General features: G+C 32.2%; 4 protein-coding genes and 1 non-coding gene across 8 annotated transcripts; 2 read left to right on the forward strand and 3 right to left on the reverse strand.

The window, feature by feature from the left end:
* Positions 1–8918: 8918 nt before the first annotated feature.
* LOC107635484 (phosphatidylinositol 4-kinase gamma 7) lies at positions 8919–12852 on the forward strand. Of its 2 annotated transcripts, none has more exons than XM_016338965.3 (4): positions 8919–9183; positions 9397–9470; positions 10399–10457; positions 10559–12852. In XM_016338965.3, the coding sequence occupies exon 4, from the start codon at positions 10694–10696 to the stop codon at positions 12572–12574; it is 1881 nt and encodes a 626-aa protein (XP_016194451.1). In that variant the 5' UTR covers positions 8919–9183; positions 9397–9470; positions 10399–10457; positions 10559–10693; the 3' UTR covers positions 12575–12852. The 2 variants fall into 2 exon arrangements, with proteins under 2 accessions (XP_016194451.1, XP_088339917.1); XM_088483791.1 differs by having other exon boundaries at positions 9004–9183; positions 10411–10457.
* Positions 12853–13084: 232 nt separating this feature from the next.
* On the reverse strand, positions 13085–16791 carry LOC107635486 (calcium/calmodulin-regulated receptor-like kinase 2). Of its 2 annotated transcripts, none has more exons than XM_016338967.3 (8): positions 16347–16791; positions 15597–15961; positions 15179–15332; positions 14945–15071; positions 14669–14751; positions 14518–14589; positions 13958–14161; positions 13085–13721 (listed from the first exon to the last, which is right to left on the reverse strand). In XM_016338967.3, exons 2-8 carry the CDS (start codon positions 15923–15925, stop codon positions 13416–13418), a joined length of 1275 nt encoding a protein of 424 aa, XP_016194453.1. In that variant the 5' UTR covers positions 15926–15961; positions 16347–16791; the 3' UTR covers positions 13085–13415. The 2 variants fall into 2 exon arrangements, with proteins under 2 accessions (XP_016194453.1, XP_016194454.1); XM_016338968.3 differs by having other exon boundaries at positions 15597–15983; positions 16347–16701.
* Positions 16792–29432: 12641 nt separating this feature from the next.
* LOC107635488 (uncharacterized) lies at positions 29433–31707 on the reverse strand. Its single transcript, XM_088485745.1, has 5 exons — positions 31574–31707; positions 31408–31469; positions 31055–31169; positions 30540–30601; positions 29433–29888 (listed from the first exon to the last, which is right to left on the reverse strand). Exons 1-5 carry the CDS (start codon positions 31671–31673, stop codon positions 29586–29588), a joined length of 642 nt encoding a protein of 213 aa, XP_088341871.1. The 5' UTR covers positions 31674–31707; the 3' UTR covers positions 29433–29585.
* A 7430-nt stretch (positions 31708–39137) lies between these two features.
* On the reverse strand, positions 39138–41603 carry LOC107635487 (Galactose oxidase/kelch repeat superfamily protein). 2 transcript variants are annotated; one of them, XM_016338972.3, is made up of 2 exons: positions 41408–41603; positions 39138–41275 (listed from the first exon to the last, which is right to left on the reverse strand). In XM_016338972.3, the coding sequence occupies exon 2, from the start codon at positions 41076–41078 to the stop codon at positions 39759–39761; it is 1320 nt and encodes a 439-aa protein (XP_016194458.1). In that variant the 5' UTR covers positions 41079–41275; positions 41408–41603; the 3' UTR covers positions 39138–39758. The 2 variants fall into 2 exon arrangements, with proteins under 2 accessions (XP_016194458.1, XP_088341735.1); XM_088485609.1 differs by lacking the exon at positions 41408–41603 and having other exon boundaries at positions 39401–39595; positions 39801–41224.
* A 4551-nt stretch (positions 41604–46154) lies between these two features.
* Positions 46155–46228, forward strand: TRNAV-CAC (transfer RNA valine (anticodon CAC)). Its single transcript has one exon. It is a non-coding gene; the product is annotated as a tRNA-Val (tRNA).
* Positions 46229–57865: the final 11637 nt, after the last annotated feature.

A 57865-nucleotide genomic window follows, 5' to 3' on the forward strand; every position in this document is an offset into this window, starting at 1 on the left:
TAATAAATTATCGTTTATGTTAAATATTTAATAATAAATTAAAACTGATTTTGTCGTAGTATTCTAATTATTTTAAACGAATAGAATTAATGATATTAATTGTTAGCATATGTTTCTAGTAATTTTATTTTTATCTCTAAAAATAGAAAATTATAATTATTAATATTAATGTTTAGGAATTTTTTTAATAGATTATTGTTTATTTAAAATATTTATTAATACAACATATTTTTTAGTATTTTAATTGTTTATTATTAATTTATACTATATGTTTTTAAATAATGATTGTAAAAGATTAACCACCAGACAATAGTGATAATTATCATTAATGGTTCGTATATTTTTTAGAGTAAAAGATAAATTTGTCCCTGACCTTTTTTACCGCAGACATTTTCGTCCCCGAGGATTAAGAAATACTTAAATGTCCTTGACCCCGTTAAAAACTGGACATTTTTACCCCTCCATTTGAGTGTCTCCATTTACCTTGACGGAAAATGGTGATGTGGCTCCCGTGGCGCTGAGCTGGCCTTAACGGGCTGCCACATCAGACGGGCTTTTAAAAAGAGGACAAATTAGTCCCCAAACTCAAAAACGCTGCTGTTTCTCTCCAACCTTTCGAAACTTACCTTAACTCACATACGCAACACCCATAACACCAAAACGATCAAAGTTCCCCCTGTTTCTCCCTCCAAAAACTGCACTACGTGGAAGAGCAATCGGCGTGCAGTGGAGTTGCTGTCGGTGGTAGGAAAGAAGGTTACTGGCAAGGTCAGCACTGCCGTCTTCCTGTCAAGGTAAGATCGCCTTCCTTACCCCTGAAGTTTTTGTAGTTCATGTTTGTACTAAAGGTGAAGTTATCATGGGTGCATGTTGAGACTGTGTAACAGTGGTGTAATGAGGGAAGAAAATGTTTTTTAGAGCATAGTGTGTAGAAATAGTAGTAGGAAGCATTGTGTCAAGGTTTAGGGGATTCTGAAATAAATTTTCAATGTACCCCAGTACTGACACAAAGTTGTTTCTTGGTAAATTTCAGATGGTGGATGTTTTTGTAGTGCCAGTTTTTTACCACCGAGACAGCTTTGTGAGAGATAGTGATGGTGTCCTTGTATATCAAAATGGTAAGGAGGAGAGGTTCCCGGAGATGGACCCAGATTTTGTGAACTTCGGGGACCTTGTAACCTTATTTAAGGGTTTGGGATACCATTCATACAAGGCAGTATACTGGTATGATCGAAGAAGTGGCAATCTTGAGTCTGGTCTGAACGAGTTAACCGGGGACGCAGGGATCAATGCAATGCGAGAAAACTTACTGAAGGACCAACATTATCTTGAGTTTCACATTTAATTTGACCAGCCCGTTGATGCTCCGGAGGTAGTAGATGATGCTGGTAGGAATGGTGATGATGAAGTGGATGTGAATGTGGATGAAATTCTAGAAGAATTGAAGACATCCTCTTCATCGGATGATGGGTACGAGAGCACCGAGGATGTATTATATAAACCTCCACCAGCTGGGTTTGAGAGTGATAGAAGTGATTCTAAGAGCAATAGCGGGGCTGCTGGTGGCAAGAGAAAAAGAGAGCCCAAGAAGAAGGTGATAACCCCCAAAAAGAAAGTCATAAAGAGACAACGGATAAAGGATAATCATAAGAAGGGTAAGAAGAAGGTGCAGTATGGTGCGAGGGAGAATGCAAGTGGAGAACGGAGTGGTCAGGCTAACACAAGGGCAGCTGGTGATGGTGGAATGGACCCAGCTTCTGGGCCGAATGATGGAGGAGGTGGTGGCAATAGGCCTGAAGTGGTTTCTGATAATGTAGGCAGATGGTATGTAAGTGAAGTTCCGATAGAGTCTGAGAAAATCATGTTTGAGTATGAGTCGGAGGAATTGTACACACCTATGGAGTCAGAGGATGAAGATGAAGGCCACAAGTTTCCACAAGGGAGAAAATTGAAGAAGTCATTCTCGGTGGCTTGCAGTAAGTGTGGTGAAAAGGGCCACAACTACAAAACCTGCAAGGGAGCTCCATCAAACCCCGGTTGGAAGCCGAAAACAAAGAAGCCTAAGAAAAAAGAAGGAAGCAGCTCTCAACAACTGGTTGTGCTTCCTTTGTCACAGTCAGCTCCAACTCTAGGGGTAAGTTTGCATTCTCTATTTCTGGTTTGAATAACACACTCATGTAGAATTGCTGATTTAGAAATAACTGTGTTAGGGACTAATCTGTCTTACTGGCTTATAGGTTAGGGGTTAATGAGTATTAGTATGGATTTCCTCAAAGATCAATATGTCTTAGTATAGAAAACTTAGGGGACTAATCTGTCTTATTATCATGCTGATTGATCATGTTCATTAACTCTCCAGGATTCTTCAAGTAGCCAACCAAGCAACACAACACCCCTGCAACAACCAACTACTGTAACTATTTAATTTCTTGTCTTTGTGATCAATTTGATATATGACTTGTTTGAACCCAGTTGATGTGCTTTATTTTTTCCCCATGTTTTGGTCTGCTCCTGCGTGTAGGTTATGAGTGCAGCTGCACCAAATCCTGCAAATGTTGCACCAGCTCTATCCAGGTTTACTAGATCCACACTTGTGATACCAACTCTGGGAGCAAGAGTCACTCCATTCAGGCCACCAGCCCCAACTACAACCCCTCCAAGTAAAGATCCAGGCAAGGTTCCATCGATGGTTAACAACACTTCTCGTCCGAAAGCATCAAAATTCAGACCAAAGCAGAAGATCTTTAGGCCACCGGCACCATTGATTCAAGGACAATCTAGCACACCGCAAGTAGCACCAACTCAGGAAGTCTCCAAAACAACAACACTAACTGACCCAACATCTAAGGAATCAACATGACTGACGGCTGACGATATTATGCTTTTTTTTTTGTTTAGCTGTGACCCAATGTAACTGATAACTAGAAATTCTAGATACTATTTCCTTTTTTTGGTTTGGGTCTTTATTTTGGTTCAAACTTTATTTGTGAAGTAAGATGATGTTAATGGTAGAAAGACATACTACTTTCCTTTTATTTTGATGTTAATGGTTGAAAGTTTGATTTTCTGAAACTTTGCCAATTTTATGTTGATGTTAATGGTTGAAAGTTTGATTTTCTGTAACTTTGTCAACTTTCTTTTCATACATACATAATCACAAACATGACCCAAACTTATGTCAGATACACAAATGATTAATACATTTCATTTTTAACATTTCGCATGTCTTACATCATTTCTTATAACTAAATAATGCAAATATCAGGACAACAAACATCACACATATGCTCCACCCAATTGGATTTTTTTAAACCTCTAACGCTTCTATCCTCTTCTCCAGCAACATTATCCTCTTTGTTCCAGTGATGCTCTTCACCATGCAAAATTTGCTCATGCCCTAGGTACCTTGTAACACCAACACCAAGACTAGCTATGTGCTCGTCCAGCCACAGAAAATACTTGCAACATGGTTGTCTAACCTACACAAAATCAATCCTCAAAGCTCAGAAAATCAGAAATTGAGGATAAACCCTACCACAAACGGAGTTACACAGATTTCCTTTGCATACCTTATAAAAGGGACATCCCAGAAACAATCTCTTTGGATTTCTGGTCGTCCTCGACATGAATAGGATTGCGTTTTCTCCACAGAAGCACTTTGGTGACACGCACTCTTTTCCATCATTGCCGGTCGGAACTGGGCCTCTTCTCGAGCTTGAGGACACACCTTCGGATGCCATGGTCGGAATGCTCCCTTTCTTCCTTCTCCCGCTTCACCCTCAGAATGCATTCGAAGGATTAGGGCTCCAGGATTTCATACATTGGGGATGACTAAGAAACGGCAGCGTTTTTGAGTTTGGGGACTAATTTGTCCTCTTTTTAAAAGCCCATCCGACGTGGCAGCCCGTTAAAGCCAGCTCAGCGCCACGGGAGCCACGTCACCGTTTTCCATCAAGGCAAACGGAAACACTCAAACGGAGGGGTAAAAATGTCCAGTTTTTAACGGGGTCAGTGACATTTAAGTATTTCCTAATTTTCGGGGACGAAAATGTCCGCAGTAAAAAAGATCAGGGACGAATTTATCTTTTATTCTATTTTTTATTGTAGAATTAAAAATAAAGATAAAAATATATGATATCACATATACAAATAAACATAAATCAGAATATCTTCAAGAAGAGGAATAACAATAACACATAAATTTTTACATAAATAAATCACACTTTTATATATATCATACAAATTTTAAGCATTATAATATATTTTTATACTAACGTAACCCTTCATTTAATACACTCAATAATCAATATACCCACAAAAAATTTCATTCAGCATATGTAACTCAAACTACTAGAGAGTTGAGAACTCTCTCAACATCTAAAAATAAAGAACCACTTCATGTTGTTCCCGTCTATTTTTTTAGAAGTGTTTTTCACGATAACACTAATATTTTTTTATAGTTAGTTTTATATATATTTTTTTATTTATGTCAGTATAAAACGTCAATAACGTTTTCATTTTTCTAGCAAAATATCACTGCAGTTTTGACCAATTTCAACTTTAAAATTTGTGTAATACGCAAAACGGCACTGCCGTTTTTAGTTTTTTAATTTTAAAAAACAAAAAAATTCCTTTAACTCAAAACAGGTTTGCCGTTTTTCTTTTAGATTATTAAAAAATTAAGATGCACAAAACGATGGTGACCTTTTATGTGTGTTCTGACCATCAAAAAATTTTCTTATAATATTAAACTCAACTATACAAAAATAACTTTGAAAAACACCTATCTCCCTACAATATTGAAAAAATTCAGCCTGTTGAGGAGTTGAAATTTGATAGAGAAGTATTTCATTTTCAAAGTAAGTAACCTGCATAATCTATGTAGGAAGGGTGTGGGGCCTCCCATATCTGAATCAAAGAGATTATGCTGGTTGGTAAGGGCTAGTAAATTAAAGGATCTTCTTTATTGCTCAACACTCAACAGGTTCAAGTTCAACACCGTAACACAGTTCTCTGCAGTGTTTATTTTCCATTAAAATCAAATCAAATCAATGGCGAATATATGGTTTGAGATATGAAAGCACGCAACATTTTTTTGTTTGATTTGAGGGTACTTTTCTTAATGGGATGAAATGAAAAAGACCTTTTATTCCTTGCATTTTTGTCTATATAATTATCAATTATTTGAGCGAAAGAGAAAATTACTAAAATGTTAAACTTTATCAAAATCGAAAATTTTATAATTACAAAAATAAAAATACTAATTATATATTAAAATTAGTTATAATATATTTTTATATTATTTAATTTATTTTATATTTTAATATTTATTTTATATTAATAATTAATTTTAATATACGCATAACATCGTTATTAACAAATTTATTGGAATTAGCCTACGCATAGCAGCTGCATTCGAATAATCAATCCTATGTCCCTATGCATATATAACTTGATTAAATATAAATTGGACGTACATATATATGGATAAGTAGATATTGACAAGTTAGTGTCACGAGATTATGGAAGAAGAAGAGGGGGGAGGGATTAAGTATGTTTTGTATTATTTAAGATGTTTTATGCTTTCATTTTCTTTAAAACTATGGAATCAAATTATAATTGATTGTGGGTGCTAAGAAATAATTAATTAAAACATCAACCAAAAACCGCAACCTCATATCTATTATATAATGCACCAATATAATTTATTTGGATTGATCGAGTGATTAACTTACTCGTTCCCTTAAATAAGTATTGAGAATTTAAATTTAATTTTATACATGCAGTAATTTATTAAATAACAATAGACCCTTAAATATAATTTAAATCCACAATAAATTAATTTTTAATCTATCAAATTAAAAAATATTGTAAATAATATATATATATATATATATATATATATATATATATATCACCAGCAGAGTTTATATAATAAACTATGTTGGTGCATTATATATTACTAGTTTAGATTTTCTGATAGTTCTGATAATCGTTTTAGTATATTTATATATATTACAGTTATATTTTTACATTCTTGGTAAGACTCTGAAGATAACTGATATCAGAGCTAAGTAAAAACTTGATTCTAAAAGCCAGAAAAGAGAATATTCATATCATATCTTATTATTAATCTGTTATTTGAACCTGCTTTTAAATAATATTGGATCTTTATTATCCATCCAAGCATCCTTTTTAAAGTTCGTGTAGTGGTAAGAATCATTCATACGTTGATCAACTCAAATTAGGGTTGATAATAGGTAGGATAGAGTAGGGTTTGAATTCTACTCTAACTCTATCTGTGACTTTGAAAATTTTATTAAAATTTTACTCTATCTTACTTGCGGTTTGAGAATCTCTCAACCCTAATTCTATCCGCAACCTAAAATTTTAAACCCTACCCTACTCTATCCTACTTGTAGAAATATCAAATTTTTTCAAAGTAAATATAAAATTCAATCATTTCGAATTTTATACATATTAATAACATAAAAAATAAAAAACTAATGCTCTAAATTACTAAATTAACTAACTAATTTTAGTGGTTGTTCACTTATTGTAAGTCATTACATAAGGAAAGTTGTGGGTTCAATTCTCACTTCTTTCACTATATACCTAATTTTTATAAAATATGTGTTATATACGAGGTGCGAGTAGGGTAGAGTAGGGTATACCCTAAAACCATACTCTACCCTACCCGCAGGCATATCCGGACCATACCCACCTTTAAAAAATTAGCTTTTATGTATATATATAAAATTTTATAGATTATAAAAATAATAAAAATAGTATAACTACCTAATACAAAAAATTGACAATTTAACTAGCGTTTATAAACTAAAATAGCAAATTAGAGAAAATAATAAAAATTATAAAAAGACTAGAATAGTAAAACAAGAATAATAAATTAAGAATTACAATTAAATAAACTAAGACCTAAAAACAAGGGATAAATTTAAAAGATATCCCTAAATTTTAGAAAAAAGTTAGAGCTCATCTTTTTAGAATTTAAAGTCTTAAATTCTAAAAAAAATGAGTGTACATGTTATAGTGTCTTCTTTCTCTATTTATCTTGACTTCTAAATACCATTAGATACAACTCTTGGGTCTTAGAGAGCTGAAAATATAGATGGATGTGCTTCGTTAATCAAGGTATGTGAATTGATTTCGTGCACGCAAGAAAAGCTTGTGCACACGAGATTTTCATTCGTGTGAAAAAATTCTGTTTGTACGAGATTTTTGAGTTAGAGCTCCTCTTTCTAAAATTTAAGGTCTTAAACTCTAAGAAAAAGAAAAATGAGTGTGTATATTATAGTGTCTTTTTTTTCCTTCATATTGGTTTCTAAATACCATTAGATATCGTTGTTGGGCCCTTAGAGAGCCTAAAACATAGATAGATGTGCTTCATTACCTAAGGCACGCAGATATCGACAAAAAAAAAGGCACGCAGATTGACCTCGTGCACGCAAGAAAAGCTTGAGCACACGAGATTTTTGTTCCTGCGAGAAAATTCCGTTTGCACGAAATTATCTCCTACACACACATACACATTTTTATCTTTTCGTAATTCCGTTAATAATTTTTATCAACAATTAATGATGTAGAATATTAATTTACAGCATATATGACACCTAATATATCTAATTGGCACTGAAAAAATATACATAAATTTTTTTATTTAATCGCTATGTTATATTGAGATTATAGTTTATATAAGAAAGTAATTAAATTAATAAATTTTCATAAACATATTTGACCACTATTCAATTAAATATACTAAATGTCATATATGTTGATATTCTGTATCATCAATTATTGATAAAAATTATTAATGGAGAGATAAAAAACAAAAGTAATTAATTTGTAACTCTCTTAGGGCCAATTTCATTCATAAAATTTTTGAAAGAATCATCCTCTTGCAAGGGTTAATTTAACCAATAACATATATATAGGCAGAGCTAGAAATTTGTTTAGAATGAACCAACATAAAAAATATAAATTAAAACTAAAATGTACAAATTATTAGTTTGGAGGGAAGAGGGAATTGGCCCCCTTTCCATCAGCTCGTGTGTATGTATTTGTTTATATTGTTGGTGGAACAAAATAGCTTTGACAACGTGACTTTCGATCAAAAAAGTTCGATGGAGGGTCTGTTCGATCGAGGTTGAGATTAATTTTAAAAGTTGATGAATGTGGTATATAATACGATTATCAAGTATGTATTTGGTAGAAATAATTATCTTTGAGACTGCATTGAGATCGACACATGACAGCATGAGATTTGTTAAAAGTGCTTATAAATAAAAGAAGTGTGTTAGGGATATAGTAATTTTTGTGATTTATAGTCATCAAATAATTATTAATAATAATTTTAATGGTGTAAAATTATTATAAAATTTTATCTAATAGTTCATTTTTCTTTGCTAGTTACATACATATCTCATTGTTAAATAATCTGCTTAACACACACATATATATCGAAAGTGATTTACTAAAAATTTGATTTTTAAATTTTTAAACCATTACACCAAATTTAAATGAACAGGCCTTGGATTATTTGTAGGGATTGAGTGAGTAATTGAATTACTACATAACGGGAAACCTCATTGATTTTTTTTTTTTTTTTAAAAGAAAAATGACACATCCATTTCAACTTCTTCCACGTGCCTTAGGTACGGCGCATTGATCCCCACGTGTCCTGTATCTGACGAGTGATGACGACATCACGCCCCTGTCTCGAACGAAAAAAAAATTATATATGTACAAACTTTTATATATGAAAATTTATAACGAAGGAAACTCGATTAAATGTGTTGTAATTAAGAAATATTTAATGTAATAAAAATTAAAAAATAATTAAACTATAAAAAAATTCTAATAATTCCAAAAAGGATAATTAGTTTTCAACGAAGTAATGCAATTATAATTTTTCTCATTATTTTTTTCTTAAAAAATTAATTTATTTACCTACGTATTAGTACTTAGTAGTGTATAAATATACGAGAATTAGTTAAACCCCAAAGGCCGTACTATCCCGCTTCGCTCGTCACTGAGAAAAAGAGAGAAACAAAAAAATAACAGAACAAATCCGAAAAGCGGGACAGTACCGAACTCTCCTCCACCGTCCACGGCGGTGCCTCCGCCTTACGCGCCGCCGCTCCTTCCCGGATCTCATCCTCTCCGGTCAGTTCCACTTTTTCCTTACTAACTCTTCCGCACCTTTTTGCTCTCTCATATTCATCGATTAAATTTTGGAACCGAGATCGTTTTTATTTATTTATTTTTTTAATTTTCTGAGGAATCGAACGGTTTTGGAATTTTTGCAGTCTGATTCCTCTTTTTCTAAATTTCCGAAACTGTGATTTAGTGTTTAACTTTTTGGTTTTCTTTTGATAGTGATTAAAGCTGTCGAATTCAACGATGGCCTGTGAGATTTGTGGTGCGTTGGCTCTTTCACGAGGTTGAAGGAGGCAAGTATCTTATCCATTTTCATTTTTTTTTCTCGTTTTGAATTTCATAGTAATGATAGTATTGTGTTAATTCATATTCGATTAAATTTTACATTAATGTTTATTAATCATTTTTTATTCTCCTGATCTGTGATGTTTGTCTTGCTTTCTAGAGCTTTATGTGATATCTATACTATGATATAATAATAATAATATAATATATCCGATCAATATGTGTTATCTAATTAGTTTGTTATTATTGTTGGATTAGTGAGTACACGAAAGTGCGTTGTATTGTGCAATTACGTTTTTGTGGTATGGTGGATCCATGCACGAAGATGACGACTGACACTATCATTTTTCTAGAGAAAAGGATCATCCAAATCCAAGTTGCATGTTGCAGTCAAAGTTTTCAGTTTCACATGAATTATAGGTTGTGGACTTCGGTTAGGATATAAAAGTGTGAATGTATTTGCCTAGGTGCTAGGATCAAGGACAGTTTGCCTTTTTTTTCATTTATATTATGATGGTTGGTTTGTCTTTAGTGATTGGTTAGGGTAGTTAGAACCTATAGTTTCCCAATTAATTAAGGTGTTGAATAATGCCTGTGAAGTTCCGTTCTTTTGGGTCAATTTATATAAGAAAAAGTAAGGAAGAATAAATTATTTTTTATGGTGTGGTTGAGATTAGGTCGAGCAAGGCAAGTGAGAGAAAATTAAACCTGTTGCAAGTAAAAATTAAATCTTTCCAGGTTAAATGCCTTAATTGAGTTATATCACTTGTGGCTTGTTATATCACCATAGATTACATGCTTTTTTGACTTTTCATATTACATGCTTTTTTGACTTTTCATATACAACATTAGTGCTTACAGTCACTTTTATATGTTTGTTTGTTAATCTCTGTGGTAATATTTCTATGTAGTGATTTGTTTTTCTTTTTCAATTAGCTTGTTTATCAGGTGTCATCTTGAATGTAACTCTGGTTGAGTGGAATCTGTTTTACCAAGTAAGCTTTTCAAGATTATGTGATAAACTTTTGAGGCTTTTTGGGTTTTACAGAGCTGACTATGTTATTTTATGGTAAAATATCTTCTTTGCAACATCAAGTGCCAGCATTTGAGTTTGGCGTTTGCTTGAGAGAGAAACTCTCTGCCACTGCCGCCTCTGCTGCTGGCGTTGAAGTCTTCCCCTTCTCCTTTTCTTTACACGTGTCCTGATTTGGACACCCGTTTATGTGCCGACATGGCTGTTGCAACCTTCACAGGACCTCCTAAGGGTGAATGTTGTGGGAATAAGAACATGGAAAAAAAGCCCTCCTGGCGGAGACGAGTATTTGTACAGACTGAAACTGGTTGTGTTTTGGGGATGGAGTTAGATAGAAGTGACAATGCCCATACTGTGAAGAGGAAGTTGCAGATTGCACTCAATGTCCCAACCGAGGAAAGCTCACTTATATGTGGGGACATGATCTTGAAAAATGATTTAAGTGTTGTTAGAAATGATTCTCCGCTTCTTCTCACCAGGAACTTCTTACACCGGAGTTCATCTAGCCCTTGCCTTTCACCAACTGGTAGGGATCTTCAGCAAAAAGATCGGAGTAGAGAAATTGAGATTATAGGCTGTGCAGAAATATCTTCTGAAACAAAACAGCTGGTCAAGGATATTATAAGTGCAATAAAAATGGGCATTGAACCAATTCCCATTCAAAGTGGATTGGGAGGTGCATACTATTTTAGGAACTGCGATGGGGAAAATGCTGCTATTGTCAAACCAACAGATGAGGAGCCTTATGCACCAAACAATCCAAAAGGTTTTGTTGGCAACGCCCTTGGGCAACCAGGACTGAAACGTTCAGTGAGGGTTGGGGAGACAGGCTTAAGAGAAGTTGCAGCTTACCTTCTGGACCATGATCATTTTGCTAATGTTCCTTCTACTGCCCTTGTGAAGGTGACACATCCTATTTTTAACATTAATGACCGGGTCAATGGTAATATGCATCCTAACAAGAAGCAAATAAGCAAGATTGCATCACTGCAGCAGTACATTCCTCATGATTTTGATGCAAGTGATCATGGAACTTCTAGTTTCCCTGTTGCTGCTGTTCATAGGATTGGGATTTTAGATATTCGGATTTTAAATACGGACAGACATGCAGGAAACCTTCTTGTCAGGAAGCTTGAAGGTCTTGGAAGATTTGATCAGGTGGAGCTCGTTCCTATTGATCATGGTCTTTGCCTCCCTGAAAATCTGGAAGATCCGTATTTTGAGTGGATCCATTGGCCTCAGGCTTCAATTCCCTTCTCAGATGATGAGCTCAACTACATACATAATTTAGACCCATTTCGTGATTCAGACATGCTGAGAATGGAGCTGCCCATGATCCGAGAAGCTTGTTTGCGGGTTTTGGTTCTCTGCACTATATTCCTTAAGGAAGCAGCCGACTTTGGTCTTTGTCTTGCTGAGATTGGTGACATGATGAGTCGGGAATTTCAAGGTCATGATGAAGAGCCCAGTGAGCTTGAGCTTATATGTATTGAAGCAAAGAAACTATTAGAGCAGGAAGAGTTTACTTCTTTCGAGGCAGAAGTAGGAGATAAAGAGGCGACTCAGTTCCAATTAGATTGTGAGGATCAGAGTTTTGACTTCAACGCGAATGAAGAGAAACTGACTGGCATGCCATCTTTCCCATTTGGATCAAAAAGTAGAAATGGCAGAAACCCACTCTCTAAGCTAGAGGAAAATGTGATGGAGGATGAGGCCGTGAATGAAGAGGAGACAACCTTAGGTGCAGATGAATGTACAGGCCCTGCAGGAAATTTGGTACCTAACATTTCTATGATGTCAATGTCCATGAAAAGCACGGGAATGGATGAGAAAAGTTGGCAGCACTCGGGTACAAAGCAAAAAGGTGGTTTTTTGGCTGGTACATCATCTGGGAACACGAGTTTGAATGAGTTGCCTGCGACCTCTAGCTTCGTGAAGGTGACAGATATGGATGAAGAGGAGTGGAACCAGTTTCTTGAGAATTTTCAGAGGTTGTTGATCCCAGCTTTTGATAATTGCAAACGAGGGAACGGGAGTAAGAAGCAGAGACAGAGGCTAGGAACGTCATGCCAGTTTTAGCCTTATCTTTATCCTCATCAATCAAACATGGAGTGAAACCAATGAAACTATGGAGTCTTTGCATAATGCAGAGGCTTAGCACAAAGCAGGATTTTCGAGGTGTGTGATAGTTATATGAAGACTGTCAGGTATATAAGCTCTTCGATCAGCAAATAGAAGCGAGACCTTACTTTCCCAATGTGTGTGAAGAACATGTCCTTTTTATAGTGTTTTTTTCCAGTTTATGTTCACTGGTTAGCATGTTAAATAAATCTGTTCATGTTATGTTCCTAATAAAACTATCTTGTGTGCTTTGTCTGCTTTTTTTATTTTGATGAATTTTTCATTCCATCCTTGTGGCATACGAATCTTGTCAAATACCAATCTGTTATTTAACAAGAGGAATGTTGGACTTCGAATCTTCGTTGCTTTAAAAGTGTTTCCTGAGCTTTGTTGTGATCTGGTTTCGATGGGTTAACTGATGTTGAACGCATGTAACATCATAACTAATAAGGTTATATACATATAAAGTATCCAATATGTAACTCTTCATTTCAAAATCTATATCATGAAAATGCCAAAAACGATTTACAAGACCCTTTTTTTTTCCACATAACCTGAAACAAGAGCAAGGTAATGCTTGGTTTGAAGGTAAAAAATAAAAATGGGGGTAATCTACTCCTTATATTAAAATTGTCAACAAAATACTGCACATATTAAAAATTGAAAATTCTTTTCCATGTATTCAAGTTAGTAGTAGTTGATTCATTAATCCCATACCACCCCATCAACTTTGGTTATGACAGGGCTACAGAAGTCCTAAAAACTATTACTGAACCTAAGTGCTACCTCAATTATGGTTTCATCTACCTTCTCTTTGGTTCATGGTGGTGGCTATCCTACTTAACTCAACTTGTTGATCCTCTATCCTACTCAAAGTTCTTGAGTAGTTACTGCTTGCAAATGACATAGTGTCTTCCTTCACAAGGCGCCTTTGCTTAATCATCATTATACCTTGTGATATTTCACCAATAGAGGGTCTTTTTCTAGGTGATTTATGCAAACATTTGTGAGCAATTTTGGCTAGCTTCCTTACTTCTTCAAGGTTGCATTTCCCCACAAGTTGTGTCTCTATAATCCCATCTATGCCATCATAGTCCATTGCAGCCTTCCATTAAAAAGAGAAATGAAGGTTAAGTTGCATCAATTTTTTCTATGATTTTACTTCTCTCAATTTGTGGATATTAAGAGGTATGGTGTGATAATATTCCTTAACCTTATTATGGGAGGTCAGTGTAATATATCAGAAAAATCATTATTAGGACTACACAGATTCATAACAATTCTAGCATTGAGGATTTCAAGATGATGATGCTTCTGCTATCTAAAGCAAGAACAACTTACAAGGTTGATGTATTCCATCAAATTTTGATGGGGGTGGATGGCAGTAATGAGCTCAAAGATTATTATACCAAAACTGTAAATGTCACTCTTCATTGTGAACTTGCTTGTGGAGATGTATGCTGGATCCATATAGCCATATGTGCCTTTAAGGCCAGATTTGTGGTCATCAAATACCTCTTCCTTTGATAGCCCAAAATCAGCCACCTACATAATTTCACAACCTATTACTTATATGTCAATGCATATGATCATACACTATTAGGGATTTGGGTATTATCGGGTGCCCAGAGTTCCACATCAGATAGTATGAGATGCTTGATGTTGTATTTAAAAAGAGCGATTTTTCTCTCAATAGCTAGTTTTTAAGATATGGTTTCTCAGTTTCCTTAGATACTTAATTCACATATCTATTATGAACCATATATTACCAGGAATTGATGACCATGCTTGATTTGACATTGTATGAAGGTGTTAAGACAATGAATTTTCAAACATTCTTGCAAGAACATGAATCTAACATTATATTTAAGCACACTCACAGGGAGATACAATTGGCTTACCTTAGCTCTCACGGAGTGATCTAGAAGTATGTTGGCCGATTTCAAATCGCGATGTATCACTGGTGGGACTGCCTGTTCCATGCAAGTTCATATTAACCAAATGCAGTTCTTAGAGGGAAATATAATAATAAAATAAAATATTTGAACATACTCCTTCATGAAGGTATTGTATTCCATGTGAAATATCAACAGCAATCTGCAGCCTGTCATCCCAACTTAGATCCTTGTCTTCATCTAAATGCATGTATAGCATCAATTAGTCTCAACAAAGATTCAAGAAAACTTCATTTGCAAGATGAAATTGGTTAAAAGTTAGAAAGAAAAACTTGTATTAATGATTGTGGACTGCTAAATATACATGTAAAAGGAAAAAAAAGTTCTTTTCTGTCTGTTTGAAGCAACTATCATCTAACATTTTTCCACTTACCATATAAAAGGTTTGATAAACTTCCATTACTCATGAATTCATAAACCAACATACGCTGTCCTTTATCTACACAGTATCCTAACAAGTTCACAAGATTCCGATGATGCAGTCTTCCTAGCAGAAGTACCTGCACGAAATCAAACACGTCTGCGTAAACCACGGACGGCATATACAAATTAAATCATATTTGATTGAAGTATAACTATGGATTTTGAAGGTTATTAGCATATTCACCTCTGTCTGGAACTCTTTCTCTCCTTGTTTGGAGTTGGGAGCAAGCATCTTCACAGCTACCACCTCTCCTGTAGCCATTGTGGCTTTATAAACTGTGCCAAATGATCCTTCTCCTAATATATTTGTGAAATTCTTTGTGGCCTTTTGAATTTCTCTGCAACAATTACATGTGCAATTCGAAGTCCATTTCCTTACAAACATGCAATGTGGTTGTTTCTACATATACCAAAGCTTCACCATAAAGGTGCCTTAGAAACTAGATTTTATTTGTATGCACTGATAGTACAAAAAGTTTTATACAGACATCCAATGTTGTATTGTCACATTAACAGACACCATATAAATATAGAAAAGTAACATGGTTTATTACAGAAAAATTTGGAAGCAATCCAAAAGAGAAAAGAATCATGTTGCTTACTTGTAAGAGTACTTCAGAATTCCAGAAGCAGGGGAAACTGGATCCTTAGTTTGATGATTCCACCAACCGAAATAATGTGTCTTCCTTTGTAGATTATCTGATCCTGAAACGGCTATGGAACTTGTGAGAGAAGCACTAATTTCAGTGCTTGCTTCCAATCCATTTGTTCTTATTGGAAGAGTTGTTGAACCAGGATCATTTGAAGATCTTATGAGTCGAATGCGCTTCTTGTACCACCTCGCGGCGAAGAATGTGGCGCAAGCTATGAGAACTCCAAGGGCCACACCAACAGTGACACATATGATGACTAAATCAGCTTGCTTAACCATTCTATGATCTCTATGAAAATTTCATCTTGCAGAAAACTAGCACAAGATCAAAGGTTCACTGTCACAAAGTTAACATAACACATTTTTTATGTAAAAAAGTTGATTCAATTCTTCATCTAGCAAGAACTCATACTAAATTGAATTAGATGATTCATAAATTCAAAGGAAATCATCATAATTGCATAATATTAATATATTATCCACAAACCCTTTATGTATACTTACTATTCATAAATTATAACATCAATTATCAGATTGCCAAATTTCCAAACTATAAACATAACCTTCCAATTAGAAATACAGGAAACAAAAATTGTCCCTCTTATCCTTAAAACTCAGAAACCAAGTCAAATCAAGATTGATTCAACAACAGTGATATGTTTTTTTCCAAACCAAGACATATTATGACATATGGCCATACCTTAATCAGAAGAGGACAGAGACCCCATCATAGAAAAGAGAGATTTTTTTTTGTTATTTTTGTTGCTTGTTCAGATCCTGAGATGAACTTGAACCTTGTGTTGATTAATTCTTTGTAGTTGTAATTGGTCTTGGCGAGTTTAAGGTGCAAAGTCAATGATGTCATGCATCATAGACCAATCCAACTGAGTTGAAGAGAATAGTAGAAAATTATGTAACATTAAAAACTGAAAACACAACATGATGTTGAGGAAGGTGTCTAAGTTGGAGGCTTATGTATGTTGTTAGGAGCGTACAAGAAAGAAACAATAGTAAGTGAGGAAACGCGGATTTGGTAAGTGCAAATGAAACTGTTCAATTATAGTGTGCATGATACCATAGACATTGTTGAATGTTGATCAGGTTCAACTGTTCCAAGTTGGTGCGTGTGCTTTGATTTTTTTGTTGGTTTCAACTTTTGAAAAAAGACATGGCTATAATTGATTATGTGCAACCAAATTCGGTTGGTTTAGTAGTTAGTTCACTAGTTCACTTAATTAAGTGTGGAAATTTGAATCTCATCTTATGCACGTAGTAATTATTGGATAACGACAAACTTTTAAACAAAGTTCCAGTCAAGGACGGATTAGTCCTCGACTTATTGAGTCGAAGGATACTGAAGAACTAAAATAATAAAAATATTATAATTGATTATTTAATTACAGAGTTGTCTAATTTTTAAGGTATTTTATTATTATTGTTATTATTATTAAATTTGGTTGTATATGAAAAGAAAAATTGAAAATTAACATTCAATAACTATATATCCAGAAAAAAAAGTACCAAATCAGATCAATGATACATGAAGAATATCAGATTGATTCTTATTATACATTCATAATAATAATAATAATAATAATAATTTATTATATGCTATGTTATTATTATAATTATTAGAATTGTTATTGTAATACTAATATCAAAATTAATTATTGAAAACATTTTTTGTCATAGAATTTCTATTTAGATAAATGAGGCAGCCAGTGATTGGGGCCCATTTCCCTGTAGAATCAGTCCTTGACTTATTTAATTTTGGTATTTTTGTCGTATGTTATTGTATTGCATATGCATGTTGCTTTTTTACTCGCATTACACTGTTAATATATGATAACGACTTCGTCTACTTTAATTTTTAGCTGCGCTTGAGGATGTGGATGTCTATGTTTTATACTAATGTATTATAATCTATAACTCTCACTACTTAGAAAAAAGGATTAAGAAAAGATCTAAACAAGAGCAGAACATCGAAGAATGAAGATACTACATGTCCTTTAAATTTAAATATTTTAGTATATTTTGATAATATTAATTTTTTTTAAATATTCAGTTTTTGTTCAATCTTTAAATTTAATTAATTAATTTAATATTTTTTAAAATTTAAGCTTTATTTTAATAAAAAATAATTCTTTTTAGATATATTTTTAGTTTATATATAAATATTATCGTATTTAATTTAATTTATTTACATAATAATATAATTGATTGAAGCTTCTATATAATGAATAAGGTATTAACCTACCAATAAAATTAAATATAAAAATGGAGATGATCAAATACCAATGAAAAGCACTTTTTTTATGGTGGTTCAATTCAATCAAATATGTGATGCTGAAGACAGTAATTGAGGTACAATGGAAACTCCACAAATTTTCCGATGATGAAAAAATTCTCTCTAGAACTCGATACTATTCTATCCGTGGTTTAAAAATTTTTTAACTCTAATTTTATCGGCTGTATTCTAAAGTTCCATTCCTGACCCGATTTTAAACAAATTAATATTTTTCAATCAAATATAATATTTAATTATTTTATAGCTCATAAACATATTAATGAATCAAAAAATATAAAATTAAGTCCGTATTAAAATTAAAAACAATAAAATTATAATAAAATTTATGTTAAAATTACAAAAAAAAATTATATCTCCATCAAATTTATTATATATGTATAATAAATTTTAATTATATACTATAATATATTACGAGTACGATTAAACTGAATAGGATTAGGTCTAAACCTACATCCAACTCTATCTGTGGTTCAACCCTCTTCACTCTTTGTAACAATCGTCCTTCATTTTTTGAGTTAAATTTCAGAGTGGTCCTGAACTTGTACTCGAGTCTCAAAGTGGTCCTTAAACTTGCATTGGCCCCAATGTTATCTCCGAATTTAACACAGGTGGCTCACAGTCGTCCCTGAAGCATTTTCCGGGGAATATTCCCAAACAGCGCGCTGACGTGGATGGAGAGGCGCCACGTTGGAGAGGTAACGGCTATCTGGCGTGGCTGTTAACTTTATCTAACTCAATTTAGTCCCTGAAATCATTTATAACCCTAATCCCCAATTTATCATTCGAAACCACTCTATTTCTTCTTCTTTGCTCTCCTTCGTCTTCTCTGCCATTGTTGAGCTTGATTTCAGTGGGTCATGATGGGTGGAGGCAGCAACCATGTTAGTAGCTCTAGTAACCGACGATCCGAGATAAGCTGTTGGAGGAGAACCGTCAGAAGTAGTGACGAACGCCTTCTAGATAGGTGTGGGTGTGGTAGCCGACCCGTCCTCAAGTGGTCAGGAACAGAGGCGAATCCAGGGAGGCCATTTTATGGTTGTCTTAACTACAATGTAAGTGATTTTTATTAATGTATATACCTAGCTTTGTTGCTCATTCAATTTGTAACATTTCTTCTCCATGGGCATGAAATGCAGAGTATTGGCAAGAGGTGGTGTGGTCTTTTTATGTGGGTTGACAAAGTTTGGGATGAAGAAGAAGTAAATGACAGAGATAATCGAGGCTTCGAACTAGAGGAGTGGAGGATGAAATTAGCTTGAAAGATTGGAAGCTTGGAGTCTAAAATTAAGGCTCTAAAACTAGCATTTTGTGTGTTGTTAGTTATAGTTCTGGTGGTTATTGTGATTGTTGTTTGTGTAGTATGGAAGCAGTGATTTCTATTTGGTATTGTGTAAAATAAAATTTGTAATCGTTGTACCCTATGATGAACAGATGAATAGATTTGTATAATTCTATTTTATCATTGTTGTTGCTGATTGTAATTTATGAATTAAGAAATATGAAGCTAAGGAAGTGTAATAAATTTTGAAACATTCAACAATAACATTCACACATTGTTAATTGTTCTTCAAAGTTGTTTGTGTCAAACTAGACACAGTCAAAAGACAACATAGAGTATCTAACTACCATAACCCAAAACACATACACCCTGACACATGGAACTCAGAAACCATAAAGTTCAATGTTTAAAAGCAAAATATCTTAACAAAAAAATAGCAAAATGGTCATTTCTTGAATTTTTTTGGTGGTTTGAAGCCCGGAGTTGGAACAAAACGCATGGCATTACGCAACCTTGAAGCTGTAGCTGCTGATGCACCAACCAGTAGATCGATATGAGCAGTTGTTGGAGGTGGAGTATTTGAAATTGGAACAGTGGCTGCTGGAGGAGCATTTGAAAAACTTGGTGGAGGAGCACTGGTTGCTGCTGGAGGGATCGAAGTTGGTGCAGCTAGTGGAGGTTGTCTTCTTTTTTGTGGGAGCTTTGGTGGCCTTGCCTGGGGTTGAAGTACCTGGTGGGAGTCTTCATTTTCATTTTCTTACACAAGTGGTTGACTCATGCCTACCTCAATCTCAGTAACATTGCCCTCATCTTGTACTTCAGGTGCAGCAGGGGGAGGTTGTTGCTGATTTCCTGTATTAGCTTCACTAGCAGTAGCAGCTACAGCAGCTGCAACAGCTGCAGCCTCGTCGTCAGCCTTCTTCTTAGCACAGTTTCTCTTGTCGTGACCCTTGCCACCACAATGACGGCATGAACCCTCTTTATATACCCTCTTCATCTTGGTAATCTTCTGCTTCTTGCCTCCAACCGGGCCTTCATCAGCCTCCTTTCTTCGTTTCTTCTTGGGTGCCCCTGGCATCTTCTTAAACTTAGGTGGTTGTGGTCTATTGTAAAGTGACTTCTCCCATAGTTTCTGGCCAGGAATAGGATTGATATGGAATGCATATGTATCGTTGTATGCATCCATTGTCAAGCATCTATGACAGAAGTTTTCAGGCTGCTTGCCTGCCCTAGCCATTGCAGCACAAGCATGGACACAGGGCATCCCTGTTTCAATTCAATAAAATGCACCCAAGTTACTAAGTAACCAATTCCAGAACCAGCATGCAACCCAGAATAAATTAAGGAAACACAATTACAATATCAGAGTAAGTTTTAGAACAACTAAAGTGTAACAGTAATGACATTTGCTATAAGAACAGTAATGACAATTAAATTAATACCACTCAGCTGCCAAAATCCACAGGTGCATATTCCCTTTCCCAGGTCCACTACCATGTTGATTGGCCATCCATGGACCTCAAATTGTTCATAGTCTGCATCTCCAGACCACATTGGCACCCAACTCTTTGAAGCATTCCCGATCTTCTCCAAGCGGCTATGCTGAACAGGGGGTAGTAAGCCTACATGGTTCCTGAATTTCATTTTGTTTCGGGCTATCGTCCTCATGATATACATTCTAAACTCCTCGAGTAGTGTGATAATTGGTTTACCCCTTTCTTTCTTGATTCTTGCATTGAATACTTTGCAAGCATTGTTACAGATGTTGTCACATTTTGGTTGAGTAGGGAAGAAGGCCCGACTCCATGCATCTCTTCGCCACTTGAAAAGGTACTCCCATGCTTGCTTGTTAGCTCTCTGAATTTTCATCATCCCCTCAATAAATTCCTCTTGAGTGGTAGACCTTGCACACTCCCACAGTAATCCTCTGAGTTCGTTGTCTTTCCACTGCTTATTGAAGTTTCTCCACAAGTGCCACACACAAAATCTGTGGTGGACATCAAGAAAGACCTCCTGCACAGCTGTGATTAGTCCCTGCAGGAAACCACAGAAATTAGTAACTTACAATATCGGGACCCAAAATAGTCCCTCACGTTACATAAGTGACATAAAATTAGTCCCTACACATACATAAGTGAGTGCAAAGATGTCCCTACACATGTATAAGTGACAGCAAACTCATCCCCACGATTTATTACGTTCTATTCCTATTCCATTCTATCAACACAGGCAACAACAACAACAATGTGTGAAACAAACCAGTAGATATTGAAACAGAATCATGAAAGCAGTAAATAACGAATTTGTCATTACCTTTTGCATGTCCGAAATGAAACACTACCTATTTTGTGTGTAGCTCCCTAGATCCTCATGCAGCAGCTCAAGGAACCACCTCCAATTATCAGTGTTCTCAACTGGTACAATGGCATATGCAATAACGTAAATGTGATTATTGGCGTCTTGTCCAATGGCTGCCAATATTTGTCCACCAAATCTGGTTTTCAGGAATGCTCCATCAAGTCCTATTAGAGGTCTACATCCCGCCTTAAACCCCTTCTTGCATCCATCGAGACAAATATACATCTTGTCAAAAGTGGGCTTTTCTGCGGGGTTGGGATGAGGAATTGTTGTGATGCGCACAGTAGAACCAGGGTTGCACTTCAAGAGAGTCTCACCATAGTCTCTCACTATCCCATATTGTGCAGCAGTATCACCATACACAATGTGTCTTGCATCTCCAAGTGCTCTTGTCAGGAAAGACTTGTTCAAGTCCAAGTCACATTTACTTTTGAAGTATGTTAAAGCTTCAGAGTGCTTCAGATTTGGAAATTTCCTAAGCTTCTTCAGCAACTTGCTAGCTAACCACCCTCTATTAGCTAGTCTATTTTTTGTCTCCCTTGGGCAGGTATGATCATCATTGAAGGTTTTAACTTGCCAGCAAACACTCTCTCTATCCTTAGATGCATAGATAACCCATGGACAGTCCTCACCCTTACATAAAGCCCTGCATCGTACCTTATCATTTTTCTTGAATCTAACTCTCCTATCTTCATGGATGCAATACTCCCTCACAGTCTCCTTAAAATCCATATTCGTGTTGAATTTCATACCTACCTCTAACCGTAGTTCCCCGAACCTTGTTCCTTCTCTGAAAACAGAAAATGCGTCGTCATCCTCAACTTCAGCAAATTCATCCTCTGAGTTAGGAGGTGTCTTCATTTCTTCGGAATGCCAAGAATCTGCCCCATCTGACTCATCATGATATTCATCATGAGCATTATAACCTCCAATATTAGGATTGTGGTTTGCCGGTTGTCCAAAAAATAACTCATCATCTTCTCCCGAATCATCCTCAGGTACTAATCCATCATCAGGTTCTAGTATCTCCTTCCACAATTTACTGACTTTAACTTTTTTACGATGCTTCCTGCTTACCTCTTTCCTTTTAGCTTTCAGTATGGTATTGGTGACCTCTTTCTCACTGGAACTCTCCTCAGCTCCAGGCTTGTAAGCACTATCCTCTGCACTTTCATAAATGTCCGAAGAGTCTGATTCTGATAAGACAACCGTATCAGCTTGCTTTCCTTTACCCTTAGTTGTTTCCCTTGCCACATGACCTTTAGCTAAACCCCTGGTTATATATCTCCTATTTAGTGTTGTTCTTGGTTCGCCTTTCTTCACAGTTTTTTTCAAAGCAGCACCTTTCTTCTCTGTCCCTTTCTTTTGGGACACTTTCGGTTGAAAAATCTTACCCTGTTTTGGCTTAGGCACTGGTGTTGGAGTACTTTTGGGAATTGGGATTGATTTGGTGGTTGTAGTTGGTGCTTGAGTATGATCCATGTCTTGGTTGGGTGGGGTAGGGGTAGCAGCCATAGAAATTGGAGTCGGAATGGTAGATTTGAAAATTGGGGTTGATTTGGTGGTTGTAACTGGTACTTCACTATGGTCCATGTCTTGGTTGGGTGGGGCAGGGGTAGTTTTTGTAGAGGTTGCCTCCTGGGTGGGTTCGGTAGTTTTCAGGTGGTTGATACATGGGTTTGGAACTGGGTGTGGAGGAATGGCCGTGGAGCTTGGTCCTATTCTCAGCAAAACTGGTTGGGTAGGGACTTCAACCACCACCTCCTTGCCCTTTTTGAATGGTGGTTCTTCCAAGTATGTTGGAATAGATACCCCGTGTTCATAGTACACATGCACCTCTCCGTGGTTACTTTCAGCAAGGAAGCACATCTCCAGGAGCTCAGCATCAGAATTAAGTTTTCTTAGGCCAGTCTCTAAGGGTCTGTTTGGAACCAGCCACCAACAGTGTTCCGCCTTATCATACCCAAGCTCTTTGTAGTAATTCCTGATGAAAAAGACATCTAGTCGATCAGGGTCAAGCTTCGGAATCTCTGAAATATGATCCCTGGTGTATGATAGGACACCGTCTTCACTCCTCACAAAGGATCCCCCATGGTGACACACAATAGTAATGAGACCCATCTGCAAATAACAAATGATCATCAAAATTGTCATCAACCAGGAAAGCACAATAACCCCAGTCCCTAACCCTCCATGAACACACATAAACTGCATACATAAATAACCTACATACTTCTATTTTCAGCACATTACAACCAGGGATTCCATCATTATAGCAAAAAATAATCAATAAAAACGCAACAACAATATACGGAGAAAACCCTAATAAAAATTTCCAGAAAAATCACATAAGAAAACGATGAATGAATGAATATATAACCACTTAACAATGTACAAAAAGCCATGATCAACAAAAATAAAGGAGTGAACAGTAGCTATTTTGTTTCTCCTTTCTATTTTGGTTACCTCTAACAATCAAGATGCTTTCCGTCAGACTACTACGTGTGTGATAGAGACGATGTAATCACAATATGCTTGCTTTCCTTGAGAGAGAAGGCCAGCGAAAATCCCTCTCAAAGTGGCGCCATTGAAGAAAATAAGGAGAAGAGGAAGAGACTGTGTTGGATCGAGAGAGAAGTAGTCACTGCATGTTAAATCCCTTCTGTAAACACTAACCGACGACGTTTCAATGCAATTTGGGCGCCAAATTAAAAACGACGTCGTTTTGGAAGTCCAGCGTGGCATCTGTCAATCCACCTCATTTTTCCGTCACCGAAAAATGCTCCAGGGACGACCGTGAGCCACCTGTGTTAAATTCGGGGATAACATTGGGGCCAATGTAAGTTTAAGGACCACTTTGAGGCTCAAGTGCAAATTTAGGGACCACTCTGAGATTTAACTCTCATTTTTTATCTCTCATTTTTAAATTTTAAAAATGAGAGATAAAAAAAGAAGTCAGTTGTTAGTTGTTACACTCTTAACTCTATTCAAATGGGTTGGTAAAATTAGATACTCACGGACAGAATTAGTATTTTCAGTCCATCTTAAAAATTATTATATTTTCTTGAGAATAATATTCTACAAATTAAATTGTTAATTCTATCCAAATAAATTAGGTCAAATTAAATTCCTGCAGATATAGTTAATATTTTCAACCATATTAAAAAATCATTATATTCCCTTGAGAATAATGTCCATTTGTGAAAAACCAATTTTCTCTCAAAAAGGTATGCATTGGACATTATGGTGTGTCGATATGTATTAGACCAAACAAGAATCTTTTGGGTTTTTTTTTTTTTTTTTAATTAGGGTATAAATAAATGACGTAAAACTATAGTTGTCTTTTTTTTTTTATTAATCATGGTACCTTGAATAGATACTATTATAATGTAAACTTGTACTATTTAACTTTCGCAACTATTCCACTAGTACCTATTTAATTTACAAGAGTAGTATAACAAAGAATTAACTATTAGAATGGAAATGATCAACAATAATTAAACAGGGACTTTGAACGGGTCAGCATTCGAGAAAGGAGGACGACCTCCAATTAACAATGATCCACGAGTAAAATAACAGTAATATTTATAAGGAATTCTAACCTTTAAGTTATTTTTTTCCCAAAAGATATAATAATTAGAAAAATATATATATAAAATATATTTTGGGCCGGATATTTCACTTTGTATTTATAGCGTATTAGAAACTAGAAAAAAAAATCAACCAGATTTATGCCAAATTTAACGAAATTTCTTTATATAATCTGGATTGAATATCTTGTTGTTTAATTATTCCCAAAAAATTGAATATATTTAAATCGAAAAATACTTTAAACATAGTTAGAATATTGAACTGTAACAAAATACAAAGAAATTATAAAGTTGTCAAAAAAAATTAAAACAAAATGAATTTGTCAAATATTGTCCTATAATAGTTATTACTTTTTCTTGAGAATTTTTTTTTGGTGTGTTTAGCACGTCTTATAATTTAAATAAAAATTCGTCGTACATCCTAAAAAGTATTACTAACCTTTGATCGCTTTGCTAATCACTTTTTTTAATAATCTAATCTTAATCGAGGGACAGTTTGGGATTGTGAATCAACAAAGGCACCAGAAAATGATGGGTATAATATGCATTTTATAAAGAAGTGTTGGGAAGACTTAGGTGGAGAGTTCACTGAAACAGTGAAAGGGTTCTTTCAGTCAGCAAAGCTCCCTAGTGAGTCGAACGTCACTTGGGTAACGCTGGCGCCGAAGTTTACTGGAGCTAGGGAAATCAAGGATTTTCGGCCGATTAGTATGGTGGGTTGTGTCTATAAGGTCATTTCTAAGGTGTTGGTCCGGAGGATGCGGCGAGTGATGCCGGGGCTGGTAGGGGAGACTCAGAGCGCTTTCGTGAAGGGTAGGAAAATACACGATGGGGTGTTGATCGCCTGTGAAACAGTGCATTGGCTGAAGGCACGGAAAAAGAGCTCTGCGATAATCAAGCTAGACTTCCAAAAGGCGTATGATAGAGTCAAGTGGGGATTTGTGGATATTGTTTTACAGAAGATGGGTTTTGGGCAGAGATGGAGAGGCTGGATTCAGGAGTGTGTCTGTTCTGCGTCTATGTCGGTACTTGTTAATGGATCACCTTCGAAGCCGTTCAAGATGGAAAGGGGCCTGAGACAAGGAGACCCGCTATCTCCGTTCCTGTTTGTGCTAGTCGTTGATGTGTTACATAGGATGATTGGGGAGGCAGTTAGGAATGGTCGTATCTCTCCACTGCTGGTTGGGAAGGATAATATTGAGCTGTCTCATTTGCAGTTTGCAGATGATACTATCCTCTTTTGCCCACCTGAAGAGGAGACAATCAGGAATTATCAGCGAATGCTCAGGTGCTTTGAACTGATGTCTGGATTGAGCATCAATTTTCAGAAATCCAACATCATTCCGATCAATTGTGATAATCGGTGGACCCGTAGAATGTGTATGTTATTGGGCTGTACAGAGGCATCATTACCAATTAGATATCTGGGCATACCATTGGGAGCAAATCCGAGACTAGTCAGGACATGGAAACCAGTGATTGATAAGGTGGAAGAAAAGCTGAGCTTGTGGAAAGCGAAGACCCTAAACAAAGCGGGCAAGCTGGTACTCATTAAATCGGTCCTAAATAGTCTGCCTATTTATTACCTCAGCCTATACAGGATGCCGAAGATGGTGGCAGAAAAATTGATTACATTACAACGCCAGTTCTTATAGAGTACGGAGGAGGGGAGGCAAGGACTACCACTTGTGAAGTGGGAAGTAGTAATGGCTCCAAAGAAGGCAGGTGGATTGGGAGTTGGTGATGCAGTTATTCGAAATACAGCGATGTTGTTTAAGTGGTGGTGGAGGTTCTCAAAGGAAGACTGTCCCTTATGGAAGGAAGTGGTTTGCTCATGCACCCACATGGATCCTACTATCATGTTGAGAGGCCAGCCTGTCCCTAAAAGAGGGGGGCCTTGGAAGGATATTTGTCAACTCCCCATTCGCGAACCGCGGGTGAGAGAAAAGATAATCAGCGGGTTGTTGATGGACCTCGGGAACGGCAGAACAATCCGATTTTGGGAGGATAGCTGGCTACCTAATGGGGTGTTGAAAGATTTGTTTCCTAGACTATACTCGGTATCAACCCTCACCGGGGCAGTGGTAGGCGAGTGTGGGTTTTGGGATGGTTTGGAATGGATTTGGAGTTTCCAGTGGAGGAGGGAGTTGTTCCAATGGGAGTTGGATTTAGTTAACCAACTCCATGAGACTTTACGCACAGTGAAGCCCATAGATGCGAGAGAGGATAGCGTGGTGTGGAAACTCGATAGAACAGGTGTGTTTTCAACTAAGTCCTGTGCCCAGGCGCTGCATGCGGAAGTTCTACCGGAGAAAATCACAAGCTATAGCTTCACAAGTGCGGTTTGGAAAGGTTTCGTCCCCCCGAGGATTGAGTTGTTGTCCTGGTTTGTGTTGATCGAGAGGGTGAAAACTAAAGACCGACTGGGTAAATTACATGTCATTGATCAGAATGATACTTTGTGTGTGCTATGTTGTAAGTATGAGGAAACTGCCTTTCATCTGTTTCTTGGTTGTGAGATTACATGGCAGGTGTGGTGTGCTTGGTTACTTGCCTTGGGAAGGAGTTGGTGCTTGTCAGGTACTCTAAAGGACCACTTTGAAAGTTGGACGACTGTAGCAGAAAGGAAAGTGGATAGAAAGAGGTGATTCATGGAGTTCTTTGCTGTTGTCTGAACAATCTGGTTAGAAAGAAATAGCAGGCTGTTCCGAAATCAAGCCTCAGGTGTGCCGACAATTATAAACAAGTCGTTTGAGTTTGTGGAGGAATGGATTGGTGGGGAGTTCTTTGGTTGTTGATAGCCTTGATGAAAATGATTAGGGGTTGACTGGTATTTAATTTACTCTTTCTCTTTGTATTACATTTTCAATGCTCCACCCTACTGTGTTAAGCTCCCTTTAATTCAAAAAAAAAAAAAATCGAGAAATTGTATTGAATACTGGGTTATTGGATGAGAATTCAATAGTTTGTTCGGCTATGGCGGCTACATATACATCATGACAAAATGGTAATTTGGTAAGAACACGAGGTCCGATTCCATATGCGTGGAATTCTTTAATTTATGGAAAATATTTCACATATCTTCTTACAGAAGAACTTTACCCAGGTTTATAGTAACTAGATTAAGAACTGGACATGGAATTAAATTAATTATATTATATAATATAAATTTAAAATTATTATATTATTCAAAAATAAATTATTTATTTATTTGCTAATATTTTAAAAAGAATGTTTTATATCGTAAATTTTAAAATTTTCTTTAGAGTTGTGTGTTTGGAGACGATCAAAGAAAAAAAAATGATTGCGAATGAAAATCTAAAAAATATAACAAAATTATAAATAAATTTCATTAATGATGAGATATTGAAATATTTATATAACAAGTAAATATTTTATGCTAAATTAAAGTTGAATGTAATCGAAAATATTTTGGATAATTTATTTGAGAGAATATATAAAATAAAATAATAATAGCAAGAGTACTTTTAAATATGTTTAAATATATCAAATAATATACACTTTAAGTATTTATAACATAAAATTATTATTATTATAATTTTAATATAGACGTTAATTGTATTTAGTTATTATTTTTTTATTTAATAATTAAATAATAATAATAGATATTAAATTTTATTGATTAATATGATTCAAGTTTTGTATATTTTTTGTAAAATTTTATTATTTTTTATATTGCAAATTTGCCATTTATATAAAATTATTGACATGGCACAGTTACAAAAAATAATATAGAATAATTTTTTATAATATAAATGAATAGATAAATTAATTAGTTTTTATAGTAATAATTTCTAACGCATTTAATTCTCCTCAGAAAACTTTTTATGTTCTTCTCATAATTATTTTCGTGAATCTCCTAAATATATATATATACTTCATTAATAAGGAAGCTCATTATGGGACTCACGAAATTTCAATGATAAAATATACAATAATCATAATGCATGAGAAAATATTTAAACTACAGAACTTCACTTTTTTTTTTTATCAAAAATAGAAAGACTCGAATCTGCGATTTCTAAGTGAGTATGAAAAAATTATGTCATTTGAGCTATAGTTTATTGGCTACAGAAACTTTACCTATATCCAAGCTTGATTAGTACTATATGATGAAAAGAAAATTGAAACCACTTAAGTCCTATGTTTGATACACATAAAATAAAATATAAAACTATAGATATAATAGGAAACCAAACCTATATTAGTTATATCTAGCTGCAAGGCCATACCAAAGTAGTTAATTAATTGTTATCTAGCTACATGGCACAGAACTTTCCTAATAAATACATATACTATAGTATAATATATGGATCTATCTATGGCATTATCATCATTATTAATTATTATTATTATTACACTCTTCTTATCTTTGGATCTATCTCAATTTCCAGGCTCATTATTATTGATGGGTGGCTTGTGGCTTGGTTTTCCTTTATAATCTTTATAGATGAGATTGGCTACCTCTTTTTCTGCCTCAACAAGACTTTGGTGATGATGGCTTTCATCTTTCTTATGAGAAGTACCTTCAGATATCTTTAAGCTCTTCCTTCTTCTTTCATTAATTGATACATCATTGCAATCTTGTGAACATTTTCTGTTTGTTTTGGTTGGACCACTTCTCCTTGGAATCACAAATTTGGTGAATAATCTTGATGCCTTTGACTCCATTATCACATGCTTATTCTGTGTAAAATAAATGTACAATAATATTATTTTTAGATCACTGTTTGATTAAAAAAAAATGGGATTATGTTTCTTGAATTTAATTTTGATTGATGTACTAACCAGTGTAAAACAGTTTTACACGTACATTTAATTATGTAATGCCACATCACTAAAATAACTATTATTTTTATTAACTACGTAAATAATTATTTAAAAAGATGAATATGATTGCACGATTATATAAAATATTTTACATTGTCAATGTATTAAAATTAAACTTTGTTTCTTTCGAAAAGAAAAAAATGACAAGGTTTGACTCTCAGTATGAGAGAAGCTTTAAAAGAATAAGAACAAGTCATCATTATATTGAGATAACATACTAAAATAAAGTATTGCACATTTGAAATTGAACTGTGTTGATTCTTCTTTCCAATGAATGAGGTGAGGATCTAATTAAGAATCAACTTTAGTTTAAGAATTAATCTCCTAATAACACTTATATGGAGACTATATGTATTGATTTTAATATATAGTCTTGTATGTCAAACCTGAGTATTATTTTAAACTATATATCATAACTCTAAAACTTTAAACACATGCATATTCAATAATGTTGGGAACAAAAATGATGTAATAAAAATAATGTATAAGGATATAAAAAATTAGAACCTGATCTTTCTTTTGCTCTCCTAGGCTTCCGAAAGAGGACTTCAAACCATATAGCACATTTCCTGAGCAATGAAATTAAAGCATAAGGGGAAAAAAATCTTTGATAAATTATGAATATACTTTTTATATTACCATCTTCATTAGCACACACAACAAAAAGAGGTGATTCAAATCCATCCCTATCTAAAGATTTCTTAAAAAAAAAAACAAGTATATATATTATGTTTCAAATTAAATAAAAGTTTTAGGAAAGTAAAAGGTGCACATGAAATGAAAGTTTAGTTTAATTAATTTTAAGCTAGCAAATACACATATGTATATAATTATACACTCACAAGGGTTTTGAAAGCTTTTTACTCAGTTATGTTTTGGAAGGTGGTGGGTTGGCCCATGATAATCATCAGTGAATGCTACAAAACCATGATCCATTAAGAGTAGCTTTCTTGGTTGTTTACAACATTTTACAATTTTATGATCTCCCTCATCAAATATTCCATCAAAATATGTTGTTGCACCTGAAATATTCTCTTCATGAGTATTCTTGGAATCCATGTCTTCTTCATGTTTTGTAAGTTTCTTCTTTGCTCCAAGCCATAGTTTCCTAATTCCACTCCTTTCAATTATTGGTTCCTGCTCATATATATCACACCTTATACATTTTATATATATATATATATATATATATACTAATAAAATAGAACATTTATTTGAAAATCTATTATATATAGATTTCCGGAATAATACTCTTAACATAAGTCTTTTTCTTTTTCTTTTTTTTTTAAATCTATATATATACCTATTTATATGAGTTTTATCTAGTTTAATTTCTATAAATATATCTAATAATTTAACTAAATATTGGACATACCTTTTGATGCATGGTTGTAATTCCAGTCATCACCTCAAGCTTGTTTTGGTTACTATTCTGACCTAAAATTTCATCAAGAATTTGTGGGAACTGGTTAGATCATGGGAACTTAATTGATTAGATTTTAATAAATAATTAAAGAAGATTAAATATGGTATTTTATTACCTGAAACATTTGAAACTGATGATGAGTTCCCTTGGGCAGTGATGACTAGCATAAACCCTAATAGAAGGCTTGAAATCATTCTGATTATTTTGAGCTTCATTTGATGAGTGTTTCTTCTTATATGGTTTTGTATATTTTCTTTTTGGTTCAACAACTATATCAAATAAAGAGAGAAAACTTAACAAGGAGAACATGGTTTTATAGAGAGTTAAAATCAAAGTAGTTCAAACATAGGTCAAAACTAGGGTTCCGACATCTGTTTCTTAAATTATTATATTATTCATTGGTATGTGAAAAGCTCAGAAAAGCTCAAAATCAGATGAATTAATTAATTATTTAAAATTTCAAGGTTTTTTTTAAAGGAAGGAGTGTATATGTAATTTTTAAAGCAAGTTCGATTATTTATTTATTTATTATAGATTTAGTTATTTTATCATGGTAGATTTGATTATTTTAGTAGTTAATTATTTAATTAAAAAAAATATAACATATGATTATTGATTTAGTTATTATTTTTTTTTTTTTTGTAGTATTTTTTGAATGTATAATAGTATAGTTAGAATTGATTTGAGACGTAAAAAACTGAACTAAATAACCATAAAAGTCATAACTTGGCTTTCACATAATCATCATGTGTGCCTACTAATTAAACATCATAGTATATACCCATAAAATAAATAAAAAAATGATAAGGGTGAAAAATAAAACTTAAGATCAGTTAGATCTTTTGTATTTTTTATAATATATATATTATTATATATTATTAACACCACATATCAAGAGAGTAAAATTGAGAAATTCAGTAGATAAAAGGTACTCCTTAATACTCTTATTAGTAGGTGTTATATAAAGAATGTCTTTTATTGCTAAGTCATTTTTCCATTATAATAGAAAACAAAGTACCCAGTGAAAGCAACAGAAAAAAAATAGAAAAATTTGTATGCTAAATGAAGTGCACTCTTTAAAAAAAAAAACTTAATTGGTTTAATAACAAAAAAAAAGCCCAAAAATAATTTAATAATAAAAAACATTCTTTATATAACACCTACTAGGCTACTAATCATAACTGCTTAAAATTATTTTACAGTTAAATAGAGTATCAAAAAATACTCTTTACTTATGAAATTCTTCAATCTTGCTCTCTTGATATATATATATATATATATATATATCACTTGCCAGTAGCTATGAACTGAAACATAGCAAATCAAGGGAATATCTATCTAGTATTATAGACAAAATATATATATTTAATTCTATCTTTAAAAAAATTATTTTATATATGTATAAATTTAAGAATATTACTGACTTAGGAATGTAAAATAAATTCATAATACAAGTAATAGATAAGATTAGAGGTAAATGGTAATAGAAGAACGAATATAAAGTAATTTTTATTAAAAATATAATTATTTATATATCTTTTTATTAATTTAAATTTTTTAAATAAATAATTTTATAATATAATAATAAAATTTTTATGATTTAAAATTTGAATTTATTATTCTAATTTTTAAAAAAAGTTTAATTCCAAAAAAAATTGTTTAAAAGAGATATATTAAAAATATAATAATTAATATATATTTTTTTATTTAATTAAATTCTGGGTTAAGTATGTGACAGTCTTCTTTAAAAAAAATGGAATAATCAACTAATTTTTAATACATTGCATTGACTAAAACCTTACTGTAGTGATGGTATATGATTCGTAGCTTATGACCATGCATGTAAATCTCAAAATATATATATATATTCTGACACATTGAATAATGGAGTGGAACAGGACCACTACTACCGTCATCTATGTATCTTTGGAAAGATGATTGAGTTGAGACAAAATAGTGTTTTCTTTGGTGTATGAGACAAAATGGATTAATTAGACCGTTGTCAGATATTAACTAAACACATTTTCGTACACTACAAATGACTTGAAGAATAATAAACATTAGATAAGACAAAATGAGTGTTCTTCAAAATCTCATTTGTTTGTTATTGATGTGCCACCATTTTAATTATTAAGATTATTTTATGTTTAATAAAACATCATGAGACCATATAATATTATTGGACCTTTTTAAGGGCGATTCATTTCGGAGAGGGGTCCTCAAATAACATCATTCTTAGTTCAGGAAATTATGTACTTCATAAAAAAGAGAACTATAACTTTTAAGATTAACTTAAAAACACGTATAATAGAATACATAGACGAGGTGACTTTGTCTTGCAAAATCAGTCCTCGCTTCTATTACAATGAAAACCAATCATTCATCTGTGCTTTGAAAATCTATTATTGCCAAAGTTGTAGGTATTTATAGGGATGGTTACAAATGGAATATTGGTCATCTGACTAATAGTTTTTGGTTTTATCCGTAGATGAAAACGGGTACTGTGTGTGAGACGATGAACGTTATTAAGATTGATGAAACTGATTTCTGCATTGGGAATTTTTTGTGGACAACAACTGACAGCTTAACCGTATTTACTCACATATTTCACAAGAGCTTGCCATAAATATTATGGGTTACACAGCGGACCAAGTTACGAACTCCATATTGGGTTGGTTGTGGAACGACAAGGATTATTCTGCAAAATCAGGGTACCACGAGCTTCTAGAGCGAACCATGACATGGGATAGTGGTTCAAATTGGATGTGGCTTTGGAAGCTTCACATTTTAGAGAAAGTAAAGATCTTGATTTGGTTCATGTTGGAATAAATTATTTCATTAATTTACATCATTCATATTGAATCACCAAAAATATATCATAATCTTCTGTATTCTTAATAGGGCTATACTGTGACTCTTCTGATGGGGAAAGAGCGACAAAAGACGGTTTTGATATACTAGAGACCAAAATTCTGAAGGTACTATTTATATTTGAGCATGACACACATTAAATCCTAAAGCCCAAATAAAAATAGTATCTAAAGTCCAAAAGATAATATATCTAAAATCCAAAAGATTATTATCTAAAGTCCAAAAGATAATATCTGATTTTATTCTCATTTAATTCTAAATCAAAAGTAATTATGACTTATTGAATTTAACATTTATAACAATAAATGAGATCACCATTATATAAGTCATTTAATTTGAAATAGCATAATTTATGATTATAATTAATATATGTATTGTGCACAAACAAATTAAAAAATTAAAATAATTTCCTAACAGTTCACACTTCTAAGGACGTAGTGAATTTGTATGAGCAGGTCCATAGAGCCCATAGGATTAAGGTCAGTAGATTCATTTGGCTGAGCAGAAATATAAGGAACTGCTTGAACGCATGGCGACAAAAAATGCTTAGAATATGAAGACAGAGTCCCTGAGTCAGGAACTCAGCTAAGAGCTAGAGCACATACAGGACATGCGGCGACAGATGGACATCTACTAAGACCAGATGCATACAAAGGTAGCAATGCTAGAAGCGGCTCCTCCTTATCTGCACTTGCACTAATTCAGACACCAGTACATCCACGGCTCCGCCGCATCAAGATTTTAGTATTTTATTTTATATAGTCACACATCACTATCTATTATTGTATTGATAAGATTATTTTAATGAAACATTTAGTTTTCATTAATTTTTATCTAGTTTTAATTAGGTTATAATTATAATAATCACAGTTAAATAAATTAAACATATTTTTTTAGATTTTAAAAATTCTAATATTAGATCGTATAATTATTTTAAAAAAAATTAAATTATTAAAATATATATATAAATAAAAATTCAATTACAACTAACTTCACATAAAATTAATAACTGAGAGTCATTAAATAAAAATTTAATTCAATTAATTAAATTATCTAATAATCTTAATTATCAATTTCACGTGAAGGAATTACGAGAAGACAAACAAAAGTCCCAAAGCGGCATGAGAGTATCAAACTAAGAGCCTTTTGAAAGACGTGGTGGGCAATTGATTACTCCAACATGCATGGAATTGCGGAATAATATATATGTAGCCTTTTAATTAATTTTAGCAAATAAAAAATAATATAATTAAGCACATTAAACAACATACCAAAACTTGTGTTGGATGGACTTGCTTGCTTAATTAAGAACACGAGGGCGTGATCTCCAAGTTGGTGCTAGTGCCCTCTTTTTGAGAATAGTGTAATGCCACTCCTAATAATAACCAAAACCATTGGGTCGGTTTGCTTTTGCATTAAGAAAAAAGGCTCTACATGCAAAATATACATATTTCACCGACACTATGCATTATAAGCAATATGGCTAATTATACAAACTTTTTTATTTGGTTATTCACTTATTCGTCAATTGGCAAAAATATCAATTCTTCATAGTATTGTAGGATTTACTAAATGGACAAAAATTAAGAGTGATTTTTTCTATTAACTACTATAAAAATTATATTTTAAGCTAGTCATATATAAAAGATTGATTAATCTCTTCTAGAATGAATAAGTTAGTAAAATAAAAAAAAATAAGAGTTTAAATACTTTTAAATTAAAATTTAATAATAATTAATCTTTCATTTTATCATTTTAAAATTTTTCCCATTTAGAGAATTTTTTTCATAAATATATAATTCTCACTAATCCATCTACTTCTATGTGCCCTTCGAATTAAAATTCTACATATTATTCAAGCATGAATAAATGAATAAGTATAGGGAATTCATTTTAAATTAATCAACATTGGTCATTAATTCTTTTATTTTTGTAACCTTTTGTTAATTTAAAATTTAGAGTTCAGAATAGAGTTTATAATTTAGAATTTAAGATTAAAGATAAAAATTGAAAATTAAAAAAATATTAATATTGACTACAAAGGTTATTTCCCTAATTAATCCCTTTAAACATATATAGAAGGATTTTATTATGAATGTATTAACTTAAAAAATTACTATAAATGGAAGTATATAGTATATAATTGGGACATTCTATTGTACAGATTGAAGTGGTATAGAGAGAGTATAAATTTTTTTTATAGTTATTTTTTATTATTTTATTATTATTCAAAATATAGAATTATAGATCCTACCTTTATCAATCTTTCTTTCATCCTATTAAAGAAAAAATCTGTAAACTTACATCTTTACTATATAATTCACTTATATAATTAGGTGATTTTTGTTGTGGAGAAAAGCATGGTCAAATAAAATCTGTAACGCATGTACGTACGGAAGTGGTGCTTTTGAGGAGTGGTGGCAATAGGCATGTAGAAATTTACAAGTGTGAAATGTGAACCAGCTACAATGTAAAAACTAAATACTAAAAAGTATATATAGAGTCCAATTTTCAAAGAAATGAAAATCTGTTTGGCTTTTAAGAACATACGCACATGCTTTGCTAAATTGCCGCCAAAACTTGTAGTAATAATTAATAACCCAAGAAAAGATTCCCCTTATTATAGACAACAATTTATTATTATTTTTCTTTATTTTTAATATTATTTTGTTATAGTTGCATAATTTTAAAATTGTGATTATTGTAAATATAATATCTCTTGAAAGGTTCCAAAGGCAAGATCGAATGAAAATCTCTTGTTGACTAATCTGTTGACTCAAATCCTGATAGAAGTGTAGTGTAGTTCTTCCAAGAATTAAAAATGGTAGAAACTGTAGTTAACTTTATGTGAAGTTGATAACTAAGAATTATTAAATAATTTGATAGTTTGACTAAATTATCATCTAACTATTTTCAGTTATTAATTTCACACGAAGTTAACTGCATCTGAGCTTCTACCGTTAAAAATAGTGGTTTTCATAAATATTTTTTGACCATGTTTGCATTGCATTTTTATTTTTAGATTTTTGTCAAAAAAAGAAAAAAAAAGTAAAAGTAGAAAATAGAATTTTATTAATTTTTCTTTTTTCTTTGAAAAATCATATTGAAGTAAAAATATAAACTAAACACATCCTTAAATTTTCCATCATTTAAATCATTCTACTATGCTATCAATATTCAATATATCTCACAATATTATATTGGCCTCAATTCAGAATTATTAAAAACATGTTGAAAAGTGAATTGTTATGCAATTTAAAGAAAAAAAAAAGGTACAATATTACAAGAAAAAAGGTACATGATCAATTAGATCTAAGAAAGTCATCAAAAGAAAAATACAAATGAAGGAAAAAGATTGAGTGTTTCACCTTATTCTTATTGTGATAACTTTTATATTACGGCTAAAAGTACATTTAAACATTAGGGTATGTAAGTCTGTGTTTATTTATAAAAATAAGACATTAAAATAAAGATACAGAAATATAAACTTGTGTTTAGCAAATGAGATATAAACAAAAATATTGTGTCCAAATACATTGAATTAATATATTTTGTATATAGAATTTATTTTTTATATTTTTTAAATTATTTTTATTAATTTTTTATTATTATATATTTTTTTAATTTTTTTAAATAAAAAAAATAAAAATAAATTATATTTTTATAATTTATTTTATTTTATTATTAAACAAAATATAAAAATACTAAATTTTATATTTTTATTTTTTATATATTATTCTATCATAAAAAAACAACAAACGCAGCCTAAAAACGTTTCAGAGGTGAACAAAACTCAAACAAGTACATTGATGTTGGTACAAATGGTTAGGTTCTGGAACTTTCTTTTTTTTTTTTTTTTTTTTCTGGACTTGATTAGGTTCTGGAACTTGATTCGTACTTTTCTAAGTAATATGAAAAATTCTTTGGTACTCTTGGTATAAATTATCTCTTGCAGGTACTTATCCATTAGTTGAATGATATCATTAATAAGTATTTATAATCAAACCATTTTAGTATATATGACAAATCTATTAGAGAGAATAAATCCTTGTATTTACTCTTAAAATATTTAAGAATGGCTCAAGTAATATATAGCAGTCAATCTCAATTCCACGTATATGAAAAGAGAGTTTTTGAGATGATAGATTGGCCAAGGAGATATATAATTTTCCTTTTGCATAATGTGGAAACCACAGAATGCCTCAAACATAAGCAGGGAAGTTAAAACCAATGTATGATTAATGTCTACAATGCATAATCACTGAAACCTCAACTTCCTGAAATCACATCATGCAGTGTGTTTCTCCAAATGCAATGAACACTAGGCCAGAGAACCAGCCATGACCCCCTTTTCCCTTCCTCTTCAAGTTGTCAAATGTCAAAGGTTAATCTCAAATGTAGAAATGACAGTGAGATCTAACCATTTCCAACTTATGATCTATATGATTGGAATGCAAACATAGGAAATAAAACATGGTGCTGACCAAACCACCACCAACAATAATTAATAGTAACAAATTAGGAAAGAGCAAAAGTGTGTGAAAAATGTATCTGCTTTCACAAAGCTCTTATCAAACTTGGGAAACTAGATCACATATTCTTCCCTATGAATCAACAATTTCACAAATGGTGGAGTGATAATTCCATACCTTTCTCCTTGAACACTACTGAGTACTGAGAAGAGATTGCAAAAGAATGGAAGCAAGAAACAGTAGCTCCCACATTCCATTTGAATATCTTCTCTATACTTTTGAACATTTTTTTGTTTACAGCAGATACTATATAACTAGTATACAAAATAACAACTCAGTTAAACCAATTTCTATAATTTGGTCAGGATCAATTTCCCAGAATTACAAAGTAAATCATGTTCTGAATCAGGGGAAAGGAAAAATCAGCAGGACGAAGAAAAGAACAAGTTGAGGATAATTCATTTACATGAGAAAGTTACATAATGTTACCGTTCAAGAGAAGCTTCGAAACAGTTATATTACACCGGTAAGCCAGCATGCATGGAAGCAGTTAACAGTTTAAGAGGCGTGATTTCGATATCCACACATTCAAGCAGTAATCATCATCACGGAAGAGAATACCTTCATAAAATTGTGTCCCAAAAGTCATCGCGGTACATGTATCAATACCCTTGTCTGGAAATTTATAAACATTCCTCCAGCTGTGTGCATCAACACCAGATCTTAGTCACATTGTGTCAGTATCTCCATAAAGGTGTTTCACTTTTGATTCCATTCAAAAAGCTTATAACGAGCTGCACATATGGACACAGGCATGCTTTTAGATGTAAGATATGTAACTGACAAACAAATCAATCCGTTGTGGTGAATATCGCTATCAACAGTTAGAGAGAATGTCATGACAAAAAATGCATCGACAAAATGATCTCTGGTAAACCTCTGCCACAAGACTTTAGTTTAGTATATCGACGCATCAAACCTTGGCTTGTAGAAACATACTTGATTGTTATATGACTGAAGAGCACACCCACCGATCCAAGACCAGATCTTTTTATCGACATCAAAGAGAAGACCCTTCCCTTGGTTCCAAGATGTGAAGCAGATTAAATTGTCCTGGCCAAAACATTCGAATCTCTCAGCTGATAGTCTCAACAAAGCACGAAAATACTTGGGGGGCATCCTGTTGATCTCCACCCATGTAATTTTGGCATGATCCAATTCCCAAATTCTCATACTCTGTAGAGTACTATAAAGACCGATCCTTCCGACAAGAAAAAGACGCTTCTGGGTACCGGCAACCAAATATCCATCTAATAACGATCGTGGAAATTTAGCTGGAATATGTTCCCAGCCTCCCGTATCTAGTCTATACATCATCAAACCAAGTGGCGAAAGGGTTTCCAAGTACAATCTGGAGTCGCAATAGGCCATCTTTGACGAGCAGAGATTAACTGCAGGCATTATCTGATGAACTGACCAACTGTCTGCCTTCGAATCATAAACTTCAGTTGGCAGTGACTTGTCACCATATATATCACTTGTGGCTATAACTTTAAATGATCGATCCATCCGATCAACAACCATTATCAGTTGCCTTTGCTGATTGTAATGCATGCTCGGCAACACTCTCCAAGCTTGTGTGAGGGGATTGCAAACCAGAGTTTTAAATGTCAGCCCATCATGCCCTGAAAAGCACACGAGACCACCGGAAGAACCAACCAACCAGAACGCCCACTGCGGCAAAAATGTAAAAGGTATTCGGTACCAAGTTTTCAAGGGCAAGCTAAAGACTGAACATTGAGGGATCTGTGAGTTCTTCCAAAATGTGAGAAGACAAGGCCCGTGGGATGGAACACTTGAATGGAATTTCAGAAAACTACTGTCTTGAAGCAGTGAATTCCACCGTTTACACACTGAACGAAGCCGGAAAATCAGAAATGGGGGAACCCTAGCTAAGATCTCGTGCAATAAGTCCTCAGGCAGCATTGCCCAAATACTATCCTCCATCAGAACATCAGCATGCACTGCTTTACCAAATGTAGCAAGTGTTTCTTCATCTAAACCCCTTGGTTTCGTCTTAACAACCTTCTGCCGCGAAGGGCTAGTGTTCCTTGAGCCGGCACGACCAATAGGACTAGTATTCCTTGACCCACCACCACACCTTGGAGGGGAAGCTTGCTTATAGCATCTCCCATCTCCATAAAAACCTCCATTTTCTACTAATTGACCACTACACTCACCAGAACCTGCTTCAGAAGAATGCTCAATACAATCCATATTACTCCAATTCCTTGAAATCCCTAAAAACCCCAATACCCCCAAATCAAACAAGATTCCAGATTCAGATTACTGTTCCAGCATCACAACGACCAAAATATATACAGACACGGTTTCAATTTCAAATCACTGCTAACCCCAGAGTTCAAAATTCCGAAGCAATCCCAGAAATGTTATCCCAGATCAAGATCCAAAACCTTCATCAATAGTCAAACGATGAATATTACATGCCCCAGAGACCCAGATGAAAATATACATAAATTCAACAAAAATAAATTTTTTATTCTTTATTTTGAATGAATCAGCAGAGAATAGCAAGGTGTATTTACCTCAGATTCGGGAATGATGCAGTTCCTGTTGATGATGAAGAAAACAGTTGCAAGAGAACATAGATTCTGAATTTCTGACATGAACATGTGTAAGGAACAATCAAACGAGGTTCATGTTAGACTCTCTCTCTATCTGTTTCTCTCTCTAGTTGTGTTTGATTTACTTTGTCACTATTTGACAAAGGGAACAACAAAATTCAAGAGATTACTGTGTGGTACAGTTATACAGTTCGAACAACCACACCGTGCTCAGCCAATGAATTCTTGCCACGTCGACATTGTTAATCATATTGCTATTTCATTTACGCTATGTTTGTTACGGTGGAAAATAGGAGGGATTTGATATGGGGGGAAAGAAATAGAAAGGAAATAAATATTTTCACTTGTTTGGTTTTGAAAGAATATGGGAAGGAAAAATATAACAGTAGCAAAAAGTGATGTGGGGCCCAGTAAAAATTTTTCTTCCCAACTAAGGGGAGAAAACGGAAGGAAAACTCATTTGTTCATTCCATTTTATCATTCCAAACATATCTATGGAAATTAAATTTCATTTTTATTTCTTTTCTTTTTATTTCTTTTCACTCAATTTCTCTCCTTCCTATTTCTTTCCACTCCCAAACAAAGCATTAAGAATTATAAAGGAGTAACACTAGAGATAGAGACCAAATTGTTTCGGCTTTAATTTTTAAAAATTATTTTATTTATTTTAAATTTTTTATAAAATAAACCTTTTTTAAAATTAAAAAATTAATATTATGTTATTAAAAGTTAATTTTTTATATTTTTCTTAGAAAAAATATCTCTTAACGATTGTGGATAATAATTTAACTTTTATATATTCAGATTTCTACATATCAGAGTTCAATAGAAATATAGAATCACATAAGGAACTTCTCACAAGAGTTTACATAATAAGCTGTTGAGTTTAAATTTATTTTTGAAAATTTTCCACCACTTTTTTCATATTTGTGATGTTGATTTATTTTTTTATTGGTGAGGGTTGCTTTAATTTTATTTAATCTTGTGTTGAAAAAATAAAAACCATATAATAGGAAATAAAAATGAATAACTATTATATGTATATATGATGAGTGTATGATTATTATGAATTATGAATTATTAATAATTATTAAAATCATAACTAAATATGTGGTAGGGGTGCAATAAGCTGGTTTATGAGATGGCGGATAATGATGGCTAGTTGTGAATTGTGGAAGCAGAGAGTGTAATGAAAAACATCACAAAAAAGAAGAATACATATGAAGTTTTTGTTGTTATTGGGTCCACTGTTGGTGGTGTTCATTTTGATATTCACCTAACTTCTCGTGGTTGCTCAAACTTTAAACTTAGCTACATTAAAGAAGTAAAGAAAAATAAATACATAAATTTAGAGAGAAGACTAAAGTTCATCGAGAACTTTGGAAGTTTCTTTTAGTAATTATATTATTTTATAACTGGATTGTATTCTCACCTTAAGTAATTTTTTTTTATAATTAAAACTCACGAAGCTTCTCTAAGCAGGGATGTGAGGTGAGACAAACCAAAGTATTTAAATACAAGACTACTAACAATAATATAAATACAAAGTTAAGCCAACCTTTCCTAATCTTTCTCTAGTATTTAGTTTTTCCAACCAATTCTAACACTAAATATGCTGACGTAATACATTCTGGTATCAATTTGTATATTTTTTTTTCAGTCATCTTTTAAGAAAAATCTTATATAATTAATCATACATAATTAATAGTTATAATTATTTATATTGAGATTTCTCAATAATTCTAATATTCTACCTTATATCTTTTAAGTAATTATTATTATGATTACTTTTTGTATTTCAGTGAGTCAAAAATTTTAATACTAGGTGATTTGCTATTACGACCATGTATTTTGCTTGCACTGGTATACAATTGGGTTTAAGCATGATTGAAGCAATCCCAAAATATCAACCCTCATAGTCCAATTTTATTTGTTTCTTATTTGTTCATACTCTAGCCTAAAGATTAAAACTATGACCCAAAATGAATAGATCATCTTGGTCAAGCCCAAAAAAAAGCCTTCTTCCACTACTTATTACTTATCATCCACATGAGAATATCTATACAAAGTAGGTTAACTTCTCATGCAATAAGGAGAGAAATTACTTATTAATTATTATCTACAGATGAAGATTCAGTCATCACTCTATTAAATTTAGGTATTTTTCAATCTATTTTATACATAATTAATTTAAACTCTTATTGACTTAGATATTAAAATTTTTAACAAGTATCTTTTATCTTTCATTTTAAAACTTATGTAAAATCATATAAAATACTTTTATATTTATCCATCCTTTTTTAAGTGATGATAAATTTTATTGAAAGAGAAATTTCATTTTTAAAATTTTTTTTTATCCTCTCAAAAGTGTTTAAAATATTCGTTTAATTTTAATAAATAACATAGGATATTAGAATGAATTATATTATGTAAAATAAGTGAATATTCTAAAAGTATTTTGTTAATTACTTATTTAAATACACTTACATATTTCCTCTTTTAATAATTACTCGTTTAAATACCAAATTCCATTTATTAATTTCAGAAAAAGTATATAACTGTTTCTTGCATAAATTAATTTATGAATGGAAGTAATAATAGAAATGTACAACTATATTGTGGTTTAGCGTGTATTCTACAAATGTGGACCTGTTGAAGTTAGTAACCTGCAAAACGCAAGTTATATTTTGTCTAACCGAAAATCAAAAAGCTGAGACACCTGCAAAACGCAAGATACATTTTGCATGAATCAAAAATAAGAAAGCTGCAATAAGCTGCAAAATGCAGCTTCCAATTGGCAGCTGACCAGATCAAAACGCAAGTTGCGTTATTCTCAATTGTATGCACGCCATACATGTTGGAGAAGAGTGTTGAGGTGGTGTTTAAAACACAAAACGCAACGAGAAGGGGGTGTTACTGAAGAGTGAAGAGTGTTGTGTGAGGATTGTGCAGAGAGGGATTTGGAAGGGTTTGAGGAAGCTTGTGGGAGGAAGAAGAGTAGAAAGCTTAGGCCAATTTATTGCCAACAATAATTAATTATTATATTTTTAAATACATATATGAAGAGACACATCCAGAAAATATATCTAGAAATACATTTTTATTAAACACAGCAGTAAAAAAGATATTTTAATTAGACACATTTACAAAGACACTTCAATTAAACACAGTTATAAATAAGAGTTGGTAGAAGTTGGTAGAAATACTGTTGGTAACGTAGCAGGATTGAATAAAAAATTGTTAGCCATTACAGAATACTGTATAATAATAATTATTATTTTCTAAAAATAAATAATAAATAAATATTTATTATTTTTTAATAATTTATTATTATTTTTAATAATTTATTATTATTTTATAAGATAATAATAATGCTATTTATTTATTGTTGCTTTTTTTTGAATAAATTATAACGGATATTATTTAGAATCTAATAATTATCATTTTTTTTTCAGGCTATCAGGAATTTGTTGCTCAAAAAACTCAATCTGCTAGACACTTTTAACGAGGTAGCTGCAGTGGCACTAGCATTGATTGAGTTTCAACACGTTTCGCTAGTAGATGAAATGAGAGGCCATTCTGCGCTACTGAGTGCCTTGGTGGAACGCTTGAGGTCGGAGACTCACACATTTCATCTTCCGGTCAATGAAGTGACGGTGACGCTGGAAGATGTGAGCTATATTCTTGGTCTCCCGATTAATGGGGAGGTCGTTACGGGTAGATCAGACAGCAATCACCAGTTTTTGGTGGAGAACTGCGTTGCGTGTTTTGGTCGGGAGCCCAGTCCGCAAGATCACGTATTGAGGAAGGTTAATCTTGCATGGGTCCGACGGTGTAGAGACATTGAGCTGTGTGACACTCAGGAGTCTGTTGAGCGGTACATCCGGGCGCACATTTTCTGCGTACTCGGAACAGTTGTATTTTCGGATAAGTTGACCACTTCATTAAACTCGAAGTTTATACCGCTACTTCGGGATTTCCACCGGATTTCAGCATACAGTTGGGGGCAACCAGTCTGGCACACTTATACAGATCATTGTGTTGTGCATCACGATACAACTGTAAAGAGATAGATGACCCACTGATACTGCTTTTTGTTTGGGCGTGTGAGCGTATGCCGCTCCTGGCACCTATACCCCGCGATCAGCTTGGCGATGTTGGTATTCCACTTGCGCAACGGTATTGTTTATTATTATTATTATTGCGCATAAAAGACGGAACACCAAACAGGTGTTGGCTTACAATCGCATTCGCTTCATTTTGCACCGCCGGATTGTCTGCCAAGTTTCCGTCATTGTATTCGTCATCGACTTCATAGTTAGCTTCGAACTCCTCTTCACCGTCATTATTATCTTCTTCCCAATCTATATCCCTTAGCTCGTCAACATTGACCTCCTCGCCGACCACGCCCAACCCTGACTGCTGTTCAAACTCAACGTACAGCTCTATCATCGGCACGTGAAATTGGGTTTGTTGATAAATACGCAACATCTGCTGCATACTGGTATCGTCAGTGATGGGCATTATTTAAAACTGTATTAGCCTACCAAATACTTGCACAGGATTTTTGTATAAAAGGTTGGTCACTCTTTTCAAAATGTGGCTTTGAATGTTATTACAAAGCTCATTTTACAACTCGATAAAACTCATGGTACATGGAATAGCAAATGACAACAGACATTCACAAACAAAAATAACTCCTTCAGTTGTCTGGGTGGTGTAGTTGGTTATTACGCTAGTCTCACACACTAGAGATCCCCGATTCGAACCCGGGCTCAGACATGTTTTTTTCCTCATTTCCTTCAACGTTACGGTTTTTTTTTTGGCCGGGTAAGGTGGGATGTGTAACACCCTAATTCTTTTAAACTGAGTTAAGCTTTATTTGGGTTATACTTAGTAGCTGATATTCAAAACCTTGCGAAATTTTTCTTTTAAAACAAATGTGAAATATTTATATAAAATAATTTATAGATAAAAATATTGAATAACTAGTTTTTATTAGAATATTTACTAGTTGAAAAATATAAGTGGATCTGAAAATACTAACATGAAAAACAACGTGCTAAATTATGAAGGCACAACAATGACAAGCTTTACTCATACCAAACAAAAAAGAAAACATAATAGTTACAATTGCAATCAGTCAATAAGGATAAAACAAGACACATAGGAAATCCTAATTCTCTTAATTTGTTTAACTATGGCTAACACAATCACATATTCTTCTTTTTTAAGGTAAACGTTTAATGTTTTGTATCTACGTCTTCGATAGCTTGCTCCCACTAGTGCACCTGTCTTTTCACCTCAACTGTATTGCTTCGTACTGCATCGTTCCTGAAGATGGTACGGAGAGGGGGGGTGAGAAACGAAAGTTTCTCAGTAGTTTATCTATATGGTGTCATCGTATCTATCCCCAGCCACTCCGAGTTTTAAAATAAAAACAGTGATAATGCAATGTTGTTCAATTATTATTTTCAAAAGTCCTTGTTAGTCGGAGTGGTGTGACTTTTAAATGCTTCTTATTTACTTATGTTATGACATGTGTAATGCATACAAAATGCCTATAGCGTTAAAACATATAAAGGTAACTCATAAACCTTGGTATGATGTTCTCACAGGCCATAAAGCAAGACAAAATAAATAATAAATAAGAAAAAAATAGTAACATTGTCATAGATAAGTCAAACAGAATAGATCTGAATAAAATAAAGATCTTAAACAATATCATACATCATACAAAAAGGAACTTTGGAAAAAGAAGGATCTTTGAATGCAATAATAAACATAATCATAAATAAAAAAAAAAGATAAAAGAAGAACAATCATGATCACTCTTTTCATTGCACTTTTCATTACTTTTTCTCGTGGCTTTTGTGGAAGGTATTGAGCTCAAACCGGTATAAAAAGTGGGAGTCCCCTTCCCTTACCGAAGGTTCTTATCCCAAACGTTTTGGCGATCACCTTCCCTTACCGAAGGATCATCTCGATCGATCACCTTCCCTTACCGAAGGATCATATCGATATCTTGTCTTTGGGGGTCACCTTCCCTTACCGAAGGATCATTCCCTCAGTTCAATTTACAATATAGGTTATTTAGACATACACAAGAAGGGAGTTATATCAACAAAGATATATTATTAATATAAAATTGATGGGATAGTCCCCTTCCCTTACCGAAGGTTCTTATCCCAAAGGTTTGTCGATCACCTTCCCTTACCGAAGGATCATCTCGATTATCTTGTCTTTGGGGGTCACCTTCCCTTACCGAAGGATCATTCCCTCAGTTCTTTAATGCACATAAGATTGTTATTATAATACATAATGCGTATGAAGGAAAGAGACATTCTACCATGACATGCAAATAAAGCTAATATCTATGTTCGAAAACATTTAAAACATGACATATAAAAATTAGCACAAAAACCCCCTACCTCGAGTGAAGTTCCGCTAGGTATTCTGATGTAAATAGATGCAGTTTGTTAGTGAAGAGAGACTTGTTTCATGGCTAGACTTTGTGTATACTAGAATATTTTTTATAGAAAAAGAGAATAGAATGAGAAGGAAAGGATCAAATAGCTCTCAGGTATGTGCAGATTATGTTAGGAGGCATTTAGGTGAAATCTTCAATCTGGATCGTCACTTTGTGAGCCCTATAACTTTTTCTACGTTTGGAATTTGGAATCAGCTATTAGAGACAAATTTATAGAGAATTGAATTAGCTTTAAAACGAATCTTAAACGAAGTCAATCGGATAACCACAGCTTGAGATATTCTTGAAATACTGTTAGTATGTCAGGCTGGCTGATAAGAGCGCGATTTTCTACTCTAAACTTGTAACCGATTTATCTACCTAATTTAATTTAAATTTGATTTTATACTGAACTTAAGGGATAGAGCTAGTATTCTTATCTTTTCATATAACTAAATATCATTCAAATATAATAAATATATAGAATTAATTATGGCTATATTTTAAAAGGTTGTTTATTGTCGGTTAGAGATTTACTACCACTAGTGCTTTCATGTGTTTAAATTTTAAATTCAAATCTTAAATCATTACCATTTTAATTAATTAATTAGTTATTAAATAAATGACTTGATTCAAAAAGTTGGGATGTTACATTCTCACCCCCTTAAAAAAAGAATTTTGTCCTCAAAATTCGCATATTCTAAGAACATACTAATCAACCTCATCTTATCCTAGTAGGTTTTATCTATCTTTTATCTACCTCTTTTCTTTTTATAGAAATATATGATAGTTCCTAACATACATAAGTTCTATCAATCCATACATTCAATCAAATCAAGTAAAGTTACAAAATAGTTCTATTATCTATTCTCATCATGAACTAACTAAATGCACTAAATGTGAATTAAACGTTTAAGTTTAATATGATTATATAAAATAGATTCACATGATAGATAATTTCATTTATTCTCTTTTTTTTTTATTATTCAAATACCAAAGGGAAAGAAAAGAAAAAACTAATCAAGAAAGCTAATGTCAAATCAAGCTAAGAAAAAACATGATAAACAAGGTCCGAAAAAGTAAAGATAATTAGTCTCATGCAAGTTAATTGCTTCACATTCTCTTCTTTCCTCGGATCAAAGAGGTAATAATAGTAACATAAAGAGCATATAAAAAAAAAAATCGTGAAGGGTTACATGTATAAGAGAATTTCATAATAATAGGACATACTAAATAATCACATAGAGTTCATAAAAATGCATGTACTCTTAGCTTAAATGGCTTGCGAGATAGTAGTAATAATTATAAAAATATAATTTATAAAAAAAACATAAGGATATGCATGTACTCTCGATTACAAAGACTTAAAGATGATAGATTTTGCACATAAAAGAATTTGAATGATTAAAATGTATGAGTATAAAATAAGAAAAAAAAAAAAGAATAAAGTATAAAACAATAATCATGATAACAAAGGTATCATACAACAACATGAAAATGAGAGGATAAATAAAACACATGCTAAGCATATAAAGGGACAAAAACATAATTTTCTAACCCCTTTTTTTTTTTTTAACGTCTTACGTGTATTTGGATATATCTTTAATTATGAGTGGGGTGTTCCTAGATGATTAACACATGCACATTTTGATCATAAAATTACGGCAATAAGCCTCAAACAAAACATTCAAGAGCACAATAACTTTTATGATTAGATGATCAAATATTTCTAATCTAAATTCATCACATAGAAAAGATTTCACGATATGATGCTATTTATAACTAAATGATAACAAATTAATCTTGCAAGTGTCCTATGGGATCAAATTGCTCTGATACCAAAATTGTAACACCCTAATGCTTTTAAACTGAGTTAAGCTTTATTTGGGTTATACTTAGTAGCTGATATTCAAAACCTTGCGAAATTTTTCTTTTAAAACAAATGTGAAATATTTATATAAAATAATTTATAGATAAAAATATTGAATAACTAGTTTTTATTAGAATATTTACTAGTTGAAAAATATAAGTGGATCTGAAAATACTAACATGAAAAACAACGTGCTAAATTATGAAGGCACAACAATGACAAGCTTTACTCATACCAAACAAAAAAGAAAACATAATAGTTACAATTGCAATCAGTCAATAAGGATAAAACAAGACACATAGGAAATCCTAATTCTCTTAATTTGTTTAACTATGGCTAACACAATCACATATTCTTCTTTTTTAAGGTAAACGTTTAATGTTTTGTATCTACGTCTTCGATAGCTTGCTCCCACTAGTGCACCTGTCTTTTCACCTCAACTGTATTGCTTCGTACTGCATCGTTCCTGAAGATGGTACGGAGAGGGGGGTGAGAAACGAAAGTTTCTCAGTAGTTATCTATATGGTGTCATCGTATCCATCCCCAGCCACTCCGAGTTTTAAAATAAAAACAGTGATAATGCAATGTTGTTCAATTATTATTTTCAAAAGTCCTTGTTAGTCGGAGTGGTGTGACTTTTAAATGCTTCTTATTTACTTATGTTATGACATGTGTAATGCATACAAAATGCCTATAGCGTTAAAACATATAAAGGTAACTCATAAACCTTGGTATGATGTTCTCACAGGCCATAAAGCAAAACAAAATAAATAATAAATAAGAAAAAAATAGTAACATTGTCATAGATAAGTCAAACAGAATAGATCTGAATAAAATAAAGATCTTAAACAATATCATACATCATACAAAAAGGAACTTTGGAAAAAGAAGGATCTTTGAATGCAATAATAAACATAATCATAAATAAAAAAAAAAAGATAAAAGAAGAACAATCATGATCACTCTTTTCATTGCACTTTTCATTACTTTTTCTCGTGGCTTTTGTGGAAGGTATTGAGCTCAAACCGGTATAAAAAGTGGGAGTCCCCTTCCCTTACCGAAGGTTCTTATCCCAAACGTTTTGGCGATCACCTTCCCTTACCGAAGGATCATCTCGATCGATCACCTTCCCTTACCGAAGGATCATATCGATATCTTGTCTTTGGGGGTCACCTTCCCTTACCGAAGGATCATTCCCTCAGTTCAATTTACAATATAGGTTATTTAGACATACACAAGAAGGGAGTTATATCAACAAAGATATATTATTAATATAAAATTGATGGGATAGTCCCCTTCCCTTACCGAAGGTTCTTATCCCAAAGGTTTGTCGATCACCTTCCCTTACCGAAGGATCATCTCGATTATCTTGTCTTTGGGGTCACCTTCCCTTACCGAATGATCATTCCCTCAGTTCTTTAATGCACATAAGATTGTTATTATAATACATAATGCGTATGAAGGAAAGAGACATTCTACCATGACATGCAAATAAAGCTAATATCTATGTTCGAAAACATTTAAAACATGACATATAAAAATTAGCACAAAAACCCCCTACCTCGAGTGAAGTTCCGCTAGGTATTCTGATGTAAATAGATGCAGTTTGTTAGTGAAGAGAGACTTGTTTCATGGCTAGACTTTGTGTATACTAGAATATTTTTTATAGAAAAAGAGAATAGAATGAGAAGGAAAGGATCAAATAGCTCTCAGGTATGTGCAGATTATGTTAGGAGGCATTTAGGTGAAATCTTCAATCTGGATCGTCACTTTGTGAGCCCTATCACTTTTTCTACGTTTGGAATTTGGAATCAGCTATTAGAGACAAATTTATAGAGAATTGAATTAGCTTTAAAACGAATCTTAAACGAAGTCAATCGGATAACCACAGCTTGAGATATTCTTGAAATACTGTTAGTATATCAGGCTGGCTGATAAGAGCGCGATTTTCTACTCTAAACTTGTAACCGATTTATCTACCTAATTTAATTTAAATTTGATTTTATACTGAACTTAAGGGATAGAGCTAGTATTCTTATCTTTTCATATAACTAAATATCATTCAAATATAATAAATATATAGAATTAATTATGGCTATATTTTAAAAGGTTGTTTATTGTCGGTTAGAGATTTACTACCACTAGTGCTTTCATGTGTTTAAATTTTAAATTCAAATCTTAAATCATTACCATTTTAATTAATTAATTAATTATTAAATAAATGACTTGATTCAAAAAGTTGGGATGTTACAGGATGGGCTTCAAGTAAGATTTTTGTGTGAATCTTAAAAGGGCTACAGCGATGAGGCCATTATCACAAACAACTATCTGGGCCTCAGTGAGTGAAGAAATGTTTCACCAACACCAAAACGCGTAATTTTGTTCCCCTTTCGTTTTGGGCCCTTATATAAAATATTTAAGTTTAGCTGTTTAGGATCACATATAGATATTTGGTCCAATGCCATGTCCAAAAGAAAAATATTTGGTCCAATTCAAATATAAAAAACAATTAGGAGTCAATATTTGTCAATATTTTTTATTAATATTAACAAATTTTTTTAGCCACCAGCAACAACAAATATTTTATATTAACATTTATTTTTTTAGAAGCGGAGTGAGGCCATTTGATCGAGTCTTACTTTGTATTTATAGATAGGCCTCTTGATTAAAATATTTTTTTGCACAAAACGCAATTTGCATTTTTTGTTTTCCAAAAAAACAATCTGACACCACAAAAAATGCAGCCTGCGTTTTACATTTCTCCAAAAAAACAACTGACATACACTACAAAACGCAAGCTGCATTTTATTATTCCGAAAAAAAAAATACTGTCCATTACAAAATGCAGGCTGCGTTTGGGCTAAAAGAAAAAAAAATTGAAAAGCTTCCAAAAATCCAAAACGCAAATTACGTTTCTCTATTTTTCTAAAATACAAAAACAAAAAAAACAAACAAAAAGAGAACAAGAGCAAAATGTAACCTACGTTTTGGGCTGACACTATAACAGTGAAAATGTTGTTCATATATCTATTTTATTGCACAACTCCAACGTGTTTTTCATAACGAAAAAAATCAGCTTGTTTCTTGACTTAAAATTTTGTTGAGTAGTTAAAACTTGAAAGTTGGAGGTTGTTGTCCAATCCATCGACAAAAAAAAAAACTTAAAATTAACCATAAAATTATAGGTTGTTGTCCAATACAGAGAGTTGACAATGATTTTGGTATCCAATTTTTTTAGACTATATTAACCCTACAATAAACTATTTCATAAAGCAAATTATAAGGACAAAATAGACATAATTTTTTTTTTGAAAAATCCAATAACTTCCCACAAAAATGAAAACGATTTTGTTACTTCTATAACTATAATAGCACATCTTCCATTGCCTCCATCCACTGCAGTTTGGTTTTTACTTTTCTATGTTTTTCTTGCTGTTCTGCTATTCTCCTTTCTTCAACACTCTCACCTCCATCCTCTTCCTTTGCCTTCCTCCACTACAGTTGCAAATTTCCTTCAGTTTCAGCCGTTACTATTTTTATGTGTAACATTCACTTATATCTCTTCTTCTCTTTAGTTTACTTATCTAATCTATATTTTCAGTCATTTCTCTGCCATTTTTATTTATTCCCAACTTTTGACATATATGAAAATAGTACTATATCACCTTTTGTTTTTATCAATTTAATGTAAAAAAAATAATTTTTTTAGTCTTATCAATTTAATGCAGAAAGAAAACCATTTCTTTTTATTTGATATCTGTTTTTATTTTTTTATATGTCTTTGAGTATCAATGATTGAATGAAAATTTTATAAATATTTTATTATTTTTTTTAATTGCTTTGCAATATTTTTTTAATTTTTTAAAATATTAATTATGTAGAGTATTATATTCGAAATTTGAATACATAAATATTTACTTTGAAACTAAATTAAATTATTAATTTTGTCTACCACAATATTATTTATTTTGTATATTGGCTAAATTATTTGATTGACATATACATAGGACGCAAGAAAGTTCGCACCTATCAAGGATTCGTTAAAAACATTAATATGTTAATTTCCTAAACTATCTAAGTACTGGATTTGATATTTAATTATATAGAGGAGTAGGTTTGACATTTATTAATTTCTTAAATTGTATTGCAAAAAAATTAATTAATTTAATATTATTCATTTGTCACATAATTAACCTATAAAAGATAAAAAAACCTACACCTACCAATGGTAGAATGAAAAATTCTCACACATATTTTGTTAATTTCTTTTTTTATTTGTAATCTATTTTACATTGGATAATATTATTTTTTATTGATTATTAGTTCGACAGATAACACAATAAATGTAGCAATATAAGAATTTTGTTAATTGATTTTTAAAATAATCTGGCGACCTAAGATAAGAATTTTGTTAATTGATTTTATTAATATCTTTTTTATTTTTAATCTATTTTACATTTGATAATATTAATACTTGGTGATAATTAATTACGGTCGGGTTAAGAGAAGGTGGAAGGAGAAGAAAAAAAGAGAAAGGAGAACAAGATAATATAATAATGGCGATGAGATAATAACAAGTATGTGTGTAGAGAATAATAGTAGGAGAAAGAATATTGTTTGATATAGTAAGGGGATATAATAAAAATATAAATTAATAATTTTAAAAATAACAAAATTAAAGATAATTTAAAAGATTAAATATAAAATAAAAAAATTAAAATATTTTTTATCAATTAGAATTTTGCACGAAGATAAATAGTGTTTTAAATATAAATTTTTATCTCAGCTTCAAATTAAATACTATTAAAAATAAATAACTAAACTTAATAACGTTTATAAATAGTTAATTTGTAAAAAAATATTTTTAAATTTTAATTTTGATTTTGTTACACATAATAACAACATAATTTGTAATGTGAGTGTTCTTGGAATGGAATGTAAGAGTTTCCTGATATGGAAAGTGAAATATATAGTGTTCGTTTGAGTGGCTTCATAAAAAGAAAGAAAATCTGGCTGAACGGTTTTATTTAAATTTAATTGATATGATATGATCTTATTTTGTTTTAATTTTAAATCAAATTATTTATCTTTGATTTATCATACGGTTAAAACAGGTCAATAGAAGTATCATTTAATTTTTAAATTCTAGAAACCTAATTAAAAATTTAATATGATTATAGCAACTCAATAATTAAACCGTAGATAAAAGTATAAACAATTTTATGTTTATGATACTATATTAAAATTAAGTCGACTTGAATGTTGGTGCTACTAATAAGAATAAGTGTATGTATGCGTTTATCTTCATTGTTTAAAGTTTAATTTATTTATCAAACTAATTAATCAGTTTACTTTTGAAAAACAAAAACCAAAAAAATCTTCTAAAGATTTGGCCAAAAATAAATATCACAACAGAAGAAAAAATAATAATTTGAGTTAATTTAAGTTATTTTCATAGAGCATTTTTGTTTTGCATTCTTTACTTGATCCGAATAGAAATTATAAAATTACTCCTCTTTATCTATTTTTGTTTTAATTTTAAATCAAATTTATCTTTGATTTATCATACGCTTAAAACAGCTGTGTATGTGTTCATCTTCATTGTTTAAAGTTAAAAAAAAAACTAACTAAATATGGCCAATAATATCTTTTTCTTTTGGCACAAGCAATGCCTTTTTCATTTTACTTTGTTTAAATTTTATTTGATAAGAAGTAATCTTAATAACAAACCACAACAGTTAAACAAAGTTTGCCAAATTATTATTATTATTATTATTATTATTATTATTATTATTATTATCTAAAAAGATAAAATTTTATTTGTATCATTATGTTATCAAATTAAATATACAATACGGACCCTTTATATCCCTTTCACTTTGATAGCTGTCCTCTAATAGTAATTTTAGCAATTAGGATCTTACAGATTTATCAAATTTTGAATTCGTTTAAATTTATAATGATATTTAAATTAGAAAAAGATGGATGCTAGGGGCCAGCAATTTTGGTGTTTTGTAACCATCAATAGTTTTTTTAATGGTGTGAGATTACATCTAATGGTGGGAGATCACTCACTTTTATTTTGATGGTTAAGTGCTGGCCAGAAAATACAAAAGTTGCTGGTCCCCTAAACTTTTTCTTAGAAAAAATATTCTTAGAATATTTATTTTTATGTTTAATGTAGAATGAATTGTGAAATATTAAATAGAGACCTAATTATAAAATTTTAAATAATTAATCTAATTAAAATTTTAATATAATTATAATGACTCAATAATTAAACTGTAGATAAAAGTATAAACAATTTTATGTTCATAATACTATATTAAAATGAACTCGACTTGAATGTTGGTGCTACTAATAAGAATCAGTGTGTGTTCATCTATATTGTTTAAAGCTTAATTTATTTATCAAACTAATAGTTTACTTTTGCAACAAAAAAAAGATCTCTTAGACTGCGTTTGTTTTTAGAGACAGGACAGAACATGACACTGAAATGGAGACAATAAGACGGAGACACTAAAAATTATTTTTTATGTATTGTGTTTGGATACGATGGACAAGACACTAATGTAATGTCTAGTATTATGTTTGGATACACATGTACAAGACTAAAATATTATATGAATTGACTAAAATAGCCCTGTGATTCCAAATTTTCTACATCAATACAAATTAATTTAATAAAAAATGAGAATACGTAAGAGTACAGGAACTTGAAAAAAATATTTGAAGAGACAAAAAATTTTAATAAAAAAATATATTAGTATTTATATTAAAATAAAATTTATAAATATAATTATTTTATTTTAAAATTTATTATTAATATGTAGGAATACATATGGTTAAGATTAACAAAAAAAATAAATTTGAGTTTGATTAATAAAAAATTTTTTTTAAGTTAATAAGCCAAATTAATTTTAAATAAAAAATTAATTTTAAAAAAAATCCATTTTTACATGAAAAAACAATTAGTTTTTGCATATAAAAATTTATTTTTATTTAAAAAAAACGAATTTTTTTTATCTAAAAACTAATTTTTTTTTAAATTATATAAAATTAATTACAATTTATAAATTATTTTTTAACATTTTAAAAGATTAATTTTACTTTTGCTAATATTTATCTTTCAAAAATTTTAAGATTAATTATTTTTGTTATTATTTTTATTACAAATCAAATAATATAATATAAGGTTAAAATGGTATTGAAGTAAAACGATAAAAAGAAAAGAATTATCTACCCCCAATAAAAAATTCTACAGAAAGGAGAGAGTACCTGGAAAAGAAAGAGATAGAGGAAGAACAGGAAGAAAAAAGTATCTCTGAACAACGCAATAGGAAAAATAAGAAGGGGTAATAGTGGAAAAAAAGAAAAACAAAATTTATAAAATTGTCCGTGTCCACTCTTCCAAATCCCGTGTCCATCATTGTCCTTCGTGAAAGAGTGGACACAAAGGTATAAAAAACTGTCTCGAAGACAATATGTCCACTGTCCATGTCTCTGCTTCCAAACACTTTTTAAATAAGTGTTGTCCATATCTCCGTGTCCTGCCCCCGAAAATAAACGCTACCTTAAAGATTTGGCCAAAAATAAATATCACAACGGGAAATTTTTTTTGAGTTAATTTAAGTTATTTTCATAGAGCATTTTTGTTTTGTATTTCTTATTTTTTTTAATTAGGAGTAAGACTCAAATTTAAAACATTTGAGTGAGAATGGAGAGAATATATCATTTGAACTGTCCTAAAAGAAAATATAAAATTACTCCTCTACAAATTCTAGTAGAATGAATAATACAAACAAAAAAAAAAAGAAAAAAAAACACTACATGAAGACACAGTTCCTCAATTCTAATTAAATATGATTAAATTAACTAAAATAAAAACTTAACACTTAATTTTATGTGGAGTTCATAGGCAAGAGTAATTAAATAATAATTTAATTAAATCTATTAAATCATTTAATTATTTTTAGTTATCAACTCTACATAAAATTATGTATTTAAGTATTTCACCGTTAACTAACATCCTTTCTTTAACACTAACAAGTAACAACTATATAACCCAACAAAAAAACCT

This window comes from Arachis ipaensis, chromosome B4 (genome assembly GCF_059453495.1).
Source record: "Arachis ipaensis isolate K30076 ecotype BB chromosome B4, ASM5945349v1, whole genome shotgun sequence".
Taxonomy (NCBI): domain Eukaryota; kingdom Viridiplantae; phylum Streptophyta; class Magnoliopsida; order Fabales; family Fabaceae; genus Arachis; species Arachis ipaensis.

What these genes read in the sequence shown, in the direction of transcription:
- LOC107635484 (XM_016338965.3), top strand. Translation starts at nt 10,694, where the DNA reads ATGGCTGTTGCAACCTTCACAGGACCTCCTAAGGGTGAATGTTGTGGG.
- LOC107635488 (XM_088485745.1), bottom strand. Translation starts at nt 31,673, where the DNA reads ATGAAGCTCAAAATAATCAGAATGATTTCAAGCCTTCTATTAGGGTTT. An exon ending in TTACAACCATGCATCAAAAG is followed by an intron (nt 31,170 to 31,407) that starts GTATGTCCAATA and finishes ATATATGAGCAG; the next exon opens with GAACCAATAATTGAAAGGAG. An exon ending in TCATGAAGAGAATATTTCAG is followed by an intron (nt 30,602 to 31,054) that starts GTGCAACAACAT and finishes TTCATTGCTCAG; the next exon opens with GAAATGTGCTATATGGTTTG.
- LOC107635487 (XM_088485609.1), bottom strand. Translation starts at nt 41,078, where the DNA reads ATGGATTGTATTGAGCATTCTTCTGAAGCAGGTTCTGGTGAGTGTAGT. An exon ending in TTCAGTCATATAACAATCAA is followed by an intron (nt 39,596 to 39,800) that starts GTATGTTTCTAC and finishes CCATATGTGCAG; the next exon opens with CTCGTTATAAGCTTTTTGAA.
- LOC107635486 (XM_016338967.3), bottom strand. Translation starts at nt 15,925, where the DNA reads ATGGTTAAGCAAGCTGATTTAGTCATCATATGTGTCACTGTTGGTGTG. An exon ending in TACAATACCTTCATGAAGGA is followed by an intron (nt 14,590 to 14,668) that starts GTATGTTCAAAT and finishes TGCATGGAACAG; the next exon opens with GCAGTCCCACCAGTGATACA. An exon ending in TGATGGAATACATCAACCTT is followed by an intron (nt 13,722 to 13,957) that starts GTAAGTTGTTCT and finishes TTTTAATGGAAG; the next exon opens with GCTGCAATGGACTATGATGG.